At 36.8% G+C, this 71289-nt stretch overlaps 5 protein-coding genes and 1 non-coding gene across 10 annotated transcripts; 1 reads left to right on the top strand and 5 right to left on the bottom strand.

The window, feature by feature from the left end:
* Nucleotides 1-19361: 19361 nt before the first annotated feature.
* Nucleotides 19362-19736, bottom strand: LOC147285996 (uncharacterized). The gene has a single exon (XM_086239349.1). The coding sequence runs from the start codon at nucleotides 19734-19736 to the stop codon at nucleotides 19362-19364; it is 375 nt and encodes a 124-aa protein (XP_086095475.1).
* A 187-nt stretch (nucleotides 19737-19923) lies between these two features.
* Nucleotides 19924-21868, bottom strand: LOC147285995 (uncharacterized). The gene is made up of 3 exons (XM_086239346.1): nucleotides 21587-21868; nucleotides 21120-21487; nucleotides 19924-20422 (listed from the first exon to the last, which is right to left on the bottom strand). The coding sequence occupies exons 1-3, from the start codon at nucleotides 21866-21868 to the stop codon at nucleotides 19924-19926; spliced, it is 1149 nt and encodes a 382-aa protein (XP_086095472.1).
* Nucleotides 21869-32531: 10663 nt separating this feature from the next.
* On the bottom strand, nucleotides 32532-38720 carry LOC147285994 (Protein kinase superfamily protein). 3 transcript variants are annotated; one of them, XM_086241125.1, is made up of 8 exons: nucleotides 38298-38720; nucleotides 37236-37670; nucleotides 35451-35822; nucleotides 34871-35083; nucleotides 34051-34422; nucleotides 33648-33891; nucleotides 33418-33565; nucleotides 32532-33195 (listed from the first exon to the last, which is right to left on the bottom strand). In XM_086241125.1, exons 1-8 carry the CDS (start codon nucleotides 38326-38328, stop codon nucleotides 32818-32820), a joined length of 2193 nt encoding a protein of 730 aa, XP_086097251.1. In that variant the 5' UTR covers nucleotides 38329-38720; the 3' UTR covers nucleotides 32532-32817. The 3 variants fall into 3 exon arrangements, with proteins under 3 accessions (XP_086097251.1, XP_086097252.1, XP_086097253.1); XM_086241126.1 differs by having other exon boundaries at nucleotides 37236-37667; XM_086241127.1 differs by lacking the exon at nucleotides 37236-37670 and having other exon boundaries at nucleotides 38298-38718.
* A 5511-nt stretch (nucleotides 38721-44231) lies between these two features.
* On the bottom strand, nucleotides 44232-44338 carry LOC147285993 (small nucleolar RNA R71). The gene has a single exon (XR_015122150.1). It is a non-coding gene; the product is annotated as a small nucleolar RNA R71 (small nucleolar RNA).
* A 19448-nt stretch (nucleotides 44339-63786) lies between these two features.
* Nucleotides 63787-69378, top strand: LOC147285992 (P-loop containing nucleoside triphosphate hydrolases superfamily protein). Of its 3 annotated transcripts, none has more exons than XR_015121691.1 (6): nucleotides 63787-64950; nucleotides 65099-66327; nucleotides 67579-67618; nucleotides 67774-68200; nucleotides 68284-68428; nucleotides 68878-69378. XR_015121691.1 is itself a non-coding variant. In XM_086239598.1 (5 exons), the coding sequence occupies exons 1-5, from the start codon at nucleotides 64341-64343 to the stop codon at nucleotides 68333-68335; spliced, it is 2358 nt and encodes a 785-aa protein (XP_086095724.1). In that variant the 5' UTR covers nucleotides 63787-64340; the 3' UTR covers nucleotides 68336-68467. The 3 variants fall into 3 exon arrangements, 1 of the variants encoding a protein (XP_086095724.1); XR_015121690.1 differs by lacking the exon at nucleotides 68878-69378 and adding an exon at nucleotides 68682-68735; XM_086239598.1 differs by lacking the exon at nucleotides 68878-69378 and having other exon boundaries at nucleotides 68284-68467.
* Nucleotides 69379-69512: 134 nt separating this feature from the next.
* On the bottom strand, nucleotides 69513-71018 carry LOC147285991 (beta-carotene isomerase D27). Its single transcript, XM_086239599.1, has 5 exons — nucleotides 70524-71018; nucleotides 70305-70396; nucleotides 70123-70203; nucleotides 69914-69982; nucleotides 69513-69838 (listed from the first exon to the last, which is right to left on the bottom strand). The coding sequence occupies exons 1-5, from the start codon at nucleotides 70960-70962 to the stop codon at nucleotides 69704-69706; spliced, it is 816 nt and encodes a 271-aa protein (XP_086095725.1). The 5' UTR covers nucleotides 70963-71018; the 3' UTR covers nucleotides 69513-69703.
* Nucleotides 71019-71289: the final 271 nt, after the last annotated feature.

The raw sequence follows: 71289 nt of genomic DNA, 5'->3' as shown, positions 1-71289 counted from the left end.
ACATTTGGTAAGTAACTCCTACATTTTCTTTTTTTATATGTCGAATAATAGGAAAATTAATAATTAAATACTAAATTTTCCAACAGATAATGATTCAGAGATGATCATCGTCGTGAGAATTATAAAGAAGAGAGCTAGTGGTGTTGCCTTCAATCAAGAGAGAAAAAGATATTGGCGATGGTGACATCATAAGATGAAGGAGAATAAGGCAAAAGTTTAGGGCTGTAGGGTAATGATTCAATGTGGGGAGCACCACATTAATCTTATGCTCCAACCAATAGTAAGTTTCACGTCTCTAATTATTATTTTTTGTTTAAAAGAAATCTTTAGAGTGGTTTGGTTCTATCTTTTCTGGGTTTTGAAACTTGAAACTGGTATCCAGATAGGTTCAATCTGGTTTGTTTTTATTTAAGTGTTGAAACTTTAAAAACAGACCAAAAACGAACCGATTCAACTTGTTTTTTGCCTTTCCAATTAAAGCACCCACCCCTATGTATCATTCTAGTTATATTTCATATAATGCAAGTGATTTACAATGCAAAATATAGGAAAGAGAGTACTACAACTCACATGCCTTTTTTTTTGTTATATTGGAGGGAATCGAACCATGAACCTATCATATATGTTGTGTTTTGGCTCGCTTTTGGGTCCGTGGGAGTTACTATGGAAGTTGGTTAAAGTTTTGAGGTAATTTTGGGATTAAGAAGGTCATATAGAACTACAGGAACAAGGGAGGATTGATCCACATACGTGAAAAGACGAAGGAAGTCAAGAATCCTATTGAGTGATCATCAAACACAGGTCATTTTGGCAGCAAAACATTTTTGGTAGAGAGTTGCACCTATAGGGGGTCGATCGCAGGTCCGTTGGTGCATGAGTTCTATGTGTTTTGTACAAGTGGGATCGATCCTAGGCGAGCTTTTTATACCTCAAAGAGTCCATTTTCGAGCAACTTTGAACTTTTTTTGGGTGCTCGTGAACACTTGAGACTGTAACACTCGTACCTTGAGTATCAGAATCCTAAATATTCCCTAAATAAATTAAGCCATTTGGTTTTAAAAAATGGGTTGGGTCAGAGTATTTAAAGACACAAAAAATACAAAAGAAATTACTTTTATTCAAGACTAATCCCCAAATTTACGGTAGTTTAGAGTAGTAACCTTGAAGAATGTAAGACTTGATACAAATGAGTGGATCAAAAGGATTTCAAAACTAGACAAAATTAGTTGTTTAAACATAAATTAAGACAAACAAAGCATAGAACCAACTCAAGGATAATAGAGTGGGAATCACTGAAAACAGTGGAAGGAGTTGAAAAGTTCAAATTAAGATACTATTTGTACGACTTCTGTCCAAGTCCGTCTCTTTTCTATGCATAGTACCTAAGAATAATCCAAAGCAAGACAAGGAAAACGTAGGGAGTAAGCATTACATACGTTCATAGTTTCCCCTCAGGGGACCCTATCGAGGTTTGAAAACATTTATTTAATATTGGTCGAATGGAAGAGTTTCTAAAATAATAATGCACAACAAAACCTTTGGCTGAATTCTTGAAGAACAGAAACAGTTATCATGTTCACACTTCTTCCAGAAAACAATTATCCAAATAAGAGCTCTAAAAAAATTATACGTAATGACCGTGCTAATAAAAGATATATTAGTACTGTAGAGAGAGTATCAATTAATCCTAGTTCATACATTATAACTAGCCTCCAAATAAGTTGGACAAATCGATTAGTCATACTCATACAATCGCCTTCGGAGATTTTGCGAATCGAAACCCAAGGTCATCCAGACATGACCCTTTACTCTTAGGTCATCCAATAAAATAGATATTGCAAAAGCATGTATCATAACATCATAAAACCATGCAATAAATTGAAATTAAAACATGCATCCTTCAAAAACATTTACATATATACACAAAAATGGTCTCTTAGACAAGGTGTGAGATTCCCTCTACCTGGAGTCTAATGCTCTTGCATGTGTCTCCAAGTTCAATCAGCTGAATCCAACTTTCTCTTCACTTTGATAGTGTAATCTCTTTTGATAACTGGAATTCCAAATATCTGACAAAGTTAAAAGAAAAGTCAACTCTAATAGAGTCTTGACATAACCTTTCATTTTGGTCATATCTCCCTAGAAAATTCCAGAAATCAATCTAGGTAGACTGAATTTATATATTTCTAGGGTTCGATCACCTAATGCTTTCTACTTTAGTTTAAATTTACAATTTAAGTCTGGAGGTTGACCCATTAAAGTCCAACAACATGACCAGATCAGTGCGTGAGGGACATGGAGAGCTCTGGCCTAGTGCCCAATGCGTGTATGCTCACACACTGACCTCAACATCATGTCATTCAATTACTTTACTGTGGTGACCTCAATCCATTATTAAGTTGATTGATTAACAGATAAGTTCAACTTCAAGCCTTAATTTGTAGCAATTTTATTATTTCTTTAAGAATAGTTGATTAATTAAAATAATCCAACTTTATTTCTTTAAATAAAGTAACTAATCTTAATTAGACTATATCCTCTATTTAAATTATTTAAAATTTCCAGTTGATTAATTAAGCATGAATAATTAATTAAATAAATCCAACTTAAGCCTAATAATAATCATGCTTAATTTAAAGTAATAAGCCTAATATATAATTAAATAAAGTGGGCTGAGAAGATTACCCTGTTGTAGACCTAGCTCATTTGCTTAGTTTCCCAACCATCATGATACCCAATAATAACTAGGGAGACTTATAGTGCAGTCCATTTTATGAGTCTTTCTTAGACTAAGACCGGCAGTGATTTAGGTTTTTAATTAAGTCCTTTTATTTTTCTTCTTTGACGGCTTTCGCCCAAAATCCCAAAATCTCGAAGTTAAAACCTAACATGCAGCCTCTATAAAGTTCACTCTACACCCTAAAATGGGACATACCCTTCAAATAGAGGGAAATACCCTTCAAATCGGGAAAAGACTTGATTATGAATTAAAAGAATTTTCTTATAAATTATTATGAATTAAAATGATTTTCTTATAAATTTTAAAATACCCTCGGTCTCTATCTAAAAACTGTTTTTATAAAGGACCTAAGCCTAATTATTTCTAATAACTATAACAAGATTTAAGCCTAAATTAATAATTAAAGTCTAAAAAAGATTGGGCATAACCTCAACTAGGTTTAGAACCTTACCTAAGGCTTTCAAAGGCCAAGCCTAAAGTTTAGCAAAGAGTCAGCTCCAAAACTACCTCGGGAGCATATGGCTCGGCACGATGAGCGTGTAGCAAAAAGCAAATCTCGAATTGGACCTACGGGTTGAAAGAATTGAATGGTTGGTGGGTGGCTGGAGAAATGGTTGGATAGCTTCCAGCATAAAGCCCAAGAGACACTAAGCGGCTTATGTGAGGAAATCTGAGTGGGCCGGAGAGGCCTATTTATAGGCAGGCCGGCATCGGAGGGCAGCCTAAGAGGTTGCCAATTATTAGGACATGCATGCGGAAGTGGAGGTGGAAGAGGAGAAGACATGAGGCCTAGTTTGTGGAGGTGTAAGATTGGGCCGCATTTTCGCCCAATATACGGACGACACACGGGGTGCAGAAAAGTGGGTTGGATGACACCGCATTAGCCGAAACCAAACATGGAGAGAGAGAGAGAGAGAGAGAGAGAGAGAGAGAGAGAGAGAGAGAGAGAAGGTGCATGCAACACATCGTTCGACATAGAGAGGTTGAGCTACACCTCGTAGCTGGGCATGGCGCGCTAAGCGCCGTCTGATGAGTTCTAACACGTCCCAATCGAACGGCTCTTAGGCCGCTACGTCAGCTTTTTTTTTTTTTTTTTTTTTTTCCTATTTTCTGAATTTTCATAATTTCTAAATTTATTCCAACTTCGGACATTTACCAAATTTTCATACGAGCTCAAAAAACTATCCGTCAATTGCGTTGGATTCATATCTACGAGTACTATTTTCATGTGGCTTCACTTTTCTAAGTACCCTTTTAGAAAATTTTGACACTAAGGAAAACCCTCTAAGAAATTCTAATTTTCTTATTTTCCACTATTCAATCCAACTTCAATAATCCAAAAAAATTAGCTCGGGACTCCAAAAAATGTCCAGTAAAATGTTATGAGTTTGTTTCTGGGAGTACTATTTATCTTGAGTCTCAAATCACTATTTTATCCTTCAAAATTTCAATGAAAAATCAAACTGCTCTATTTAATTTCAGAAAATCAAAATTATCTTTTATTTCTCTCCAACTTAGAAAATTCATAACGTCGACTTTTTCCCAAACTTGAATCAAAAAAGTTGGATTACTTTCGGTACATGCATATGACTTTCGTAAATCTGAATCGAAAGGTAAAATTTTCTATTCTCCATTAAATAATTCTAAAAAATTATAGAAAATTCTATAATTCACAAAATATCAAATTATCACCAAATTAAATATAGAAACATTTCTCAGGCATCACCTAGGCATACTGCCGAGGCTCATTAAATTTGGTGTGTTGTTTACTTTTGCTTATTCGCGCATCTATTTTTGCTTTGCTAGTTTTGTCATAGTCTATTAATAACAAATATCGGTAGTAGGATTAAATCAAGTCTTGTAGTTTAATCACAGCACATTCTAATCCTAACTCATTACCTACCCTCATCACTGCTCACATACTTTGATGCAGTACAATCGACCAAGGCTTGCAAGCGTAAACCTAAAAGAACAAGAACCCTGGAATCCACCAGGAAATTGAGAGAAAACCTCACTAATTAAGTTGATAAAATTCTGAATAATAATTGTCTAGCAATTGTAAAATTGCTTAAGTACGCTTAAAGAAACCCTAGGGCGCAAACAACCTTATAATTAAGGCCCACAGGTAATTACAAATCCAAATAAAATATAAACGAAATTAAATAAAATGTCTGAAAGTTTAAAATGCAGATTTGAGACCCTAAACGACCTCAGAAGGCCGAAAAAGCCCATACATCATGGCATAGCAATGAGTTTGACTCGTTTTGCGATTCCCTTCAAAACGATATGCAATAGTGCCACTTTTAGAGCCAAACCCTCCGACGAGTAGAAATAATTTCCCAGATTTCTTGGATTTGCAACGATCAAGTTGTTGCATAAATTTCTCCGCCAACCGTTCTGCATCATATTTTATAGAGCAAATTTCACTTTGCACACTTGAGGTTTGCTAAGATTGTCAAGTTGCTCCCTTAGGTTTCAATTCTGGCAATTTGAAACCCAAGGTTTGAAATAAAAAACAATGTGGCCCCTCAGTAAGTCTGACTTAACATTTAGACGTTAAATATTGCTTATGTGGCACATGTGGGACCCATATGATTAATTATTGATGATTAATTGTTTCAAATAAATTCCATTGTTGACTTCTTAATAGAGGATTCAGTATCTGCGGCCATTAAGTATACAACAAATTAAGCAGCACTACCATCACAATCCAGGAAGCCAACAAGATCAACCACATGATCTTTTGCCTTTTTTGTGCTCTTGCAAGATGAACGTTTCCGAAATTGCCCTTATTGTGAGACCCCGTATTTTTCAAAGATTTATTTTAAATATTTTGAGAATTTATTTTGATTATTTTGGGAATTTATTTGAGAAATAAAAAAGTTTTGGTTTAATTTTTAATTTTTGTTTTAAAATTGGGCTTGACCCAAAAGTTGACTTTTAAAGTTGGTGGGCTTTCGTCTTTGTTCTTGGGCACGTTGGTTAGGTCTCGAGTCTACGAGTTTGTAGACATGAAGCACGCGTAAATCAGAGTTACGGTTTGGGTTTTACGGACATTCAAAGTCAAGAGCATATTTGTATTTTCGCGTGGAAGGGTTTTAAAACCCAAAAATCAGATTTTTAATCCCATTTCTCTCTCCTCATTTCTCTCTTTCTCCCGCGTCTCTCTCACCTCTCACCTCTCACCCTCGCCGCCACTGCAACCAGCGCGTGGCAGCGGCTGGGCTGGGTGTTTGGCCCACGGAGCTCGCCTCCCTCTCCTCTTCCTCCCTGTGGCAGCGTCTAACACATAAACCTAGCAATGACGGAGAATCGGCGCGAGACAGAAAAGACCTTCTCGCTGGCGATTTTGCTTTTCTGGCCACAACGCAACTCCGGACCACGACAGATGGACTCCCCTCGACATTCTAAGCCTCCCCATGCCATCCTTTCACGCCGATGATCACTGTACACGGCGGTGCGAAGAGAGAGAAGCCGCGCCTTCTCCGACCAGTTTCGAACTTTTCTGGCGATAATTGGCCGTCGACCCAGGTTGACCACCGCAGGTCCCGCCGCGTTTAGCTGCGTTGATGACTTGAATTATTGGTTTTTGGCCTCTGTCTAGTCACTCGAAATTTATGGGTATTCGAGCTTGGGAAATCTTATTCCCGATGCCGTTATGCTGCCAGATTTGAAATCCGAGGGCATTGCCGTCCAAGGGCATTTTGGTCATTTCACGTGTTTGCACTGTGAGTGAAACTTATCGAATTGTATTGTAGAGTACCGTTAGTGATTTTTCTGTTTTGTGTGTTTGTTGTTGTTTGTTAGAGGAAGCAAAGTGTAGGATTTGAATCATGAGAATGAATTGACGAGGATTTGAGGCTAAGGGATTAATTAGGAATTTTAGAAATGCTCTGAGAATAATTGCTAAATTAGAGAAGAAATGTTTATTGTTGAGGTAAATGAATGATGATTAGGGAATTATTATGCAGAATAATCAAATTAATTTTTGAGGAAGTATTGGTATGATTTGAGTGGCAAAATAAGTGAGGGGTCGTGAGTAGGAATCAATTTCGGAAAGGTTTCGGAATAGCTCGGAGTAAACTGTGAGTGGACTTTGATTTTTATTAAATTATGTTTTACCATGTGATTTCGGTCTCCTTGATTTAATTTGAAATCGATTTGAGTTTTAAATCTTAAGTTTGCTTAAATAACCATTCGTATAATTTGATTTCCCTTATCTTGGAATTTATATTTTAGATGATTAAGAAATATTTCAACAAGCTTTTGGATGTTCATTTCTTTGAATATTTATGTCTGGTTTGAGACATTGTGATTTTTAGGAAAGGCACATTTTTGAAGAGTTGAATTATTAAGGGAAGTGTTGAAAGGGAAAGAAAAGGGTTATTCTTTAATCTCAAAGGTAAGTAGAGATTTAAAGAGTATTTTAAAACTGCTGTGTAAATGCACGTACTGATCGGACGAGCCTGCCTATGTAAAATGCACGGGATTATGGCCAGGATATGAGCCTGCTCGTGCAGAGTGACCTCTCCGTACGAGATTGTGGCTAGGATATGAGCCTACTCGTGCGGAGTGGCCTCTCCGTACGAGATTGTGGCCATAATATGAGCCTGCTCGTGCGGAGTGACCTCTCCGTACGAGATTGTGGACATGATATGAGCCTACTAGTGCAGAGTGACTTCTCTGCACAAGATTGTGGCCAGAGTATGAGCATGCCCGTGCGCAGGATTGTAGCCAGGGTATTGTTTGCAGTTTTGTGAGTACTGTTGTGGTGAGTGTTTTCAGTTTATGGAGTATTGTAAGATATAATTTTACATGAACAAAGATTTTAAGTATGACATTTTTTACTAAACAGTTTTATTGATTTTCAGTATATCGAGGGTGTTTGAGATGAAATTTTTCTGCTTAAATTAATTATTTATAAGATTTGCATAGAATGAGTTTCTTTTTGTTACTGCATGACATCTTTTGAGGTTCTTACATATTTATTATTTTACAAGTTTTCTTATACATCGGACATTATGAGGATTTGAAGTATTTTCATGTTCATATATTTTTAACATACTCTAAGCATGATCGTAGGTTATCAAAGAAATTTTGAAATGGATTTGTTATATGGTTTTTAAAACTGAAGGATTTCAAAGAGCGATGAGAGTGAAATTAGATAGATTGTTTTGTTGCTTTGCTTGCGTGTATGCATTTGTTTTCTAGGATTTGGTTTGGATAGGACTTGGTAAAGTATAGGCTTGAATCTTTGAGAATGAAAATGAGGATGATTATTATGCTTTGAGATTATGGGTTAGAATATGAATAGTTGATGTTGAGGTTAATAGTTAACGTTTAGGCATTTGAATTGCCGAATTGATTTATTATTATTGGTGGATTTTATGTGAATTGAGGAATTATGATTTTCTTGATGCTTGGATTATTGGTGATTGAAATATTATGTGATTGAGGAATTACGGACTTATGATGATTAATTATTTATGCCTTGGAATTATTCGTTATTATTGTGTTATTGAGTATGAAAATTGAAGAATTACTGAGGATATTTGTTTAAGTCATTTCACTCATACGAGCTTTCGAGCTTACCGGGTTTGTTGTATAACTCGATACACCATGGATGTGGTGTAGGATTTGTATATTGTAGGTTAAGCAGGCTGAGGAGACAGTGAGGAGAAATCAAGGCAGTGAGACCCACCTTGTTTTGTTTAAATGTTTTTATACAGATGTTTTACATAAATGTTTTATTTGAAAGAAATTTATTTATTTATATTTATGTGCATGGCTCAAAGAAAAGATAAAACATATTTAAAAGGTTTGACGTTCAGTATTTTTATGGGCCCGAGGTTCGGGGCGTTACACTTATAATGGTTGCAGACATTAATTGTGGGTCTCACATGTGTCACATAAGCATTTAACGTAACAGTCAGACTTACTGAGGAGCCACATTGTCTTTGATTTTAAACTTTGATTTAAACTTTGAGTTTTAAATTGCTAAAATTGAAATCTGAGGGAGCAACTTAATAATTTGAGCAAACCGCATAGGTGCAAAATAAAATTTACTCTACTTTATATGATCCAACTTTAGGGAAATGTACCCCTTAGAAACTAAATACCTGATATTCCGATAAATGATCAAATAAGCTAAGACACATTTGATAGCAGAATTCCAGGACTGCAGCATGATCGGCTCAGCAAATGCAGTTCAGGAGGGTGTTGGTTAGGTGTGGACCGTGTGGTTGGTTAGCAGCGTGACTCAACAAATGCACCTAAAGCTTAGATAGTTACAAAGTAACCAACTGTTCTTACAGCTGGTTTTTTTTTTTTTTGTCGAACTGTACTTACAGCTGTACGGTGTATATTCAACATGAAATTTTTTGACATGTTCTATATATAGGCATATATGCAAGAACTATGGTACACTAATTGGTAATTTCTAAGAGCTTGGTCCCGTGAAATGTCAGGAAAGTCATCATATATATGACATTTGCTTGTTTCTCTCATTCAGAGAATAATATACAAACCAAAAGACAAAACCGGCTAGAGGACAATGGCCACAGGTACACGTGCATTTATTATGTCTGCCAACGTACGCTTGTGAGATTTTGTTTTTAGCATGCATATACTCTGGCATATGGGTACTATACATTTAGGGTACTTGTGGATCTCTTGGTAAAAATTATTTTATATAATTAATATATTGTCAAGTGATATAATTAATATGTGTTATAATATAGGTGAATATTATTAATATTATATTTTATAAATATAAACATACGGTCTAATAATATTCTTAGATGTTAGATTGATTACACTACATAACGGTATATTAGTTACACCCAATAATTTTTTTATTTGTAGCCTAATTAAATAATAATAAATTTCAAATTTCTCATCCCTTCCCGACATTTTTACGACATTTTTATGTAACCCAATAGTATAATTACCTATATGGCTTTTAACAAAACTTTTTAAACAAATAACTAACACTAATTCACTTTCTAACCCAACAAGGAAATATCCATATGAATATGCAAGTCTAAAAACTCGAATCGTCTTCTTTTATTTAGCCATCCTCTTTTGCTTTTTTATTTTTAATCTTAGTCCTTCCACTTCATTAAAGTGGATTCAATAGACCTGAACTGCTTTTTTTTTTTTTTTTTTTTTTTTAAGCACCCTACGACTCCTTGCTAATTCCCTGTGAACGGGAAAACCTTCTTACTTTGTTTTTTTTTTTTTTTTTTTTTTTCATTTTCCCAACGATCAAAACCTTCTTCCTCTTTTTGTTAATGTTTTTATCTTCCTCGTTGAAATCTGATAACAAGTACTCCATGTTGTTTCATTCTCAACAAACAGAGGACCTTTAGAACAAGTGCTTGACCTTGGACATGGTTCACCAAATAACTTTTTTTTTTTTTGGCCAAGAGACATTTTTGGTCTGTGTACAATGACTAAGTCGTACTTTGGTCTCCATCATTTCAATTTGCATTTTTCAAGGACTGTAGTTTCATTAATGTCGTAATCAGGTTCAAACCGTCAAAATTGTCTACTTCAGAGCCAATCACGTGATGCCACGTCGGCATTTTTGTCTCAATTTTGACGGTTTAGACCTGATTGCAATATTAATGGAACCACGGTTTTTGAAAAATGCAAATTGAAATGACGGAGACCAAAGTGCGACTCAACCATAGTACAGAGACCAAAAACGTCTTTCGACCTTTTTTTTTTTTTTTTCTCTTTGGATTTTTCCCCTTTGGGTTCAACCTCAGATTTGTTTTTCTTAGATAGGTATATGAATTATAGGTAACACATTTTATGATAAGTTGTCTTTTAATTACATCACTTACATTTGATCAGTTACAGGGTCGGTCGACCTCCTGGAATATTCGGGGCCTGGTATAAAAAACAAACTATTGAAGCCCATATCACAAGTCCAATTAGGAAAAAAAAAAAAAATACAATCAAATGTTTTGTTTAAGAATTGTGAAAAACTGCATTATAACTTTAAAGCCTCTTACAATCACAAAAATATTTAAGTCTAATATTTTTCCAGGAGAAAGACTAGCCCAACCCATTAGAGTTGGAGAGGTGAAAAACCCAAAGAACTGAACAAAAAAATTTAATGCTGTGGTAGGAGTCAAACAGGGGCCATTCAAATTTAAGGTGTGTAGAAGAACCACGTACTACACCACCTCATCTTGTTTTTTAAGATTGACTTTTTTCTTTAAGCAAATTACAACAATTGTCATTGGGTTTTACTTATAGGGTTCGTTTGGTTCAAGTTTTCAAAGTCTGGGAATGAAAAATCAATTTCATTCCCACATTTGGTAAGTACACGAAAGAAAAATCAATTCTTGGTTCAAGGGAATCAGATGCCCTTATTGGGAAACTGAAACCCTTGCTCCAGCTTGGGTTTTGTTTTTCCCCCTTTTGGAAAATTATTTATACCTTTTTTTTGGACAAAACTAACCTTGTTATTATTTCAAAACAAATAAAAAATGAGGGTATAATTGAAAAACTGACACTTTTCATTTCCAATTCCTAGTTTACTTTCTTAAAATTACCAAACACAAGAAATGAAATTTCACATTCCCTTCCCCCGGAAAATGCAAAGAAATTGATTTCTCAAGAAATCAATTTTGTGAACAAAACGGACCCTTAGTATCACTCTTTGGTCCACTAACTTGTTTTTTAAATTCTATAGACCACGAATTTTCACTCGTTTATTACTTAAGTCCATATATTCCGTCAATTTCATCTATTTTTTCTGTTAATTTTAGTTACATGTCAAATATGTGAGCTACATTTTGAAAGATAAAAATTGTAACTCACCTCCTCTTTCTTCCCACAACATAATATACGTTACTAAAATTGACAAAAAGAATATAAATGGAATTGATGAAATGGACTAAAGTGATACATAGGTGAAAGTTCGTGGACTATATATTTGAAAAAATAAGTTTGTGAACCAAAGTGATATTTGAGGTAAAGTTCGAGTACCATTGCTATAATTCTCTTTTTTACTTTTTATACATATTTGAAGACAAAAAAATAGGGGCCCTTATTAAATTGGAGGCAAGCGCGGTGGAGTGTGTGGCACAACTTTTGCACCACCCGTCCAGGGCTGGCCCTTATCAAGTATAAATAACACACTTTGTGACTTTCATGTAGTATTTGCTAGAATATTAGCCGTTATAATTAATTTTCCACTAATACTTACTGGCTAATATAAATAAATAAGCATCACATTTTTCATGAGTAGTTGAGTATGAATATGACGTCATGGTGATAGCCTTTGATACAAATGGTCATTGAGGTGTCTATATTAGACGTTAAAAAAATATTAGTGCTTAATGCGGGAAAGACTTTTCCCATAAGTGGATTATAAATTTCTTATGTGTCCTAACTATTAGCTATTCCCCATCATGGGGTAGAGATAAATGTGCAGAAGAAGGCAGTATATTGATAAAGATATATATATATATATATATTTTTTTTTGAGTTCATATAGAAGAGATACACTTAGAATATGCTCTATATCATAAACAAGATCACAACTCAAATTGTGGACTGGCTAAACTCAATGATTAAGGTGTTAATTGTAGCACGATTAATCTCTTGCTTGACGGCCATGTTTAGCAAGAATGGCAAATCTCATCCATAAAAGTGTAGGACTCTAGATTGATGTGTTAATGCACAAAAGTGCATTAATGGATCATGAGACTTAGGGTCTGTTTGGTATTCTACTCAAATTTTTTTTTCAAAAATTAAGATGTTTTTTTTAAATGTGAGTTTTCAAAATCAATTTTTTTAATTTGAAAACTTGTTTGGTATGAAATTTGAAAACAATTTTTAAATTTAAAAAATGATGACAGCTAAGAAAAAATGAAGTGTAAAAAAAAACCGATGTTTTATCATTTTTTAAAAAAGGCATGTTTTTGAATTTTTTTTCTAAAAACTGTTTTTGAAAATAGTCTACCAAACACATTTTCTTGGCTAAAACTTATTTTTTTGTTTTTGAAAAAAAAAATTAGTTTTTGAATCAATAATGCTACACTTACCACATTTTTATATTATAATTTCATATCATCTTACATGGTATTCATACATTGGACACTAAAAATTAAAAAATAAAACCTAAAAAAGAAAAAGGAAATACCCTTCCAGTAAAATAATGACACATCAGATGGGATACATGTGGAAAAAAAAAAAAAAAAAGTGGGACAATTAGCATTATTGTTTTTGAATAGAATACCAAACAGGCCCTTATATTTTCAAAATGTTGTCTACTACAATACGCGCCTTATAATCATTAAGGATGACATGCAAGTTCCCAATCTTGAGATTATCATGGACACATGTCCTAGACTTAGTTTTATAGAGCTATCAGTGGGCACTAATTTCTTTGACGAACTTCTATATACCGATATGTTTTGGGAAACTAAGGATAGGATTATGTAAACATAGATAATCAAGATGGAATTCTCCTCTATACTTATTTTAGAGTAATATTCTTGATATAAGTGTTATGCGGAATCTAGTGCTAGTCAATTCGATTATGGTGTCGTTAAATGGTATCATGCAATGATGTTCGGACCACAAGGACAAGATGCATGTGAGTATATTGGTTGGACAACATCGATAAATCCATTCTCCAATAATACGTAACCATGGATAATGGGGAAGGATCGTTGTCATTGAGACTTGATGAGTTCAGGGAAATTCTTCGACAATCAAAAGCTAAATGTTCTCTCCTCCGTTGGAGTGCAACTAGAAGTATTTAGTGGAATTAATTCAAGTTTAACCAACTCAGACTGTCAGAGGTCAGAAGACTTAATGATGAAGCCAATGATGAAGAGACCCTAGAGATCCCACTCTTAGCCTTTTTAAGAAAAAAAGATATATTTGGAATTTCACGTGCATGAATTTGGGATTCATTTTCAAAATAAGTAAGGCCACGTTTGGTAATATTTTCTAAAACGATTTTTCATTTTTCAAATTCAAAAATATGACAAAAATGTGTTTGGTTGCCGTATTGAGAAAATAGTTTTTGAAAAATACAAAATAGACTTTCGAGTTTACAATATAAATTAAGAAAATAATTAAATGATATTTCGGTGAATTTAGAATACATAGAGATAAAAAAGATTAAGGCTAAAAACAAAAACAAAAAAAACAAGAAAAAATGAAAAATGAAAAAAGAAGAAGAGGAGGTGCAGATCGCACCCCCCCCCCTCTACCTAGCCCGACCCACCTCTGACGGCAGCCCTACCTACCAACGCTGCCCACCTTGCCCATCTCTATTCATCACTCCTTTACTCCTCCCTCTCTCTCTCTCTCTATCTCTCTCTCTCTCTCTCTCTCTCTCTCTCTATTTATATGTCTTTTTCTTTCTCCATCTCTGTCTCGCCAGCTGGTGGGTTGGGTGGGGTGGGGAGGGGAGGTGCAGCAGCGGGGTGGGGGGGTGCTCAAAAAGCAAAAAGAAAGAGAGAGAAAGAGACATAGAGGAAGAGAGAGAAAGAAAGGAATATAGAGATGGACAAAGAGAGAGAAGGGGGAGGGTGGGGTCACGCGGGCCACCAATTGAGGTGGGTTGGGTTGTGCGACTTTCTACAACTCCTCTTTTTTTAAGTTATTAGTTATAGTTATTTTATGAAATTAGTTAATAATAATTTATAATTAATTATTATCTTTTGTGAACATAATTATTTGGTTATAATAATTGGTTAATATCAAACATGTTTTCGTTGTTTTTGTTTAATAAAATTGTTTTTCAATTACGCTACCAGACACCTTCTCATATGTTGAGAATGCAAAATTTAATTTGTCGTTTTCGTTTACAATACAGTTTTTAAAACGTTACCAGACGAACCCTAAGTTTACGTGGGGAATATGGGGAACTAGAATAAATATCCGGCTGCTCACGTCTGGGGAAAGAATGCTTGACTTTATGCCCTCGCATAGATGGTGGTAGCATAACATAACTTGCACATGTATGTCATGCATGGGAATTGTAGTAATATGGAGTGCAAGTTTAAGAGATCACATTAGGGATGTACTATGGACATTATTTTCTAGGCATAATTAATTTCTTGGATATATTGATGTGATTAAATTAGTAATTATAAATGTGTTGTTCTAAATTAAATAGAGAGGGTAAATGAATTGTATCATTCAATTTATTAAGATCAACAAAAGTCCGGAAATAACTGGTAGGATAGAATTTGTTGAAAAGTTAATTTGGACACCCAAGGATATAATTGACTTCATGGATATTCATTCTTAAGGTCTGGACAGTTATATGGGCTTGGAAATGGCTAAGAAACGTCAGCCACACAAGCCCAGTCAACTGCACAAGTCCAAAACAGAAAGAAAAAAGAAAACGGAAAAACTAATAAAAGTTTGTAGGCTTGACTCGCCACCTTGTGGCACCGCGTGAGGGTGGGTGTGTCAGGCCCCAAATGGAGGTCTTGGAAGAGGCACCCGCCCCAAGAACCCCAGAATATGATACGACGCCTTAGCATCACTATTCTACAAGTTAAGCCTTTGTTTGATGGAAAACGGGTTGGATCAGAAAATAAAGTATACAGCAGAAATCATAAAAACATACTTAAATTATATTTATAAAAAAGCAAACCTAGTAGGGTATTTAAAGTTTTACAAAATAACCCTTAGCACAACATGACATCAGTAAAGATCATGTTTGTTAAACAAAACCTAAAATGGGATACCAACTGACTACTAGAAAAATGTTTTGAATAATTACAAACTGGAATAAAGGACAGATAATAAAATGGGTAGAAGACCCAACAAAACAACATGTTAAACATGAATAAGACCCGAGGATGCCCAGCAAGATAAACGAGCGCCTCGCCCAACCAACTAGTCAAGATCATCAACCGGAGCGTGATTTGCAATCACAAGCAAGTGCAAAACAAACAACGTAGGGGTAAGCATCATATACGATCATAGCTTTCCCTCGGGGTGTGAGAATCCCCATACCCGGTGTCCAATCTTAATCTTTGTGCACTTCCACAACACCAATGTCCTTAAATCCTTCTCTGGGAAATTAGAAATCCAAATCCGACAGAATGCCAACTTTAGTCAAACGGTAATTTCGACAGAGTTTCGACATGACATTTCCTTTAGTTATGTCTTCCTAGAAAATTCCTAAAACTACTATACTAAGACTAAGTCTCTGTATTTTTGGGACTTAGGGTTTCTACTTAAAGTCCGATTTTATTTATAAATCTGGAAGTTAACCAATTAAAGTACAACAATATGACCAGGTCAGTATGAGGGAGACTGGGGATCAGTCCCACTATCCTTAAGCCGACAAAGCAACAGCAGCTGATATTGACCTCGACATCACGTGTTTAGTTACTTTAATAGGGTGACCTCAATCAATTATTTAACGAGTAACTAGTCATGCAAGCAAAGTAAATTAATCCAACTTAAATTTTATTTGCATGCTTCTTAGTAATTTTATTTTCTTTTTAGTTATAGCAATGCTATAATCCAATTTGATTTACATAATTAATTAGTTATAATTAATCCAACTTTAATCAAATAGTTATATAATTAAATCCAACTTAGACATGATCAATTAATTTAATAAATCTAACTTAACTAATTAATCATGCATAAAAACCGTAAAGAGAAAGTAGAGATTAAATACCTAGTTGTAGACTTCCTTAGCTTAATCTCCACAAATAGAATTGCTAAAATACAAAATTAAAACCTAATAAGTAATTAACCTCAAAATAAAATAACTTAACCAAGCTCAAGAATCTTACCCAAAGACCTTACCAAGGTAAGTAGAAAATTTGGCAGAGTTTCCCCACAAATTGCCAAAATTATTTGATTGAGATGTTCATAGGTGCAAAATCCTTAAGGGCACCTAAGAAGACAACCTAAACAAATATTTCAAACTTAAAAGACTCCCAACAAGTGGTTTGTCTCAAGAAAACTTTGGAAAAATCACAAAGCTTTCAGCTGAAGGTGTGGAGTGAAAAGGAGGGTGTGGTTCTTTATTTATAAGCTTGAAAAAGTGAGAAAAACTAGTGAATTTTCGATGTGGGATAAGAAAAAAACGAACCGGATCTGGGGGAACTAAATGGGTCAAAGCGCGGGTCACTGTGTGAGAGAAAATGGTGTGGGCAGAGCGGGTACGGGTGGGTCGTGCAGACGGATCAGGATTGGGAGGAACAACGTGTCGTCTGGAGCATGTGGCTGAGATGCAGTGTCATTCGCGTCGCACAGGGGCCTGCATACGCGATCTTGCTCACACCGGAAGCTTCGTTTGAGCGTACAAACCCCAGGCCACATTCTGGAGCGTCGGATCGTCAACGAGGAACATCCAGGATCGCACCAAGTCAGCAATCCGCGTGAACTTCTTTTTTCCAGATTTTTTTCTATTTTCTAAAATTCTCCCAAACTTAAATAAATCACAAAAAAGACATCTGAGCTCTGAAAATCCTATGAACTTGTGAGGCTGAGTACTAATTACCTATGGCCTCAAAACATTATTTTGATCTTTAGATTGTTTATGAAAAATTCAACTTATCCACATAAAATTTCGAAAAATCAAATAATAATCTAAAATAATTATGAAACTTTGATGATTCCTATTTCCTTAATCCGAACTCCAATTTCGATGAACCAAACGCATTAATCTTAGGAAAACGAGCTCAGCACTACCATGGTCTAACCTTAGTCACTTGGTCTTAAGAAAAAATTCGTCAAAATTTAATTTCTGATTAAACCAACAGAAAAATAAAATACGAAAAAATCCTAGGGTTTCACAATCTACCCAACTTAAAATAAATCTCGTCCTCGAGATTACTTGTTTACTCGAAGAGGTGAAGATACTTCTTCCTCATGTCGGATTCCAATTGTAACACCCTGAATTTTCAACTTATTTTAATTTTTCTACTTAAGCTTTTTAACCTTGTTCTTAAGGTTAGTTTAAAGGAATTGAAGTTTTCTTTAACTTTGTTTTAACTAACTTAGACATTTAGTTGTGGTTTTGAAGTTTAGTTGCTTGATAGTGAATTTTGAAGAAAAGAAATTCAAGAGTTTGGTGATTATTTTATTTGTTTTCATTTTTCAGAATTAAATTATGAGAAGAGGATTTCTCATAATTTTTCTGGAAGAGATTTAATTATTTTGAGGCTATAAAAAAATTAGTACTCATCGATACAAGTCCGTAAGATTTTTTGGAGAATTATTTAGAGTTCTTAGCTATTTTTGGTGAATTTCTGAAGTTTAGAGAAATAGGAAAATAGGAAATGAAAAGAATTAAAGTTGTTGTTGACTGGGATTGACACTCGCCACATGGTGCGAAACGATTGGGCTAGGCGCGCTGACGCGGTGCCACATAGGCGCACCTAGATAAGCTCACAGGAGCTTTGTACATCGCGCCACACCGGATTTCTCTCGCGTGATCTAATCTCATCCGTCTAGCCTCATTAATCAACTTTTATTCGTGGTCATTGATTTGGAGAGAGAACCAATGAAAGCCCAGCCCCTCTTCAAGACCCGTGCCTCTCTAAATGGATCCATCCGGATCCGTTTACTCTCAAAAAATGGGCCAACCAGCCAAGTCGTGCGACCCAAGTCGAGATTTCCTTATGTTTTTGCACAGTCGTGTGACCTAAGTCGAGATTTCCTTGTGTTTTTGCACTTCTTTTGCATTCTATCCCACATTGGAGAATTAGAGAAACTTTCCACCCCCTTGTGCCTATAAATAGAGACCCTTGTATCTCATTTTCACTTGCACCACTAAGTGAAGTTTGAGATACTCACTCCTTGATCCTTTGGGAGTCTCTCTTAGAAGAGACATACCAAAAAGGAAAAAATTTCTCATAGTTTAAAAGTTTTCTTTTGGAGAGCTTGCCAAGAAGAAGGAGCCCTTAGGCCTTCTACAGTGGAGATCCCCAAATACCCAATACCCAAATCAATTTTGGGTATAAAAAAGTGTAAAAATATAGATTTTGGAGATCATTAACACAATGATGTTGAGGCCCAAATATGGGGATATTAATATTTAACTCATTTACTTAATCTTAAAATTTATTAAGTGCCCGTTAATTAAATATTTAAAATATTTTATGTTTAAGAATATTATATCATTGTTAATAATTTAATTAGCTCTTCAAAATGACACTAATATTAATATATTAATATTAAAATATTAAAAACGTTAAACACAATACAATTTATTTCATTTCACAATACAAACACATAAACTAAACCACAAACACATGATTTACACAACATTGGCCCCTCAAACATGTGGTGCGCCTCCCGCTTGGATCTATACGTGCTCAATCAAATTTTCTTTCAAGTGTTCATTCACACGCCTATTCCTAATCAAATTCCGACAAACATTCTCCTCAGGTAAAGATGACGGAGGCCCACCTTGTATGCTTGGTTCCACACCGTCATACTCTGATTCTGCCCTTCTAATCGTCTCTTCCACGTTAAACTCCTGCTAGACTGGATCATCTTGTTGTCTCTCATCATCGACAATCATATTGTGCAATATTATGCACACTTTCATGATATAACTCATATCATCCATATCCCAATAACGAGCAGGTCGTTTGATAATCTGTCATCGGGCTTTTAAAATCTCAAACGCCATCTCCACATCCTTACGGAAGCCCTCTTGTTTCCTCGCAGACAACCTGTGAGGTTCCGAAACTGAATTGCGTATTGATGAAATTAGAGTCGCCCACTTGGGGTAGATCCCGTCAGCAAGATAGTATGAGATTTTGAATTCCAAATCATTGACACTATATTTCACCCTGTGGACTCTTCCAGATATCTCCCAATCAAAAAGGTGTGAGCAGTCCAACACGGTAATGTCATTGTTAGAACCCGAAAATCTGAAGTTTGCATGCCAAATCCACGTGTCGTATGAGGCAACTGCTTCCAAAATAACGGTAGGTGTATGATAGTTCCCATGATAGTGAGCTTGCTCAGCCATGGGGCAATTTTGCCACACTCAGTGCATGCAGTCTAAGCTTCCAATCATTCCTGGAAATCCTCTTTGGCGCCCCTTTCGCATAGGTCTTCTCATATCCTCCAAGTTAGGTCTGCGAAGATACTCCTCCTCATAGACATGGGTGATGACTCGACAGAACTTATATAGTGCATCATTTATGATGCCCTGGCTAATGGTTAGTAGCTCTGAAACCCCATCGAGGGGTTGGCCATACGCCATCACTCTCAATGCCGCAGTCACCTTCTGATGGGGTGTGCAGTCTACCGAGGGCATCTGGCCTAGATTGGAACCAATCATCATGGAGGCACACATCGTTCAGAATCTTGTTGAATAGGGGTTGATGCATACGGAAGCGTCTCTGAAACGTCACTGTGTCTTTTATCGGTGCAGGGATGAAGTAATTCTGCATCAGCCTCCCGTGAGCGCCTTCCCTATCCCGACGTGTGTAACGCCGATGAGAATACATACCACCGTGACGTGGACGTGAGGCGACTACTGATTGCCCCATGGACATAATTACACACCCCATCAGTCTTCTGCCTTCCTCTACCCTTTTGTAACTAGTATCGAAATCGTCATACTCGATCTCGGGAGGACTCGAAGATGACAACGAAGACGATGCGTAGTTGAAAGGATTCATCGAAGTTTTGATCGGATGATAAATTATCCTGAATAGATAAAAACTATGTGAATTTCAATGGACGAAGTTATCACAATTTATAGAAAGTTCATAATAATAGGGTATGTGACCTATGATTTCATGCAGGGTACGTGAATAGTCATATCATGCAGGGTTAGTGAATAGTCACTTCATGCAGGGTACGTGAATAGTCGCTTCATGCAGGGTGCGTGAATAGTCGCTTCATGCAAGGTACGTGAATAGTCACTTCATGCAGGGTGCGTGAATAGTCACTTCATGCATGGTATGGGAATAGTCATTTCAAATCCACTACATAATTCAAATCATAAACATAATTTAACTCTCAAGCATAATAAAAACATAATTCAACTCTCAGACATAATCAAAACATAATTCAAATCTCAGACATAATAAAAACATAATTCAAATCCACTAATTATTTGGAGGGTACCCTGAGTATGACTGGTTGAGGTCGGTCATATCCGGCTGAACTCAAGGTAGCACGTGCACGTCTTCTTGAAATTATTTCAGCTTGCTTTGATCCCCAATACGCTATTTGCATGTCATTCATGTATGTCAAGTCTTTGTCCATAATCTGTCCTTCCTCCTACTCTATTGCCCTCTCAAGCTTCACTTGTTCTCTTGCTTCCGTCACCCTTTCTCTTGCTTCCTTCGCCCTTTCTCTTGCTTCTCATGTCATGTCTCTTGCCACTTCTCTTTCTTACCTCGCCCTTTCTCTGTCATGTCTCATTTCCTCAACTACACGTGACCTATCATTATATTCGTCAATTGCCTTCAACATATGAATTTGGTGGGGATCAACTGCCTTGGCCCGCTTTGCTTTATTTCTTCCTAGTGGCCTTGGGCGTGATTGGCCTATCGGTTGCCATAATGATGGGTCATCATCTGTATCAAGGCAAGTCTCATCTTGATCATTCGGTGTATAATCGATCGGTGCATCCTGATCTCTGACCCACACAGTTGAATTTGCAGTTGAGTGCTTGACGCATTCTTTTAAATCCTTCCAAATGTGGAGCATGCTAAACTTTTTTCCATTGTTCTTGTCTTTATATATCTCAAGTGTGTCCACAAACTACAAAAATTATGACACATGACTAAATTATCAAGTATTAACAATGGAATAAACATACGACATTCAATTAAATATATACATTCATAAAATAAAACTTACCACATCGTCTGAATTTGCACTGCTTTGACGTCTCCTTTCGGTATCCAAAAATGAGGCATAAAATTTGTTGCAAAAGGCAGCAATGTCCTTCCACCGTGATCTAATTGCGCCTATCGTTCTGCCCATTGGTGTGCCCAAATTACGCTGAAAAACAATGTAAACTTCGGCCCAGAATACATCATTTTTTTGTTGTGCACCGAGTTCCGAATTTGGAGACTTCTCTTGCCAAGCTTGAACTAGAGCAATATCTTCATCTTTGGCCCAACCAAGACCTCTAACCATATTGAATTTACTAAATTTGATGAAAATGTGGTGTAAAAGAGAGAAAGATGTGAAGAAAAAAAATAAGAAGAATGAGGTTTATATAGAATTTTTGGTGTACTAGCCATTATAAAATTAAAGGGAATTTTAAGAAATTTTTCTGAATTTTTTCAGATTTTTTTGACATTTTTTCGATTTTTTCTATATTTATTATTATTATTATTATTATTTTCAAAAATGACATTTAAATTTTTTGGGCCGTTGATTTTCAACGGCACGCAGATCCCCACCGTCCATTTTGAAATGGCCCGCACAGCCCACCTTTTCTAGGCTGACCAAATTGAATGGCAGGGAGCCGTTGCACCTCAAACGCAGTCTTGGGGCGTCTTGGAAGCAGCAAGTAGCATGCAGGGAGCTGCAGAGGGCTGTCGATTGAGGTGGCAGCTCTCTATTCCTTCATGCTCCTGTGGGTCCCGCAAGCTGCTTTCACTTGAATGAGAAGAGTATCAGCTTTTTATTTTTTGTGGGCCAACCATTCATTTTGGTTTTGGGTATAGTCAATACCCAAAACTGGGGATAGTTTTTGGGTTTCAAAAATTTATGGGGATCACATTTCAGCCCATTGTGAATGGGCTATACCCATTTTATACCTAAAAATTGGGTTTGGGGTTCAATTTCAGGCTGCATTGTAGAAGGCCTTAGGAGTGAAATCTAGCTTTGGAGGTCTATAACCAGGTAAGTCTTTTATTTATTTTTCTGCTTTATTTATTTTTTTTAGACTTTAATATTAGGTTGCATGCTTAGATTAATTAAGTAGGATTTATTTATTAATTAAGCAAGATTTATTTATTAATTAAGCATGCCTAGGTTTATCTTGGAGATTTAATTGCTTAATTTATTTGGTTAATTAAGCATGATTAGTTGTAACCTTAATTTGGAGATTTAATTAAAGATTATTAACTTGTAGAGATTAAATTGGATTTAAGCTATTATTCAAGCTTGATTAATTAGTGGAATAATTTAGAGAAATATTAATTAATTAAATAATTGGATAGTACTTAGGTCGACCACCAGCGTTGGAACCGTGAGTAACCTGACCACCGTTGGAATTACAACTTCAGTCTCATAGGTAAGCGTGAACGGGCTTTCTCCAATAGGCTTCCTCTTAGTCGTTCGGTAAGCCCAAAGCACATGTTGTAACTCCTCCACCCTTTACATTCCTCCAATCGCTTCTTAATACACTCATATCATCCGGTTCATCTTTTTAGCTTGTCCATTTCCCTAAGGATAGCTTCTAGAAGAAAACTAAAGTTGAATTCCCTTGTTTTGACAGTATGTTCTAAACTTCTTGTTATTGAACTCCGTTTCGTTTTCTGCCACAATGTACCTAGGGAGTCCGAATCGACATAAGATGTTTCTCCAAACAAACCTGATCACCTCTACTTATTCTATTTTACCGGACGCTTCGGCTTCAACCCACTTGATAAAATAATCCATAGCTACGAGCACCCTTTACTTTCCCCCGATTTTGACAGGAAGGGTTTGACTATATCCATTCCCCATCGGACAAATGGCCAAGGTCCAGTAACTGAGTTTAGGTTTTTGGAGAGTCAAGTGAAGTTTATCTTTGGCACTTGTCACACCTTCATACGTACTACTCGACTTCCCTGGACATGTAGGGCTAGAAATATTCTTGCACTAGGACTTTGTGCTCTAGACTTTGATCATATGTACTACTCGATTTCCCTGGACATTAGAGCTATTCGTACGTACTACTCAGATTCCTTGGATGGTTTCTACATCCCCCTTTGTGGATCACTTTGAGTGTCCATTTAGCTTTGGTTAGGCTGAGGCACATGAGGTATGGACCAGAAAAGGATCGCCTAAACAACACCTGGCAGCCTTTGTGTGAATTTTCCTCACTTCGTTTGGGTCATCTAGTTGAGTGCCGTGCATTAGGTATTGGACAATTAAGGTCATCCAATTTGGTTCAGCTTGTTCATTTGACTCGATCGGCTCGTTCCTTATCTGAACAATTTCATTTTTGGACATCATCTGCTTCGTAGTTAGTGCTGCCAATTTTTCGATCTTTACGTCTTTGACCAACCTTGTGATCATAGCAAAGGTGGCGTTCTCCAATTGATCTACAAGTGTGTTCCTATCCCTGCGAAGTTGGTTGACTTATACCCATTTGAAATCCTGAATTAGCTTCTTAGCAAGTTGTTGATAAGTCTCTATCTTCTCGTCCTTTGTCGTACTCTACAATGTTATTGGTGGCAGGGAAATTCAATCGAATTGCGCTCTTAACCTTTAGTCCTTCTAGCTTGATGAAAGTTATACCGACCCCAGCCCCATACTAGTTCGAGGATCCGTCTACGTACAAGTCCTAAGGAACTAGTTCTGTTGGTATTGGTTCAACAACCATCTATCCTCTTTCTTCCTATCCTTCCGTGTGGCACCCCGTGATGAAATCTGTAACCACTTGCCCCCTTTGTGCAGTTCGAGGCTGGTAGATGATATCGAATGCTCCGAGTTTTATGGCCCACTTGGTCATCCTTCTCAATTGATCCAATTTCTCCAGGATAGCCTTTATGGGATGATGGGTAAGTACAGGCCTCGAAGTACTGCCTTAACTTTCTTTTCGCTGTTACCAATGCCAGAGCGTGCTTCTCCGTTGAGCTATACCTGTTTTTTTTAATCCAAAAAGCTTTTTCTAATATAAAAGATGGGGTGCTGATTGTTATCTTCCTCTCAAAACAAAACTCTGATCGCTTCCACTTTAGAGGTATATGATTATTATACAGGTACAACGGTTCGTTCGACTTCGGTACTGAGAGGATTGGAGGTTTGGTCAGATACTCCTTGAGACGGTTAAAAGCCTCCCTCTGTTTTGACCCCGACACATCTCTTCCCTTGGTTCGGATGATTTGGGAAAAAGTTTGCATTGGTTAGATAACAGTCAGATGAACCGGCTCAGGCTACGATCCTTCTGATAAGAATTCGTACCTCCCTCAGTGTAGTCAGTTCTGGCATGTTCCTTAGAATCTCTACAATCTTCGGGTTCAACTAGGGGTGAGCATCAGTTCTGGTAGCTCGGTTTAGGACCCAAATTGCCGGCCTCACCGAGGGCCTCGATTTGCAGCGTCACCGACCTGTAACAGAACCATTTCTTTTCGGTCGGCTTAGTTTGGAGTGTTGTCGGGTTGGGGGTTATGTAGGTTGGTATCAATTTGAAGTTTCAGGTGAGGTTAGGATGGTGGCTGGGTGATGCAATGTAGCCTTATGCTTGTTGAGAGATAGAGAGATTTTGATGATCTTGGCCTCAAGATCGATGGTGCGGTGGTGTGGTGGCTGTGAGACAAAGAGAGTTTGAGAAGGATCTAAGAGACAAAGAAGACTCCAATGGTTGGGAACCTATTATTTGGGCAGGTCAGTTTATCTACACTGGTGAGAACCTAACCCGTAACCGACTCATTTATATAGGGTGGGTCAGTTTTATACTAACGGGTTGATTTTTGTGTCTTGGACTCGACTCGACCAACCCGAGCCTGATGGGTTAGGCGGGCTTATGCCCACCTCTAGGTTCAGCCTATGCTTTTGCTATTTACAATGCACCTAAGGAATTGCCCTAATGATACCCCGAAAATGCATTTCATGGGGTTTAGCCTCATGCAGTACTACCTCAGAACTCTAAAAATTTTCTTCCTAATGCCCGATGTGACTCTCCCTCTTTCATCTATATAAACTTTCATAGTGTATATGATATGTTCTTTAAACATGTGATTTACCAGTCGTTGATAAGTCGACCCTGCGTTTTTCAGTCGGCACGGCATGACTTTGTAACAATATAGCCCACGCTCCGAGATGAATATAGTTTTGTCTTGATATTCCATTGCGATCATTATTTTTTTATATCATGAATACGCATCTAAGAAGGTTAATGGCTCATAGCCTGTGGTCGCGTCTACCATTTAATCGATCTTTGGGAGCAGATAACAATCTTTCGGGCATACTCTGTTTAGATTGGTGAAATCGATGCATACACGTCTTTTCTAATTTTTCTTCTAAACAATGACTACGTTGGACATTCACTGTGGTCCCTATACGTCTCTGATGAATCCTGCTTCCAATAATCTGTCAATCTCGTCACTTATGATTTAGGTTTTCTTTGGGCAAATCTCTTTAATATTTGCCTGTATAAAAGATGACCGGGATTGGCGTTTAAGCGGTGGCAAGCTATGCTTTGATCGATTATTGGCATTTCTTGGTGCGTTCAGACTGAAACTTGTTTATTTACTCTCAAAACCTTTAGTAGCAATTTCCTCTCGCACTCTAGTAGGAGGTTACCCACTAGCACTTTCTTTTCTCGATCCTGAGGATCCAAAAATTCCTCGCGTAATTCCTCTATCGTTGGTGGGTCAAGTTCCGCCTCAGGATAAACCCTATAGGTTGACGCCACAAATTCCACCCCTCAAAACCGAATGTTGATGTATGCCTCCTCAATCTCAGGCTCTGCTATGCTAGTGGGCCCTCCATTAATTGCTCTGCTTCAGTTTTAGCTCTGGCTGCTCCCGAGGCAGCTCTCATGTCTAATCGATGTTGTAACATTTCTTGGCCGTCATCTGGTCTCCCTTAATGACGACTGTGCTAAGACCATCACTCGAGACGCACCTCATGACCTGCCTAGCTAAGAGTTGATGCCTCTCTTTCCATCCTGTCTATCCAATTTTTATCCATAATGAATTTATAGGCATTGGGTGAGTCAAATACCACGAATGTGATGAATAGCATTTTTGCCCACGGCTGTTACTGGGAATGCTATGTCTCCCATCGGTTGTTCTTTGGAGCCATTGAATCTTGTGATATGCGACAGGTTGGATCAGATGTCATCTTTTTTCGAACCCATCCACTTATACACGTCACAATATAACATGTCAGTGCTTCTTCCTCCTTCAATCATTACTTTTTTCACTTGAGAGTTTGCGATTTGCAACATAACTACCAGTACATTTTCATGTGGGAGTTGGATTCCTTCCCGGTCCTTTCTTGTGAACATGGTGGCCCCCTATTGGCTTAACGACATTGCAGTGAGTGATGCACTACTGATACCATAAACGCGCCGAACCTTCTCTACCTGCCTTCTTTGAGATCGCTGTCAAATTCTCTCTTTCTGGTTGCTACGGCTTGCCGTGGATCACATTGACGTCATTTAATTCATGTTCAGCGTGAATTCGGTTCTGAATGTGGCCCACAATTTGCCGCTCATGCCTGTCATCGCGCCTGGTGTTTTGTTCTCCTTCGCCAATCCTGTATTGATCCATCATGTCTTTCCTCAACTTGGCTTCCACTTGTTCTCGCAAAGTTCTGCAATCATCCGTGTTGTGACCGAAGTTTTTGTGGAACTCACAGTTCTTTGTGCAGTCCCACCTCTCTGCGAGTTCACGCAATGGTGCAGGTGCGTGAACTATCCTAAGTCCTTGTTTTCTCGTAAAGTATTTGTTAGGCAAGTGGTGAGGAGAGTGTTGGTGAAGTTATGCTTGGCCCGAACTTTTATGTCTCTTAGCTCCCCTTCCTTGGGTCTTTTCTGATGTCCATGCCCGGATGGGCCTGAATCGTCACCTTCATGACCCCTGATAATTTCCACTTCGTCTGAGCATACTTTGGTCGAGGATCTTCCTTCAGGTTCTTCCATCCTTTCTTACATCTTTTCATGCATATTGCCTTCCTCTTGTTGTCTTTCGTATTCTCCGACTTTCTTCGGCGCATCTTCTGCTATCCATTTTGTTTCGCGGAGTTTATCGAACATTTTCCTTATGTAAAGAGGCGCATCCCCCATTCACTGAGAGCCTCTTGAATTTTGTTGTTTTGTAGAAGGAGATCTCGGACCGCTCCCACCAGGTCCAAGAAGAAGAATTCTTTGGCCTACAGGTGATGTGGACTCAAGAATCGAACTCTGCATTGTTGAGAGGGTTTGCACTCGTTAGATCTTGGCTTCAGTTTTTGTTTTTTTTGAACTGTGGGTGGGGTACCTGCAAAAGATACTCTTATGCTTAAGTCAGTGTTTTTCTTAGTTGTTGTATGTTCAAAATGGGTACCTTGTCAAATAACTGAGCTTCTTAATTTATACTTGCAATTTCTTAAGAATTGTTGTAACACAAAATCTCCAAGTAGTTAAACGTAGAAAACGGCGGTCCTCCAAACACAAGAAAAACCTTCGGAGGGTAAAGGGGCACCGGTGTGGTGTCAGCCAAAGGCTCTCCAACGGTCAAGTCAGTAAACAAGATCGTTATAAATTCAAAGCAATGGTTCAGAGCTTAAGAATTACATATGTGGGACCATGAAATATTCTAGCATAGGACCATGGTTTATTCTAACATGGGACCTATCCATTCTCATAGAAAAAGGAGGAGACCTATTCATTCTCATGGGTCCATTGGAAAATGCATAAAAATATAGGACCCATGGTGTTAGAAGAATACGACCTATGGTTTGAGAGACCTAGAAGTTATGGACGTTTTTCAACAACATGCATGCAAAAGGACCGGAGGTATATATCACCACGAGTTGAAGGATCCATTAAATATAGAGCAAAGGGTAACTACCCTCACACTCACTTAGGGGGTCGGATGCATCCGAACACGGAGATACATCCGAACCCATGGATCCATCCGTGCCTAGGGACCTATCCGAACTTGCGGATACATCCGAGTATGCACCCAAAACTCACGAAGGTATTTCCATACCACCCATGACTAATGGGACCTAAGAACTTCATGTTCTACTGGGAAACCAACTCCCATACGAATTAAATGGCTTGAATCCTCTCCAAACAAGGATTCAAGTATAGGAGTTCAATCCAATATGGATTATATTTCCTGGTGATTACAAGTCTAACTAACTTACAATCCTAAGGCCATAGGGAATAAATCATCCCCTATAAACAGACTCTCATAAGATCACACAAAAGTAAGTAATTCCAAAGCTCTAAGCCAATGCTCTGAGTTGATAATTGATCTTTTTTTCTAACTTGACCGTCGGAGAGCCTTTGGCCGGCACGACACCGGTGCCCTCTTACCTCCGAAGGTTTTCTATGTTTTCAAGACCAAAGATTTCTAAACTCAAGCTACTTGGAGATTTCGTGTTACAACAACATACATTTGATTGATCTTATGAGAGCGTATATATAGAGGATGGGTTAATCCTCATGGCCTTAGGACTGAAAGTTTGATAAACTTGTAGTCACTAGGAAGTATACTCCTTGTGGAAGTGAACTCCTATACTTGAATTCTTATTTGGGAAGGATTCAAGCCACTTTGAGTTTTATGAGAGTTAGAATCCTAGTAGAATGTAGAGTTTTTAGGTCCCTCCCATTTCTTGCTTTGGGGGAGGTCCCCTTGCGTGTGGGTGTAAGCATACATGTGCCTCTTATTCTTTCATTTTTGGCGGTCCCTCGCGATATACGTTTTTAACGGTCCCTCAAGTTTGTTCCTTGCTCGGTCCCTCGGCTCTTACCCATTTCGCATGGTGAAAGTTTAATTTAGGTGATCTATTCACTCAATTAACTTGATTAATTTCACTTTCAGTGATCGGACCCTAATTTTTGGTTTATGTGATCACTCACGAACTAGTCAACCAAACACAACTCAGACGGTCCAGTAACAAAAATATGAAACTCCATATTGACTTCTAAAAACCAAAAATCACTTCAGTAAACAACACAAATCAAACACACCAAGGAACAAGTGAGATCCTATACACTCAGAGGATCCATCACAGTAGGCATCCCAGTGTTATCCACAACTACAGTGGTGTGTGATTAGCTAGACAATTAAATAAGGCATATATCAATTTCCAGCATATAGCTACAGTACCGATTTGTGTTTAAATGTTGAGTGAATCAGTAATCATAACAACACAAACAAGGAAGACAAATGCACACAAGATGTTCACCCAGAAAAACCACAAAGGGTAAAAACTGGGGGTCTATCCAGCTGACCAGGCAATCCACTAAATCAGAAGTTCAATACAAAAGGGAGCACTCAGCACACAAGCTCAATCACTAAGTCCTAGACTAAGTGGCAGCTTTCTTACCCCTTTGTGCAACTTCCATAAGCAAGGCAATCGGTCATTCATGAAGAAGGCAGCTCCACTCCAAGCTCATCAACCCATGGCACCAATTCGCACCAAGCCCAGTGGTTTCATCAATGCATGAACATGATATGCAAATGTAGGATTCACAAACAAAGATCAACCTTCTCAAGCTATCGGCATGAAAAGATTGATATTGAATCCTTCAACTTAAATCTAAAATGAATGTGTTTGAAGAATGTATGAAAACATTTAAGCACTCAAACCCATATAGAATTTTAGATTAAACAAAAACAAGTTCAGAAAATCTCTTTATGATTTTTCAAGAATTAAAAGACCATTTTCTGAAAAAGTTGAAGATGAGCACTTCACATAGAAAATACCCAGACGTGAAACCCCAAGAATACACGCTCAAAAATTGCTCATCGACACACAGAAAAGATCTGAACCAGATGCCCATATACCCGTACACACCCACGCAACATTCATGTTCGCCCAAGCCACGTGGAAGCCAATCAATGGCTGTCCACAAGAGACGAATGAGGGGCATATTCTCTTTGTCCTAGAGGGGTATCCTAGTATTACTAAGGATAGGAATGAGGAGCTGTAAAAAGGAATTTTGCTTTATTTTGCAAAAATCAGAAATGGGGAAGATGATGAATAGTGCTGATGTGTGAAGGTGTGTGGCGTGAATGGCAAAGATGCAATCAGATCTAATTGCTACAGTAGGGGAACCAAGCCATGTGCAATGCACATGCATGTTTAGTGAAAAACAGAACATGGGCTTTCAATGAAATGGGCTTAAAAAGCAAAACCCGAAATGGACCCACTGTAGCGACTGTAACTTAAATATCAACCACTGTACGTGAAAAACATTGTTCTTTATGATCAGTGAATGACTAGTCAAATAGACAAAAATCTGTTAATTTCATGAAATGAATGAAGTGCAGTATACCTTGTGTCTTTGTTCATTCTTGACTTCTTCAATGCAGCAGAACTTGTCCTAAGTCTAGCCTAGAGCTTGTGAGTGATTAAATACAAATTAATACAATTGTTTTGACAAGGAAAATAGCCAACATAACAAATCCTAGAAACTAACACATGGTCCGTTAAAACGTCTTGCACGGATGTTGCTTACTTTATTGAAAGTAGTGGTCCTATATCATGCTTTGCCACGGTACCCCTATTTAATATAAATCGGGGGTCCTATAGCTTTTGTTATTCTTCACGGACGAAATAGGGAGTAGGTCCCTTAGTTATTCTATGGGTCCTTCCTTGTTTACTCTAGGTCCTCACAATTGTAAAACCATGGTTCCACAAGAATCAAGTTCACGACTTGATATCAAAGTAATTTCATTTCACGCGTTTTGCATTCCGACGTTCACTTGAGGTTACTTGCTTCCCACATCCACGTTCATATTTCATTCCTTCACATGGTAAATTACCTGAGCTTTCATGAACGGGCTGGGCTCTACCCAGGCTCTCTCTATGTTGTTGGTTCATCCCCCAATTGGGTTCATTTAATTAACTGGGCTCCAAATTTGTGTTGTGAAATATTTTTCCCCATAGTATGGAAATTAAGCTTTCAGGTTTGAATTTATCTTAAATAAATGTGGATGCTACAGGAGCTACAAAGAATAGGGGCAGTAATTGGTAACGGGTAAGGAAATTATGAGTATAATGGCAAATCAATGAAGGAAATATGGTCTTCATCGTCTACGGAGGCTATGACTATTTTGGAGGAATGAAATTGGCAATAAATGTTGGTCTTACCCGCTGCATCTTTGAATCCAATGCCCAGGGTGTTATTCGTTTAATCCATATATATGGAGTGTCTTGCACTGAAAGTCCAGTCATTGAGGAGATCAAATTGCTATTGCATTCATTCTCACATGTTACTTTCCAATATCGTCCTAGATCTTATAATAGAGCAACTCCATCTTCTCTTCGATATGCTCATTGATCCTCTCATGGTATCCCTGAGTCCTCATCCGATCCTCTTCAGGGTCCTCAGTTATTTCCTTGGTCCTCGAAAGCCAAGAGGATCCCCAAATCCAATAGAAGCTCCACTAACCATGCATACTAGTCAAAGTTCTAGAATGAGAGCCAACAACATAACCCCCAATCAAATTATCACACTGACTTTTGAACCACACTATAACCAATACGTCGATTCACGAAAAATGTATAGAAAAGTATTTAATTGGAGTAGAAGTGTCAATAACATCAGGCAAAGGCAAACTGGAATAGACATAAGGGGGGGGGGGGGGGGATCAGGCCAAGTCAGTTCAGAGGCACCTTTGTTGGCGTCTCACTCGCCAACAACGCCTGAAAGGCATCGTTGGCTCTGGCTTTGTGTGAGAGGGGAGGGAAGGGAAGGGGAAGACACAACGACACTAAGTTTCTTTGATCTTTTATGCCTTACAGCCTTCCAAACATGTTGAAGGTTTTAAGGCAACAAGCTAGCATCTGCTAGCTATAGTTGCCTACTACTGTAGCTATCATTCTTCATTCCAATTTCATTACCTACTTGATAACATGGATTTGAAAGAAAAGAGGAAAAAATAAAAACAAAAATAAATAAACACGAGACCTTTAAACCACAATTTCAAGAAACAAGCTTACAAGGCATATACAAAATTTCATCCACCGTGAAGAGAGAACCACTGCCTAGGGGAAAACTGAACAGTGGTTCCCCCACACAAGGGACTACAAAAAAGGCACTCATTCCTTTCCCCTATTAAAATCACAATTACAAGACCTACCCATTACACAAAAAATCAACCTGTATATCCCCTCCTCATCAAAAGGGGACTGCTCCTAAGTTGCTGTACTTGACAGTCAAGTGTGCTTCGAACAGAATGTAAACTTCTGTTAAGTACTTATCGTCCTTCATGAAGATCTTCTGAGAAAACTGCTGTCCGTGAGATGTTTTCATTATCAAAGGCACTTAGGCCAGAGTAAGGACCAGAAGAGAACATCGATGATGACACATCAGACTCAAAGGTAGTTGATGACTGCCTGTGATTGGGTCTGGCAGTGGAAGAGGTTAACATGGAATCCTGATATTCGGTGACCCGTTGCACCATCTTCAGTGATTGTACCACTTCACCCATTGTGGGGCGTTGGCTTGCCTCGGGAGCCACACAAGCTGCTGCAATTGTGCAAACTCGTATAAAATCTTCTGTTGGGTACTTTCCTCCAAGACTAGGATCAGCAAGCTCTTCCAGTCGATCTTTGTCTCTAAGAATTGGCCTTGCCTGAAAGAAAGAAAATCCACGTCTCACTTTCCCATCCGAAATAATATTGGCAAAATACAAAACGAATATCGCGCTTCAAAAGAAGGAACACATATAACACTATTTCTTTTCTTTTCATTTTTTTCTAAAGAAATGACACTAGTTACATTCTATCATTTTCAATAGAAAAAGTGGTCATTTAGAAACAGAATAATGAGGGACGGATTTATAAATAATACTAACCCAAGTGACAAGATTCTCCTGTCCAGCTGGCTGTGACATATCTACAGGCTTTCTTCCAGTGAGTAATTCAAGGAGGACAACCCCATAGCTGTAAACATCACTTTTAACAAGTAGGTGTCCAGTCATGGCGTACTCTGGAGCTACATACCTGTAAATTAAGTTATTAAATCTTAGTGCCATTCCATATGGTGGAGATGACAAGCTTAAGGAGGAGAGAAATTGAGACCAACCCGAATGTGCCCATCACACGAGTAGAAAGGTAATTTGCTCTGCCTTCAGGTGCCTGTTTAGCCAGTCCAAAATCAGCAACTTTAGCATTAAAGTTGTTCTCAAGCAATATATTGGATGCTTTAAAATCTCTGTGGATAACACAAGGTTGTGAGTCCTCATGCAGGTAAGCAAGTCCTCTGGCAGCATCAAGTGCAATCTTCATTCTGGTTTCCCAATCCAAAGGACAATTTACTCCCAGGGGACCTGAGAGAGAGAGAAAGAGTATTGTCAGCAATGCATATCAAAAAGAAAAAATATGATTAAGGCATAAACTGTTTTCTATTTTGAAATGCTACACTCAAAAAATAAATAAATTTAGTAGAAACAGAAAAATTTGGATGCAAATGTGATTCAGGAAATTACCATGGAGCCAGGCCTCCAAGCTTCCATTTGGTACAAGTTCATAGCAAAGTAAGTTCTGTGAGGAGTCACGACTGCTATAATACCCCACAAGCTTGACAAGATTACGATGATGCAGCCTGCTAAGCATCTCAACCTCAACCAAGAACTCCTTATCCCCCTGTTGCCCTCCATTAGTAAGTCTTTTAATTGCTACAGCGGTACCATCACTCAAGACACCCTTGAAAACCTTGCCAAAACCACCCTCTCCGAGAATGCTTGCAGGTTCAAAGTTGTTTGTTGCTTGTTTAAGTTCTTCATATGCCAGAAATCGAGTGCTGCTTGGGTGGGGTAGAGATCCTACCGCTGGAACCGTATCGATAGTCCTCTGCTTTTCTGGGGTTGAAAAGTGAAAAGGAAAAAGGAGGGAAAAGCGCATGAAATAAACAACTTGAAAAGATTCCGTGGAAAGAAAACCTATAGTAATCATGTAGAAATGTAGAACGGTCAAATTCAATTCTGCTTCCAATTTCTGTTTTGGTGTTTCATGCATCTTTTTTCATCAGTCCTTAAAAATTTTCTTGGTTAACTGGATTGAGATCATTTAAAATGAAACACCCAGAGGCATGATTTACGGGTACTTTTTATTATTAAAAGTAACAATAATTTAATGGAAAACAATATCTTCATAATTAAAAACTCTAAAGTGTAACTAAAAGTTGGTCCACACAATGGTTCCTAGCAATAGTAAGTAATGACCAGGATAATATCCAATGATTATGAACAACATTGAGACCAGAAGAAAACAAAAGAAATGTATGATTCTGAAATTTAAAACACACACCTGTTTCTCTAGGAGATGCTTTAGTCTTCTCTTGACGGAACGTGCATAAACAAAGTATAAGCACAGATATAATGGCAATGAACAGTATGGCAACCCCAATACCGATAATAAGAACCCAATTTGGATGTTTCCCTTTATTTGAACCACTTAAGGATGTAAGAGTTGGTGATGGTTTTGGGGGGACTTCCACTGGTAATGTGGCAGAACCAGGAGCTTTAAAGATAAAAAAAACAAAAATAAGAAGAGCATGTTAATATTCATGCAACAAAGCTAATTCCTCAAAGCAAGTAAGCCAATCATCAATATCAAAAGACATAATAAAGTAAGAAACAACTTCAAATAAATTATTGCTCTACCCCCTCACACCTTAAACAATATATATATAGTACGGTACATGCAAATACACAGCTACCTTAATGCACAGAGATTACCTATTTGTTACTATGGATTACATGAATGAAGCAATATGTACTTAGAACTTGAAACATTACAGTTGTCTCACCGTAAAGATTGCCACCATATTGAAAACATACACAAGTTAAGAAGATTCTGAAAACATTAGGGGACATGTCAGAATTACCTTGAGAAGGAGGTGGAGGTTTAAACCAAGTTATATTGAGGAGTTTGTAATCACCCACTAATGCAGGGTCTAACTTAACCTTGTGCATGACAAGAGAAGAGTTTATTGCAGATGCATCACTGGCAGAGAAACTGACCCCTGAATATGGAGTAATATCCATCGAAATATTTAACCTTGATAAGCTGAGTACATAAAAGTTAATCAGCTCTATTTGAGAAACTTTCAAACCAAGCTGGGAAGCAAATCCTTCAAGAAAAAGATTCAAATTACGATTTTGTGAAACATTTAAGAGGAGAAGGTCAAGCTTTAAGGGATAAACACAGTGGCAACCCCGACTTCCGCGTCTCAATACCATATCTGGTTTGCAACAGTCTGGAAGAAATGAAAAACACCCTTGTCAGCACCAAAGTTAGGTTCAGCACAATTACATTGTGTGGAATAAATAATAATCAAACAGTTGACATTAGTATGAAATTAAGTAGGAAGCCTAGTACTTCATCACATGTAAACAACTTCAATATATATACTTTGTGGATAGGAAATGGGAACTATTATAAAAGAGAAGGAAACAATACAATGAAAGATGGACAAAAAGTCCATCAAGCAAAAACAGCAACCATTGCCTAACAAGAAAAATTACATCAACAATAGACTCCCACCCAATTAAGATGTGTTACACCAAAAGGAATATTCCTAAAATGCTTAGACAAAGAAGCCCAAAGAGAGGCTAGATATTTGACTCCCAAATAGAAACCAACTCCTCCTTCCTGTTGTGAAAGATCCTTTTGTTCCTTTCTATCCAAATAGTCCAAATAGAAGCCAAAACTGCACACTTTAATGCCTAACAAGAAAAATTACATCAACTCAAGACTTCCACCCAATCAAGATTGTGTTATACCAAAAGGAATATTCCTAAAATGTTTAGACAGAGAGGCCCAAATAGAGGCTTGTTATTTGACTCCCAAATAGAAACCTTCCTGTTGTGAAAGATCCTTTTGATCCTTTCTATCCAAATAGTCCAAATAGAAGCCAAAATTGCACACTTTAAAGTGTAACAGCGTTATTCTTTGCCCCCATACCAAATAAGTTCTGTCAGCAGAGAGTGACAGCCAAACACTTGCAACAATCTAATCCAAATTTGGTTGTATATTTATGTTTTGTGTGTGTGTGTGTGTGTGTGTGTGAGAGAGAGAGAGAGAGAGAGAGAGAGAGAGAGAGAGAGTATGATATATAGGTAGTAAGAGGGATCCCTCTTTTTAAGAAAAGAAAGGGACAACATGTGAGGCCCACCCCCAATGCGATCCAATAATCTGATCCACTTTTTAAGTTCTTATTCAAAAATCATTCATACAAAAATAAATAAATATTGGAAACCATTTAGTCATCTAATTGTGATCAAATAAAAGACAAACAGTGTTTCTGAGAAATATTGAAATCATCATGATGATGATTAAATGTCTAATCAATTTTTGATTTGGATGATCTTTTTTTTAAGAGTGACCCTTAAAGGAAGACCTGAAAAATGGCCACTTTGGGACCAATGGACTACATTGCAGGGTGAGCCCCAACAATATAGTTCCTTTCTTTTCTTAATAAAAGGGATCGCTTATAAGAAGGGCCTTCTGTGTGTGTATATGTATATTATCAAAGGACTAAATGATCCAAATTAAGCATATTAATAATGAGTATTCCAATTCTTTCATAGTAAAGTAATAATCCGAAATGATTGAATTCATAAAATAAGAAAAAGAGGAAAATAAGAATATGGTCCAGAATGTAACTTACTGGAAACGGAAGGAGAGAGTGGAGGCTGAGCTAAACCAGAAGGAATTGTACCAGCATTTGACTGTGTTGGGGCAATATTCTTAAAGCCAGCAATGGGAGGTGCTAAGCCACTCCTCTTCATTGACGGCTTCGACAATTGGGAAGTTGTAGGGGGATGACCAGCAGTTATCAAGGGGCCATAAAAAGGAGGGTGTGCAGGTGATAGTGCAATTGGTGCAGCACGTGGCAAGAAATGTTTTTGCCATTTCCTATGGGACACTGGCAAATTGGCTGGCAGGGGAAGATTTGGCATGGTGAGTACTGCCAAAGGTGCACCCATTGGAGATATTGATGGTGCTTTGAGTACTGGTACTTTGGCATCACCGATGTATATCACGTAACACAACAAAAGCGACTGTTTAATCAACATCCATTGGACCTTCTTCAATATTCCTGCTTTTTTCATTCAAAATTAGAGTTCAATCTACCAATCAAAAGGAACTCACAGTGACAAAAACTTCCACAATAAGGAAAGCTCTAAATTTGTTACCCAATTTCTAGTTTGAATGGCTCCGAAACAAACGCATTGAATGGTCCCCCTTGTTGCAGGGACCCAAGAAAACTAAAACAGCACTTAGTAAACCCTAATAAAATGCCTTGTTTATGAAGGGACTAAGCATGTAATAATTATTTCATTTCATTTTCGTAAATCTTCTCTGCATACAAACAAAGGGCTACTATGAAACCCGAGCTCCTCGCTGCCACTCAATTCATTACCAGAAAGAGGCAAATCACAGTTTTAATAACAACCCCTTTTCCTTATTTCAGTAAGGACAGGTTGAAAAGGTGAGGTAGGAACAATGTATCTAAATGAATGCATCGCACAAACAATTACTCCTACTACTACTACTACCACTGATGAGCTCTGAAGCTCACTAAAGAATGGGGACCCATCATTAGGCAAAGCAGCAAAAAAGCAATAAGCTTCAAACCCAATTCAGCTAAGTTCTCACTTCAAAACTTCAACTAGATCTCTGCAACTAACAAAAATGACCCAAAAAGCAACAACAAAACTAAATTTACCAGTGGGAAGAGAAGCAGTGAGCACAGACATCACCGACAGCCGTCGATTACTTGGAACGCTGTAGATCTACAAAACCAACCGCGAGATCACGCCGTTAATGAGCGCAACAAAACTTGAAACGCGAAGCAGCAACACTAGGAGCTGAGACCGTCGCTAAAGGCGTTTGAACGAGGATCCAACGGCGGAGATACCGTCGTGAAAATCCGAACTCGGAACAGTAGACTCGGAGTCGTAATCGCCATCGCCGAGTTGAATTGTAGGGACGGATAGGGAGCTAAATTCACCAAGTGGAGGCTCGAGTCCAGAGAGAAAAAGACTGTTGGTGAAGGTGTCGTTGAGTTCACTCACTCTCTCTCTCTCTCTCTTCCTCTTCCTCTTCCTCTTCCTCCAGTGCTGCAGAAGCCTTTTGCTTTTCTTTTTCGTTTTTTATTTTCTGGGGAGGCGCACAGTCTTTTATTCATAGCTAAAGTGCGCCCCTTAACGGAAAAGAAATAACAAATTAACGGTAATAAAACAAGGACGTTCGGCTGTCTCCATTCTGCTGGCAGTGGGTCGTGACAGTCGTGTAAATGAATGGTTGTTTGTGTTTAAGTAGGGATGCCACTCCCTCAGTTAATCGGTATTAGGGGATTACCATATACCAAAAGTTTGAGAGGGCTGTTATATGGACACTATTTTTACTTTCACTATACAACCCTCTTTCTTATTTAGTAAATTATAATTTTAATCCCTAACTCAAATGATCGTAATACATTCACTAAATCTCAGAATAACAAAATCCTTCATCACCACCGAAGATGAAGCCAGAAAAATGCACCTATGGGGCACGCACAAAATCAAAAAATTCTTAACTACAGCTAGGTCTTTCATTCTCCTCAATACCTATTCAAATTGGCACCACTCAAGTTTACCCTAAACCCTATCAGATTTTTGCAAATAAAATAGTTTAAATATTAATAGTTATTTTAAATTTACATATGTAAAACTACCCATAAATTGAATGTTAAAGAATTTTGGCTCAATTACAAATACATCCATTAACTATATGTGGTTTTTTCAGATTTGTGCATAAACAAAAAAATATTTCAGATTAGTACACTAATAGAAATTTACAAAATAACACATCCATTACAAATTTCGTTAATAAGGACATTAAATATCAGTGTAGATAGTGCTCACGTGAATTTTTTAAATGATGTGGACACCAAATTTAAACCACATGGATTAATGATGTCATATTTAATTGTATTTTTATAAGGTTTAAAAGTTTTGTTAGTTTTTTTTATTTTTATTTAATCAATATGATATTATTCATCCATGTGGAGCAAATTTGGTGTCCACATGTCACACCCCAAGGTGGGGTCTCTCACTTTGAGCATGTGGTAGCGCCACATTGGCCATCAACCTTGAGATAATTTTATCTTAAAGCCAATGATTAATGTAATAACAATCAACACAAATAATCATCTAAAAATCAGAGTTAAATTTTTACTTTTATAAAAACAATTGCAACCACTGGAAGCTTTGTATAAGTAGTGAGCTAGTAAATTTGTAAATGAATTCATGAGATGGAAAACAGACTCTTGCTTTGAAATACACAAAGTGAAGCAATTCAAATCAAAGGGAATTCATTAAAACTTCTCAACTTGAAACCGAGTTATAAAATTGAACAATGAAACATATAATGAGCCATTCTATTCCTTAGTACTTCCTTCAACAGATTTCTAAACCAATGGATAAAAATGAAAGGTAAAATAAGAAAGGGATTATAACACACTTGTTGAGTTCATTTTATAATATATTTTATATCCTTAAACTTTACATTTTAGTCATTGTCTTTTAGCATTTTAGTGATTTAATTAATATTTTTTAAATTTCTAGATAAATATTGAGTAATTTTAGTTTTTATCTAATTCCTTAGATTTTATTAGGTTTTTCTAGAATAAATTTTTTTGAGTCATGATTATTTTTAGTATTCAAGTTTTTATTAATTAGTATTATTTTATTTTGTAGGTTTAATCAAAACAAGGGAAGAAAAAAAAAATGGCCCAAAGAAAAAAAGAAATGAAGCTGGCCTAGCCCAGAAAGAAGAATTGCAGATGGAGAGCCCAACTCGCAGGCCCAGCTGAAGGAAGAAGAAGAAAAAAATGTTGAAGCTGGCCCAGCCTAGTGGGAGGCGAAGAGTCACTCGCCAACAACAATCACGTCATCAAATTGCTTTGATTAACCTTTTTCCAGCCACTCCTGCGTCGACACGTGGCACCTCACCAACTGCTTCCGCGCATCCTTCTGCCCAACTGTCTCTCCTTCTTCCTCTCCAACTGCGACACGTGTCTCATGCAGCCAGCCACTCACGCCCAAGCCGCATCTTTCTCCTTCCCGTGAAACAGTCACGCATTCATTTGATTAATCATCCAATCAGCCATCCGTGTGGTGACACGTGGCACCTTCTTTCCGCCTCTCTCTCTTTTCTCTCATTAATCTCCCTCTCCTCCAACCAGAAGGCAACACGTGGCGGTCAGCTGTTCCCAGCCGCAGCCAGCTTTCTTCTCCTGCTTGTCTCTCTCTCTCCTCCATACCTGTTGCTGCGTGACACGTGGCAGAGATCTCCTTGCACCAGCTTTTGTGCTGATCATTTCCTCATCACATTACCTACTCTTTGCTTATTTAAAGAAGCCTTTAGCCCCTTCTTCATATTTTTTTTCTTCTGTATTTAATTTTTTTGCCTCTTTTAGCTATTCCTAGGATTTCTTTTCCAAAGCCTTTTGACTATGATGTATGAGAGAGAATATGAATGTTATTTATTTTATTACACTTTTATTTAATAAAATGAAATTTTAATTCATGTCTCTTTTATCTCTTTTCTTTGTCTTTTATTTACCTTATGCTATTTAGTTACTTATTTAATAATCTAGTTGCTTTATTTAATTATTCATTGTTCTCTCTTAGTTTAAATGTTATTTTGTTTCTTCTTATCCTTTTATTTAAGTTCTAAGCTCATTGGTAGTCACTAAACCCCCTTACCAAAGTAAGGAGGAAGCACCATCATGAGTATTATCAAGTTGAGACTTTTATGTTAATTTTTTCCTTACCTAGATCCTAAAAGTTCTAGATCTTGTTTATGAAATGAGAAAGAAACCATCTTTCGCCCATAATGTCATATATTATGGATAGTTAGAGCCTCTTTCAACATTTTGATTTATGGTTAATCTTTTAAACGTAAACCTTTTTGAACTCTAATTGTTCCTTAGTCTTTGGTTCACTTGGGTTGTTTAAAGTTTGTATTTTTAAGCAAAATCAATGTCTACCATATAAATCTTCAATTTTTGTGCTCAAATCATAAATATATTTGGAAGAAGGCATCAAGTTAACTCTTTGGTGCCCTCCTTTTTGAAAAATTACTAAAAGCCTCACTTGATGTGTTCATAGTGGTATGGAATCCTAACCTTGGTTTTTATACTATTGTTTAACTTCCAATACCAAAAAGTTGTCCTTTTTCCTCTCTAGTTTTAGTATTTAAATTCTTGCCCTTTTCTTTACTTTATTTTCCTTTCATCTACTTTATTGTTTTATATTTTAGTTGCATTTTCTTTTAGTTACCTCACAAACCACAATCTTCCAAGCTAGGTAAGTTTTAAATAAATTTAGAGTTTTAAATTTAGTGTATCTCATTGCAACACTCCATTGGGTTCCACCTCGTCTTCTATACGAACTTTACTATAAAGACTCGTATATTTGCAAGTAATAAATAAATTAAAACAAGTTTTTGGCGCCATTGCCGAGGGAGTGTTCAATACACTAGTTTAGTCTTTTGGTAATTTAAATCTTCCACTAGTTTTCATTTAGTTTGTTTTTCTACACAAAAAAAAAAATATATATATATATTTAAAAAAAATTCGAATTTTCCTTTAATTAGTATTTTTTTAATTTATTTTTCTTGTTCTTTTTTCCACTTTTATAAGTGCCAAAAAAAATATATATTTTTCTTACACTTTCTTGCATCTCTTCTCTTGTAGGTGCCAAGAAAAGAAAGAAAAAAAAAATTTATATTCCATCACTTTTGTTTGTTGTTTATTTTGGTAGTTTTCTTTATTTTGTGCTTGTGATAGTTATAACTTCTTGTTTTTATTTAGCATATTTATAGTTTCCTCTTTACTTGTAGCTTTCATATCTAATATCTAGCATCATCTTTTATTTTCTTTACCATTAGTTTTGTCTACTTTGTCATCTTTTGAAAAGAAAAAATATATATATATCTTTAGCATATTTATCTCCTTGTTTTCTTTAGGTTGTTGCCTCTAGTTTTAATTGTTGAATTTTTCTTTTTTCTTTTATTTATTGTTAAAAAAAATAATATATATCCATATCTTTTTGTCATTTAGTATAATTTGCTTAAATCTTATTTATTGTTGTCTTGTGCATATTGTTCATTGCAACCTTAGATAAGGTAATTTATATTTCTATTTCTATTTCCTCTTTTTTTCATTTCTCTTTTCCTATTTTCATCTCTTGTTTATTTTATTTTAGTTCTATTTCCCTTTCTCCTTTCATTGTAGTTTTAATATTTATTCTAATATTTTTCATTTTAGTACGTGCATTAGGGAGAAGTTTGCAAATGTGTGGTCATCAAGAAAGAGGAATTGCTAGCAAAAGTTTGGTTGCCTTCTCCTAATGTGTTGTGGCCAATATCACCACACTAGTGGTATACTCTAAGCTTTTTCTTTTTAAAAGCTTTCTTGATTGGTGTTTGCCTTACTTGTACATTTTACAATTTCATATATCTTTGCTTTGTTGATTGTTGCATTTTTCAATTAGCATTCTTGCATAATCAACTAGTAATGGCATTCACCCCCAACAAGATAAAGATTGGATTTTAATCACCAACTTCTTGCTCACCTAGGCTAACCATCTCTTGCTTTCGTTAATCTCAAACTCAATTTAATTAAAATCAAGTAGACATTGGCCAAAGGGTTCACGAAACTCATAGGACCCTCTTGGAAGGAGCCAGTTAGTGGATACTCCGATGAGTGTTTTTGAAAATACAATGTCTAGAAAGGTTCTTTAAGGTTGCATTCATCTTGATGCTTAAAGGGGACTGAGTTTTAAGAAAGACCGTTTGTGACTCCTCCACCCCTTCCGGAACCAGCTTGGTTGTATTTTTAAAAGCCTTATACCGGTATGCTGCTAATTTGCTTTGAAAGAGAGGAGGAGCTTGTCTATTGCTTAATCAAGATTAAGATTATCTAAAAAACACTACCCAAGTCTAAGTCAAAGATAATTAAATTGCTTGTTTGGATTAACTCTTTGTTTTGTGATTATTAGTTGTGTTTGCTTTGTTTATTTGTTAGTTTGTCCATATTTGCGTCTAAAAAGGTAGTTAATTAAGTTCAAAAAATTAATTTAAAAAAATAGATTTTTGAAAAATTCTTTTCTTGAAAGCCGTCTAGTGTATGTTTGGTCGCCATTCATTGAATCACGATTTAGTACCATTCAACCTTGAAATTGAGAGAACACTTAGATATTTAAGATAAAGAATTGAACCGGTAATTGAAATGGGTGAAAATAACATTGAAATTCGGCCGTTGAGAGAGTATTTTGCTCCCGTCCTCATAGACACCCCTTCTTACATAGTGTTGCCCCACACTACCGCAACTCATTTTGAGATTAAACCTCACATCATTCAATTGTTACCTTCGTACCACGGATTGGATTGAGAGGACCCGTACACGCATGTTAAATAATTCATTGAAATTTGTTCAACCTCTAGATACCAAAATTTTCCTGATGAGTCTATGCGTCTCCATTTATTCTCATTTTCGGTTAAGGACAAAGCGAAAGCTTGGTTTAACTCCCAACCCCCCGGTTCCATCACCTCATGGGATCAACTTGTTAAAAAAATTTTGTCAAAATTTTTCCCTATGTTTAGGACTAACACGCTTAGGAGAGACATTTCAGAATTTAGACAAAAGGATGATGAGCAGTTTTATGAAAGTTGGGAGCAATTCAAGGACTTAATTTTGAGATGTCCTCACCATGGTTTCGAGACGTGGCGTTTGGTGCAATACTTTTACAATGATTTAACTCAAATAAATCGCAATATGGTAGAGTCCATGAATGTGTGTACGTTTTGAAATCTTGGGGAAAAGCAAGCTTATGATGTCTTTGAAAAATTGTCCGAAAATTCTCAATAATAAGATTTCTCCAACCCACATGATAGACAAGCCAAAGAACCAAAGCGTGGGGGGTTGTATGAAGTGAAAGGCGATATAGACTTAGGGTCTAAGATTGAGAGCCTAATGAGAAAGGTGGAGGCCTTAGCCTTGAGTCAAACCATGAGTTCCGTTAACCATGTCCAAAGTGAGGTTTGTTTTCATTGTGCTAGTCTGATATGCATAATGTCCAAGCGTATTCTTCTTTTGTACACTTTTTTCGAGAGCAATGTTAAGCATGCGAATGCCCTTAACAATTTTAAGAAGCCATTTGTGAACCAAGACACCTTTTCTGAAACTTACAACCCCAATTGGAAGAATCACCCAAATCTTTCTTGGAGACAAGGTCAACTCTAAACAAACTTAGGAGGAAATTCAATGCCAAACAATTCATTTCGTCCTCCTAATCCCTCATATTCTTATGTTTCTCATGTTCCTCATCCCACTCCACAAAGTGTTCCCCCACAACAAAATCCATCATCACCCTTAGAGGACACTTTCCAAAAGTTCATGCAATTGATTGGTCAAGCCTTTGTTGACGTTAAAACTTCCACCAACCAAAATACACAAGTCATTGTGAACCTAGAACATCAAATTGGTCAATTAGCTAACATTGTGGGAGAGAGAGAAGAAAAAATTTCCAAGTCAACCCATTCCTAATCCAAAGGCTCAATTTCATGTTGATCCATCTAGTTCATCCAATGCTCATGAGCATGTTAAGTCTATCACAACCCTTAGGTCGGGTAGGCAAATTGATAATAAGGTTCAAATACCCAATTTGGAAAAAGAAAATGATGAAATGACAAATATGAAACAAATGGATTAGGTGACCTAGAGCTTAATGTTGATCATAATGTCAAGTGATCAAAAGGAAAATAGTCTTTAATTGTTGATCATTCTCCAACGCTTTTGCCCAAAGCCTCATTTCTTCATCAGTTGGCTAAGACAAAGAAAAATGCACAATTTAATGAAATCCTAGAAGTGTTCAAGCAAGTCCATATCAATATCCCCTTCCTAGATGTCATCAAACAAGTGTTTTCTTATGCCAAATTCTTGAAAGACATTTGCACCATAAAAAGGAGAACCAACGTTCCAAAGTAAGCCTTTCTCACCGAACAAGTTAGTTCAATTATCGAGCATTGAATTCCGGTTAAGTACAAGGATCCCAATTGTTCTACCATTGCATGCACGATAGGAACTCATTATATAGGAAGAGCATTGCTAGATTTAGGAGCAAGTGTGAACCTTTTACTATACTCTGTTTATGTGCAACTTGGCTTAGGAGAGATGAAACCAACCTTGGTGACTTTCTCTTTAGCGGATAGGTCGGCTAAAATTCCTAGGGAAATGGTGGAAGATGTCTTGGTCAAGGTTAATGAATTTTATTTCCCCGTGAATTTCACTGTGCTAGACACCCAACCCATAACCAATGCTTGTGAACAAATTCCGGTAATTTTAGGACGTTCATTCCTTGCCACCGCAAATGCCCAAATTAATTGTAGGAATGGAGTCATAAATTTGTCATTTGGAAACTTAACTATGAATCTTAATATTTTTAACATAAGTCACCAATCACAAGAGGCTGAGGATAACATTTGTGAGGTTAATTTAATCGAACAAATAGTAGTAGACTCCTTTCATAGAGATAGTGTTAAGGACCCACTAGAAGCATGCTTAGCCCACTTTGGTTGTGACTTTGATCTTAATGAAGTCATAGAAGAAGTCAATGCACTCTTGGACTCCACACCCATCATGAACACCGCCAATTGGAAACCAAGGGTGAAACCTCTTCCTCTTTCCAAAAATCCTCCACTTCTTTCCACTGTTGAGCCATCCAAGCTAGATCTCAAACCATTACCTGATAACCTCAAGTATGTGTTTTTAGGATCTTTCGATTCTTGCCCGTGATCATAGCCTCTGATTTAGATGTTGAGAAAAAATGTAAGCTTGTGGAAGTTTTGAAGGAACATGGAAGCCATAGGTTGGTCCATTGCTGACATCAAAGGCATTTCTCCATCCATTGTCATGCATAGGATCCACTTAGAGGACAACACTAATACTTCCTATGAGCCCCAAAGACGTTTAAATCCTGCCATGAAGGAAGTAGTGAGGAATGAGGTTTTGAAATTGTGGATGTTGGTGTCATTTACTGTAATGTTCAAAATAATAATAATAATAACAATAATATTTAGGGAGACTTAGAGTTCAGTCCATTTTTTGAGCCTTTTTTAGACTAAGACCGGTAGTGATTTAGGATTTTTAATTAAGTCATTTTATTTTTTTTTTTTGACGGCTTTATGTTAGGTTTTAACTCCAAGATTTTGGGCTCCGCCCAAAATCTCGGAGTTAAAACCTAACATGCAGCTTCTATAAAGCCGACTTTACACCCTAGGAGGAGAAATACCCTTCAAATTGGGGAAGGACTTTATTATAAATTAAAAGGATTTTCTTATAAATTAAAAGAACTTTATTATAAATTAAAATGATTGTCTTCTAAATTATTATGAATTAAAAGAATTTTCTTATAAATTTTAAAACACTCCCGGTCTCCATCTAAAAACTGTTTTTATAAAGGACCTAAGCCTAATTATCTATAATATTTATGGGCTTTAAAATTGGGTTAAATTTCTAAGTTTGGGCTTTAGCCCAATTGTTTTACAAAAGATTAAAAAGCCCAACTTAAAAAAAATATATATATGGAAGAAGGGATAACATCAACGTCCATCAGCCCTCTTAATTTGAAACACCTAAGCTTAAGATCAATGGTGATGATCCCTTAGGAGGAAAAAAAAAATATATGGAAGAAGGGATAACACCAATGTCCATCAACCGTCTTAATTTGAAATACCTAAGCTTAAGATCAATGGTAAAGATCCCTTAGGAGGGATGAGTCCTTATCTAAATAATGATTAGCCTCATTTCTTCTTAACTGAATAAACCAATTAGATGGTTACTCTAACCAAGACTTTGGCTATAAATAAATTGTGTAAGTGTGCTTAAGAATACCCTTAAGCAGCAAAACTAAACAGAGAAAAAGAGAGAGCAAGAGAGAGAGGAAAAGAAAGAGAAAGAGAGAGAGAGGAAGAAGAGAGAGAGAGAGAGAGAGAGAGAGAGAGAGAGAGAGAGAGAGAGAGAGAGAGAGAGAGAAAGGGGAAGGAAGAAACTTGAGAAAGTTAGAGTTCAAAGTTAAGCTTCATCCTTCTTAGTTGTTTAGACTTTGCTTAAACAGTTGAACAACATCTTTTAGTTTCTGTGGTTTTTCTTTTTACTGTAGGAATTACAGGTTTTAGCCTCTTTTTAACTCCAAAGGATAGGAAGGAAGGTGAGCTCATGGAACCATAGGTGTTTTTAGCAATTTTCTTTTGAAACTTTTATTTTTAAATTTTGGTTATACCTCTTTGTTTGGTGTTGTTAAACTAAAAATAGTTTATTTATAACCTTATTATAGCCATAGGAATAGGTTTTGAGGGTTGAAAACGAAAGAAAATAAAAAACCAAGAAAAATGAAAAATCTGGAAATTTTTCCAGAAAATTTGAATGTTCGTATGGCCTCCTTCCGAGCCTTATAACTTGAGTTTTAACCGTCCGTTTTTCATGTTCTTTATATGGTTGTAAAGAGGTGATGCAGAGCTTTAAATCAAGTATAAGTTTGCTCAATTTGGTGAAAGTTTGGTAGGTCAAAAGTCGAGTAAAAAATGAGATAAAAAAACTGGAAAAACAGGGGTTGTTTTAAAGAGACGATGAACAGTGACCGGCCAGCCACCCCCACTCGTACCGCCGGCGCGTGGTGGCGCGTGCGGCTGTTTCACGTGACCCTTTTTGGCCAATTTTCTCCCTTCCAACTCTATTTTTCGATACGAGTCCATTGATACAAGTTTCGCATCAATCCAACACCTCTAAGTTAGAGTGTGAGTTACACTCTCCTTAAAAAGAGAGTGAAATAAATTTAAATTTAATTAAGTTATATCTAAACTATATTTTTTTTTAACTTTTTAGACCCGAACACATAGGAACGGACCAAGAAGGAACCCGTGCTCAAGAAATTAAGGTAGGGTCTCTATTTCCTTAATGATTAGACTATATTACAATTAATCCTTGTGTCATGTTGTGTGATTTTTTTTGTGATAATTTATCTTTATTACTTGTGATGGTATTTCTTTATTAAATGTATCAAGTTCATTATATTTGAGAGGAAGCTTTTATTATTAATCTTGTGTGTGCACTGTGAAATTTCTTAAGTTTGTGATACACTCAAATTGCATAAGGTTTAATTATTATTAATATCCGATTTAATTTCTCTACACATACATTAATGTTTATCTTTACATGCATAATCATAAGTGCATAAGGAAAGTGTGATTGTGAACAATGTTAAGAAAATGATTAATTAAGACACCAAGAAGAAAGGGAGATGAACTTGGTGGTCTCGTGATTTAGAGACACCATGGAGAAAGGGAGATGTACCTGGTGAGCTCATGATTTGTGGAAGAATTATTGAAGGAAAAGTGGAATTAATAATATTCACAATATTTGGGCTTAAGGGACGGACGGGTGTTGGCTCATACTTGGGACATTCGGGGCCACAGTGGAAGGATGCATGGTATGAGACGTGTAGGCCTGCTTGTCTTGGGTATGTGTCAACGGGAATGGTTAAAGAGTGAGTACACACATTCTCATTGCTTATAATTGAAATCATTATCTGTATTTCTTTTCTTTTACTGAGACATTGATTAAATGTGATAACTGGCCATGAGGGATCACTATACCCTATTGAGCCTTAAAAGCTCACACCCTAATAGATCGTGCGGGTGACAGAAATATGACCGATGGTGTGGAATACCTAAGGGAAATTTAGAGAGTTTGCTGGAGTACTATATTTTGTTTGTTTATCAATAAATTGTAATATATAAAAAGATGAACATCTAGTATGGTACTCTTGGAACAGTAGTTTACTAAATAAAGTATATTTTTCATTTTCACTTTACTTAGTTTCTTCAATTATTTTATTTTCTTTTCTTTTCTTTTCACGTCTTAATTGTAGAAAAAAATTTATTAATCTGTGATTAGAACGTAAGTCACGCTTCACTCTGAGATATTAGATTTTATTCATGATTGAGGCATGACATTTACCCCATTTCTGATAGTCATTGGGTGAGTCTTGTCTACGTTGTTCCAAAAAAATCTGGCATCACTGTTGTGAAAAATGATGACAATGAATTGATTCCCATGCGAGTGCAAACCGGTTGTCGTGTATGCATAGATTATAGGAAATTGAACGCCGTCACTAGGAAAGACTACTTCCCTCTTCCTTTCATTGACCAAATGCTTGAGAGGTTAGCCGGTTATGCCTATTATTGTTTCTTTGATGGTTATTCCGGTTATAACCAAATCCTTATTGCACCCGAGGACCAATAAAATACTACTTTCACTTGTCCATTTGGTACTTTTGCTTACCGCCGTATGCCGTTTGGGTTGTGCAATGCACTCGCCACCTTTCAAAGGTGCATGATTTCCATTTTATTTTACATGGTAGAGCGATTCCTTGAGGTTTTTATGGATGATTTATCTTTTTTTTTGATCTTCTTTTGATGAATGTTTGCATCACCTTTCATTAGTCTTAATTCGTTGCAAAAAGAAAAATCTTGTTTTAAATTGGGAAAAATGTCACTTTATGGTAAAAAATGGTATTGTATTAGGGCATGTCATTTCTTCTAAGGGAATTGAGGTTGATAAGGCTAAAGTTGATCTAATTTCTAATTTTCCACCTCCACGAACTGTTAAGGAAATTAGATTATTCTTAGGACACGCCGGTTTTTATCGAAGATTTATCAAGGATTTTAGCAAAATTTTGCATCTCTTGTGCAATTTTCTAGCCAAGGATTTCTCATTTGTCTTTAATGATAATTGTGTTTGTGCCTTTGATAAACTTAAGTCTTTATTGACCTCCGCTCTTCGGTACCCTCTTTTTTGGGAAATTACTAAAAACCTCACTTGATGTGTTCATAGTGGTGTGGAACCATAACCTTGGTTTTTATACCTTTGTTTAACTTCAAATACCAAAAAGTTATCATTTTTCCTCTCTAGTTTAAGTATTTAAATTTTTGTCATTTTATTTACTTTATTTTCTTTTCATCTACTTTATTGCTTTATATTTTAGTTGCATTTCCTTTTAGTTACCTCACAAGCTACAATCTTCCAAGCTAGGTTAGTTTTAAATTAATTTAGAGTTTTAAATTTAGTGTATCTCTTTGGAACACTCCCTTTGGTTCGACCTCGTCTTCTATACGAACTTTACTATAAAGACTCGTATATTTGCGAGTAATAAATAAATTACAACAAGTTTTTGGCACCATTGCCGTGGAAAAAAAACAAAACGGGATGTTCTACACTTGGTGACCTATCTCAAAAGTTCCACCATGCTAACCATATTGGTTTTCTTGGTTTCCCTGCACTTATGAAACTGTGTAGGGGTGAGCATTACCAAAACAGCTGATCCTATGCTCAACTAATCCAAAACAATTGCATACAATTCAAAGTAGTTTTTTTTTTTAACAAAGTAAGTTTTAAACAAAACCATGTATCTTTTGCCAAAGTGGCTCAATCACATTCAACACATAAGGAAGGAAATCAAACTGTCCCTTTATGTTTAAGTTATTGACAAATAGCTAAAAACTAACTTAGCTAGATTATGATCTGAAAGAAATCATAAGGCATATTGCACAAACAAACCATGCATAAATATCACCTCATAAGTCTCGGATTAACATAGCATTGGATCATATGTCATTACCTCTCACAACTAATCATAAGTAAGTTTATGAAAATGCAAATGCATATAAAGATAAATAATCATGTAATGCGTACCTTTTCTGCATGACAAAGTTCATTGTAAAAATTCAAAAATAGTGGACCACTATACCAAAATTGACCATTTACGGCACATAATGTGCACTGTAAATGACATTTTACAGCACGCACCTGCACGCCCTGAAAAGCCATGGCGTAAAAGGTCCTGAACAATTACGATGTGCAATGTCGTAAATGGTATAATTGCACGTCATAAATAGCATACGTGTTTTTTGCTAAGGCACAATTTGAACGCCGTAAAATGTTTTTATGCTCCTTTTTACAACACAAAATGCACGTCGTGTTTGTCACATTATTTTTTTACAAAAAAAATTTATTGTGTATATAATTATTATTTTCCATACCAATTCACATCAATCATGTTCAACAACAAAATCAAACTAAGTCTACACACTTTTAGCAAAATAAAAGAAAGAAATTTATTAATATCAATATTCATTGCACTAAATGTAGTTGGTTACAATGAGAAAAATAATCAAAATCCAAGTACTACATTTAAGTTCACAATAGGTCAATATTATACTTCTTGTGCTTCTAAAGTGGCTCATTGTAGCATTAAACTCGTGCAATTAAATAAATAATACAATTTATGAGATTAATTAAAGAAATTTGAAAAGAAAGAAACTTATAAAGGGTGAGATAAAAATATAACTCATTGTCCAAACTTTACAAAACTTGGCTAACTAGCAAGACCTAGAAAAAGTATCAGTTAGGCTAGTACATTATGCAAACACCTAGAGAGAGAGAGAGAGAGAGAGAGAAAGAGAGAGAGAGACCTGGAAGATGATGAAAGTACTTGCTCTGCTTGCTTGGGAGATTAGTACTAGTACTGTGGCATATACCTCTTTTGATTGAACAAAGTAAGAAAAACAAGACAAGGAAGGAACAGAAGCAGCATAAAAAAACAAATATAGAGATCCATATACCAATTTGTGATAGAAATAGTTAACTGCACCAATATCATATCCAAAAGCTAGCCTAGATATACCCCATCTCAGCAAACTCAAAACATAACAAAATTCTATATCTTCTACTTTTGGACATTTCAATAAATAACAATCAATTGGGGCCTTTATCTGCTACATTTCACAAAAATATTAATTTTCTTTTTATATTTTGAGAGTTTGGTAGGTGAACTGCAGTCCATGCATGAGTGTGAGAGTATTGTAATAAATTTTGAGTGTAATTCTTTTTTTTGTATTATCTAAGTAAGTGATAGAATGAGCATGCTTTAAAATGAAAGTAAGTGATAGAAAGAGAGAGCAGAAGGCATACCTTGTAATATTTAAGTAATTGAGGTCTCCTGAGTTTGAAAGTTAGAGTTACGAGATCCCTCTCCATGTCAAAGGGGTTTGGTTCTAATTGCACTGCTTTTAACAATTCAATGCATTCCAAGTTAGATTGAGTAAATATATAGCATTAAATTAGAGAATAGTGAATTGAGACAATTATAACATACTTGTTGTATCTGACCACTCATGTTGAGCTAATCCAAAATGTAATTTATTGCCTTAATTTGGGTTTTGACATAATGATTTGAAATCATTGGTCAAATATGCTATGCTGGGCAAATCCTCCAATGCGTTTTTGTCAGGGACCATCACAGCAACAAAAAACGACACAAAGTCTAAAATATTCAGAACCCATTGGATGTACATATCATTTACCTTACAAATACCCTAGATTCAAAATGACAGTAGTATCTATGCTCATCTCAGCAAACAATTCAGAACCCATTGGATAATTAGATACCAACCTTCCCTCAATTTCTTTCCAACCAATCTGTTAATTTGAAAATTTACCATTCAACCAAAAAGATTTTACTACTAGCAGCATATATACTTTAATTTGTTTCATAGTTTTCTTCATCTATCTCTTTCTACAATCTCTGCCATGTGAAGATGCAAAGTAATAATGCAATTAAAAAATGACAAGTCCGAAGAATCCAAGAAAACAAAGAAAAATTTGGTAGTAATGTGTATTAAAAAAACACCCAATTCAAGAATTTGACCTCTGAGTAAAATCAAATTAAGTTAGTGCAGTTATTCTTATACTTAATCTTCCTAAATAACATTACCTAACAAAAAAATATAAAGCCACATCAAGTGATGAAACGACAACCCAATATTAACTCAATCTAGTTCACGAGAGCAATATCGCAAGTACCCTTTTGATGAGTTTCATGAATCATGGCATCCCACAAAACTCAAAAGACAAAATAATTGGGAAAAACAATATTTTAAGAGTTAAAAAGCACAGAATCATTTTAAGTCTAATTCAATCACAGTTGAGGCTAACCCGAACATCTGGTGAGCAGAGAAGACAACATCCCTTATTCATAAAGTAATATGATGCACAAGTGTTGATATCAAATGACAAAGGAAGATGGCCAGCTTGATGTAACAACCCGACCCAAATTTTCACTAAAAATTTGAATTTTTATTTAACTTTTTTTTACAAGGTTTACAGGAAATTGAATAAAAAAAATAAAAATAAAATATATATTCAGTAACCCATTTTATTTTTGCCAAAATGAATTTATTTGAAATTACCTACTATTGTTTTATTTTATAAATGTGCTATTTTAAAGGTTTAACCCAAAATTTTTGACTCAATATTTATCGGTATGTCGACTTTGATTTTGGTCTTGTTGGTAAGGTCTCAATTTAACGAATGCGTAGGCGTGAACAGTTTGTTAATTGGAACTACGAGTTGGATTTTATAGACGAGCGAAGTTTTGGGGCATTTTAGACTTTTTGTATTCTAAGGATTATTTTAGAAGAGCCAAATCAGTTCTGTTTAAAATTCTTATTTCTCTCTCTCCCCTGACTCCGGCAGACTCTCTCTTTGTTTTTGCACTGACCCACTCGCCACCACAAGCTCCGGCGAAACCCAGCTGCCCCACCGGTCGGAAAACACTCTCCTCCGACCGGTCATCACTTCCTCGCCACTCACCTCATCACCCAGCCACCCACGGAGGCGGATCGAAGCCGGAAAACCAACGAGCCAGCCACCTTTCTTCATCAATCTCAGTCATTTCCGGCGTTGATTTGGCCCAGTTTCAGGTGGGTTTTCCTCCCCTCACTTTGGGCTTCAAAACCCATATCCAATTTCATGTTTTAGTTGTGTTTTTTTTTTTTTTTGAAACCCAAATGTTAGGACCCAGGCCATTTCGGGTCTTCTTTGTCGCCGGTCATGAGGAACTTCCCTAGGGTAGGTTTAAACATTTTCCACTCTAAGGAACCCCAAATGTCGATTTTGATAGGAAATTAAAAAAAAAAAATTTCAAGTTTGGGTGAGTTTGCTTTCGAAGCTGCCACTTTGGGTGGTGATGACACGGGTTCCGACCACCCAGTTGACAAATTCGAGGATTTAGTGCCAATTTGAGAGCTTAATTGATTTTCTTACTGATTATGGATAAGTAGGAGGTGTTAGGAAGGATTAGAATGTAATATGGACAGTATTTGGGTAATTTTAAACAATTTTCGGATGAATTGTCAATCGCGGTGGACTCTACACATGCTACTTTCGAGTTTACAGTTGGATTGTTGAGTATAAATGACGTCATTTGAGTCGGGAAAGTTTAGAAACGAAGTAAAGTGTTAACCTTTGTATTAAGCAAGACTTGGGCGGGACGTTAGGTTATCACATACACACTTTATATATTTTTGAGTCAAGGCTAATAGGATGTTTATTGTTTTATATTATAGGCGAGACGATCGTGGCTCAAGATGATCCGGCTAAGGATCGAAGCTAGAATTCTTGCTGTGAGTGGACTTTATTTTATGAACATTTTATGGAATTCATGTTTTGATTTATATTGGTTATTTGAATTTGTTTGAGAAATAGAAATTGAATTGGACTATTATCTTGAAAGTGTTTTTATTAAATTATGATTTTATTATCTATTTTGATTATCATGAGTTTTAGCTTAAAAATATTGATCAAGAGTTAAACATTTTCTTTATGAACATATGTGGTGAATTTTAATGGTTTAAATATCTTTTGACATGGGTTTGATTTGAGTTACGAGGTTTATGAATTTAAATGGGCAATGATGTTTATATATACATTTTTACTTGTGTCAAATAAGTTGCAAATGGAATATCACGGAAAGGCCCAGTTCAATATGATTTTACGGATTGGGTCCAATTAACAGAAATTATATAGATTTATAAGAGATGTTTGAAACAAGGTGATCTTTGAACGGTTAGAAATCTTGTTTGTGCACAAATGATTTTAATATTAAAATGAGCAGTTTTAAACCGTCTTATTAGTACCCCCTCAACAGGTATAATTTTACTCTGCATTCGCCTAGAGATGACTCGGCGGTGTATGACCAGCATAATATATTGCTCTGTACTTGCCTAGTTGGCAATGTATGACCAGCATCATAAGCTCTACGTGCATGTATGACCAGCATCATAAGCTCTGCGTGCACGTATGACCAGCAGTTCCCGGGTACTAATATGACGTAAAGTTGTGCAGCTTCTCGAGATCTTGCTTTGTTTGAGTTTTAAATTGTGAAATCTAATTATTTGACTTACTAGTGTTTTTACGACGATTTAATTGATATTACTATATATGCAACATATCTCGTGGGAAAATTTCTGAAATCTTTTACATACTCAAGTTAGTTAAATCTTTACATTTAAGGGCTTTATGATGTTTTCAGAAAGATTTGTAAAATTTGTTTTTAAAACTTGGGGATTTCAAAACTAAGTCTGATTTTTAAGTAACAAGGGTTTTAAGTATGAAAATAAATTTACGAAGGGTTTTATACTACTAAATTAGTTTATGTCCACTCACTGAGTTTCCTCTCACGCTTTGTTATTTTGTTTTAAATTTCCCCCAGGCGAGGAGCGGTCGCGCCAATCACGTTGAGGCATTTACGTTAACTTTTTTACTCGGACCTTGTAGGCGCCACTTTAATAAGAAGCTGCCACTTAGTATTTGGACTAGAGTGATTGGACTTGTTGTGTGATTGCTTGTATTGAAACCCTTGATATTGGATTGCTTGGTCAGCTGAAAAAGACCCTCAGTTTTTAACCGTTAGTGGTTTTCTGGGTGAACAATCTTGTACCTTGTTTATTGTTTATTTCCATTGTGTTGCTAATTATTAATCTAGAAATTACATCACAACATCACACACTTCACCTTAGCATGTTAACTTGACCTTTTGAATGCTAAATGAAAGTTTGATAAATCTGCCAACACACCACTTTAGTTGTTGATAGCACTGGGATGCCTACATTGATGGATCCTTTGAGTGCATAGGTTGTCACTCAATTCCTTTATGTGTTTTGATTTGTGGTATTTACAAAAGTTGTTTTAGTTTTACAAGTCAATCTGAGTTTTCAGATTTTAGCTACTGTATCGTCAGAGTTGTGTATGCTTAATTAGTTTCTGAATGATCATATAAAACAAAAATTGGGGTCCGATTACTGACAGTGGATTTAATCAAGTTTATTAAGTAGATAAATCACCTAATACAAACTTTCAGAGGTCAAAGAGAAGAACAAAGACAACGTTGAATAATTGGCCCCTTCTCTGACCTAACACTGTAATCGAAGAGAAGAACAAAGACATAGAGAGAGAGAGAGAGAGAGAGAGAGAGAAATCAATAGAGGGGGAGAGACATAGGGTTTTTGTTAAGGTCTGAGTGTGTATTTTGGCAAAAAGAGAGTTAGAAAAAAAATAATAATAAAGAGGGAAGAAGGAAATATTGGGTTGGAAATTGAAAAATTTTGCCTCAAGATTAGGCGGGTGATCTAAGACATAGATTTAAGGTGTGCATATTATGCACGCCTTATTAAATACAAATTGTATTTACGACTCGCTAAAATTGCACGCCGTAATTAATACAAATTTACGACGCGCAGAAATTGCACGCCGTAAAAAACATACAGAATATCTCATTTACAGCATGCATATAATGCTCGCCTTAAATAATCATTATTCACGGCATGCATTAGATGCACGCCGTAAAAACTCAACTTTGGTGTAGTAGACTTATTCCCTAATTTGTAATTACATTACCTCTATCCCAATATTCTACTCACAGATAGGTCTAGATAGTGAGATGTCCTCTAATGGAAGCAGATAAGACTATCTCTTTCCCTCTAACATATTCTTAAAACACATAACCTTTCTAGAGAAACCTGTATACATACTTGTAGGGAATTAAACCGAAGGATAAAGAAATATTTATCCTACCATCTCTAATTAGGAAGTTCAAACACTCAAAATACATTAGAGTTTACATTTTAGATTCAATTAACCATGAATGCTAATGCATACGCAGATTTCATGGAAGGAGAATATGCCCCAAATGAACCCTACACACACACACACACACACACATATATATATTATGCATTATGTGATGATAGTTCCAAATATGCAGGATAAGTTCATTGGACAAAAAATATAAACATGCTTCTTGTTTTACGTAATAAAATCAGCAGATCACACCAAGAGCATTGATTTCAAAGTAGGAGACTTATATCAATTTAGTTTAAAGTGAAACATGGAAACCACCAATTTGCTAATCAATTCTAATTTGTCTTGATGCATTCACATGTAATTTCCAATTATGCATGTCCTATTAATTGACCCTAGGTGTATTTGCATCATAAGATAGAACCTGAGCTAGTGCATATTCCATTTCTTTTCAAAGCAAGTTGAGATCATCAACATGTTTTACCATGTTGAATTTCTTTTACAAAATAGTTTATTTTCTAGCAAACAAATAAAGAAGATGATTAGGCTACAAAACCAAAGCAGGGTAAGTTTATGTGCTTTATAATTTTGGTACTTCTCTGCGATGGAGTAGAAATAAATTAAGGCACTCAAACTCAATTCTAAGAATACAGAACCAAATTTCAATCACAAGCACATATACATATAAGTAGAGATATAACAAAAACATAAAGTTTAAGAGGACTAGCTCCCCCTACCTCGATTGTAGTTCATGCCCTTACTGCACCTCCAAGCAAATAGATCTCCTATTTCAAAGTACAATGAAATCAGAATTTGCATCCATAATTTCAAACTTAGGGTTTTAATGGCTTATTAGTCAAGTTAGGTTGCATCCGAGACCTTAAATCCACACATAACCATTATTTGACTTCAAACAAGTTCCAAATCATGTGATAACACTTTCTTCAAAGTCAACAGCCAAAAAGAAAACCAAAAGGATTAGTAAGGCATGCTGCAGAATTGGTATTTAAGGTTTTGGTTAAAAAACAAGGGTTTTGACAACCCAAAATTTGATTTATCCATAGATAGACTCCCTTTTGTTTCTAGAACATCCTTAGGGATAATTTGTGATTTGCTCAGCCCAAGAGTTTAGGCAAAAAAGCCTTAAAGTAAAGAATTGTAATTTTGCACTCTATAGGTTTCTTAAAATGGTCAAAAGACCAGTGCTTGCTCTGTGAATTTTATAAAATCATACAAAACTCATTTGAACAAGATTTTTCACAGAATGAAGCCTATCTTTTTCAGTGCTTACCGTTAGCTTTCTTTACCATCATCACGTTTGCCAACCAGTCGGGGTAGTCCATTTCTCGAATGAAGCTTATCTTTTTCAACTTTTTTACTTCTTCTTTTATCGTCTCGTATGACTCTGTCTCATACACCCTACACTTTTGTAATAATAATATGAGGGTCATTATACTAATCTGATTTATTATGTGTAAGAATAATTAGACTCAAAATATGATTAATTATATAAATCAATTAACCATAAACTTTGACAAATCAACCATAGACTCCGACAAATCAACCAAACCATATAATAAAACTTTAATGAATTTGTCATATAGTTAAAAGTATTAATCCAAAGCTAAATTGGAAGCAAGGCTCTGATAGCATAATGTAAATAAAATTGGGAATTAGCGGAAGCAATTGGAACTTACCTCCAACCATAGCTTTGAGAAAAATAAAAGTTGCAATAGCCTTGTTGTAGTCATACATCTTCTAGCCTCTCCCACTCTAGTCTACGTTAGATGGAATTTCACAGACTGATTTGTGTTTGATTAGTGGTGAGACTAGGGACTCCTGGATGGCTTTATAACCTGTGTTAACCTCTATACATCATTGAGGTGAACAACCACATCCCTAAACTTGAGGGATAAGTTTTTATCTTAAACTCCTAAATTAAGTGTTGGATAATTGCCCAACTACTTAAGGAAAAATAGGGGAGTGGGTTTAACGTACTAATAACATTTAAATGAATAATGTGACAAATGAGCAGCATCACATGTCTAACATTGCCAACTCGCATGAGAACATCAAATGATGGGCTTGAGCCTTTGGCCCCCAAGTGGCCTAAGACCACCACCATTTGATTGCTTAGCAGAAATTGTGAGCTTTCGTGACCTTTCACACCACAACCCACTTGTAAGCCCCATTGGCCTTTTATGACTTAGGTCCACATGCGTTGGCTGCATGATTTGACATGAGCATATAGGTAACTTGGTTTTATGGTAGCCATGTTTGGGCATGTCTTGGGATTGCGCTTGGATGACATATGTTTGTGGCTACAAATAATAATAATAATAATAATGAACAAGGGAGAGTGCTTGGGCATAAGGAGCATGAGCTTAGAAGAATATGCTTGGTATGACTCTCCAATGGTCATAGAGTGTAAGACCTTGGAAAATAGGAGCTTGGCATGAACTCAAGGAAGAAATCCATGGTTTTAGTGTGGGGAACGTGATGTTCCAAAAGCTTGGGACTAGAACATATGCAAGGCACATTTGGTCTAACATAAATTTGCTTGTCCAAGGTCATTTTGGCCTGGATGCCCAATTTTGCTTGTCCAATGCCAATTTGGTCTAGGATGCTCAATTTTACTTGTCTAAGGTGTTAGTTCTAGGTATTTAGAAATTGGTTTCTCCTTGCAAAAAAATATTGCAATCTTTCAACCATTGTCACATTCAACAAGCTCTAGGAATTTTATTTTTTTAAGACTTGATTTTTGGGTTGAAGATATCAAGATTGAAGATCAAAGACCTCATACTCTAAGGTAAAATGCATTTCATGCATCACATTTTTGCATGTTTTGATGAGTCTTTAAAAGACTTTCAGACTTTATTTTCATTATTTAAAATGACATGTGCTGAATGTGAGTGTGTTTGTAAGTTGGCCCGTTACATGTTTAATGCATCAAGCCCATTACATGTTGCCCATTTTGATAACACATGACTCTACTTGTGTGCAAGCCCATTCTTGATTTAATGGCCATGCATGTGCAATGCACATATCTACAAACATATGTTTTAAAACATTCTCATGTGCACTATTCATCATCACCTACACACTCTCACGCACAGCAGTGAGAATTCCTTTGCTGAAATTCTTCATGCCCAATCTCTTTCTTCAGCCACATCATCATTCTCATCCTTATCCCTTCATGGCATGAAACTTGGATATTCCTTTTGTTAGCTTTGTCTTCTAGCTAAACCAAGTAAGAATCCTCCAAGTGTCCAAATGATGTGAGAATGGCTTGATCAAAACAGAGGTACGACACACACTCTTTTTACCTCTTTCATTCTACATTTTCATGCCTTGAGCATTTTTAGAGAGTATGCTAGTTATACCAGTGAGAAAAATTATTTTTCTTATGAAAAAATTGATTTCTAAAATCTGGGTTTGTTTTCTAAAATATGAGTGTGCTTTGTGTGTTCTTCATCTTCATCAAACACTCATATATATTTTAGATTTTGGATTCTCCATCGACTTCTTTAAGTTTTGTAACTTGAGGGAGCTGATTTTTATAGAATCCATACTTGCATCTCATAGCATTTTCGTTGGATCCACTTCGCTTGGTTGCCGTCTGTGCCGTGTATTCAAGAGCTTAAGGAGGAGCTGCCAATGACATGATTGACTGATTGCTTTGCTCAAGATGTTTGCACAAGGAAGCATAAGGGTAAGAAGCTGCCACTTAGAGTTAGGACTTAAGTGATTGAGCTTGTTTATGTGATTTATTGTATTGAAACACTTGATGGTGGATTGCCTGGTCAGCCGAAAAAAACCCTAATAGCACTGAGATGTCTACTGTGATGAGTCTTTCAAGTGTTTAGGTTGTCACCCAATTGTTGAATGCATTTGTGATAAGTTGTTTGTGTCATTGGTGTGTTTGTTTTTAGTGTCAATCAGAGATTTCGAATTATGTTTGGTTGATAAGTCACTGACTCAACATTTAAGTGAAAATTGGGATCCTGTTACTGAGTGTGGTTTTAACTCAGTAAATTAGGCTGTTGTGCCACCTAATACCAAATTACACAATGCCAATTTGGCCAGAATGAACTTTATTAGCATTCGAGGTTTTATTCATAAATGTCAACATTTATTATAAATTTTTGAATGAAAAACATATGCATATGCAGAATATTAGAAGTTCTTAAAAATGGATTTCTATAAATAAAAATTTCTGGTTTGTACGACTTACCTTTGAAACGAGATTCTTCAATTTAAATTCTTGGCTTTTATTTGGTTGTTCTTTCTTGCCGTTATATTTGGGAGTTAGCTTTCAATTCAAATTGTTGTAGATGCACAATTTTTGTTTGGTTTTCTATGTGTCCCTTTGTTTTTTTGAATTTGTTTCCCTTTTTAATGCATGTCGTATCGGTTCTGTTTATAAACTTATGCGGAATAATCACAGCTTGGTAATTTACGAAAGTCAAATGCGGTGTCATTCGTGTAATTTTTAGAAACTTTGGCTGGTTTTCTGGTCTTTAAGAAGCAGGCGTTTTTAGGAATGGCCTGCAACTTAAGAACCGAGTTGGCTGGATTTGGGCTTCAAAACCTGTGATTTTGACTTTCTACTTAAACACCTTAAAAATATATGATTAAGATTTGTTTAACACTACTTTTAGAACTATCAAAAGCGCTTTTAGAATATAAAAACGTTTGGCAGAAATGAATAAAAGTACTTATAGATTATAAAAACGTTTTTAAGTAATTTTTTAAGAAGCACTTGAAATTTTTATAAAAAATTATATATGTTTATGAGTAAAAACACTTCTAGTAAAAGTGCTATTGAGCATAAACACTTTTTAAAAAGTAATGTCAAACGGGCCAGGAAAGTAATTAAAAGACAGAGGAAATTACTTATTATTAGCTAAGTCTTGTTTTGGTCCATAAATTTTTTTAAGTTTTATATTGATCCACGAATTGTCTGATGTGTTTTATTTTGATCCAAAAAGGATAATTTTTTCTCTCAAAGTTAATTCATTGGTACAAAATTGAGGGGAAAAATTGTCCGATTTGGATAAAAATGGAACACTTTAAATAATTCATGAACTTTCAAAAATTTGTAGACCAAAACGAGCTGGAAAATGTCATCGGGCCGAGAAATGTCACCGGGCTGGGAAATGTCGAATAGGACCCAAAGCAAGGGAGAGGCTTTGTTGCGGATGAAAAAGTGTACGGATGAATGAGGGTGTAAAATCTTGGCCATTAGATTTAATGAATGGCTTAGATTAAAAAATACAAAAATTAAATTTTTTTCCCCCTCACCCGTCACACCCCCCCTCCCTTTCTCGTTCTTTTTTCTAGGGGTGGGCATTTATTACCGAAATACCGAAACCGAACCCGTACCATACCGTACCGTGTCAATGTTATACCGAAAAACAATACCGATTATATACCGTACCGATACCGTACCGTACCGAGTCTAAATCGGTATGGTATAGGTATGAAACTTTCAATACCGTGAAATACCGTACCGTACCGATATATTTTTAATTTAATTATTTAATATTTTTTTAATTAAGTGTTGCCATATCAGTGGCTATTTGGGCAAGTCTATAGACTATAATAGAAAGCATTATCATGCTTTCTATACTTGGGTCTGAGTTGCTGTTGTGTTTTACTGTTTTACTCTTCATTTTGTCATTGTTGTAGTTTCTTTGGCATTGATATATATATATATATATATATAGAATGGTGTGTGATTTATGATCAGTTGCTTTCTTTTCTAATTCTGTGTTTATACTGGTTGATGATGAATTGGGTTAGAATTATATATGTGCTTAGTTAGTCGTTTGATGGTTAATTAAAGATCAATACCATCGGTCATAGTTCACAACAAAAATGAAAGGAACGTACAAGTTGGGTTTTGTTTTATCTTTTGGTTGGGAAAAAGTATTTCTTTTTAGTTGTTAAATATTATTTTTTGACAAAAAAAAAAGAAGTTTAAAATGTTGATATATACCGAAACCATACCGAACCATACCGAATTCATAAAACATTGGTATGGTATGGTACAAGTTTTAAAAATGTCCATACCGTACCGATACCGTACCGAATAAAAATTTCGGTATGGTATCGGTATGGGGCTCATACCGTACCATACCGTACCGTGCCCACCCCTACTTTTTTCTTCTCCTTTCTTCTTCTTCTTCTTGCGACCTCACCCAGTCACTCCTTTTCTCTTTGTTTTTTCTTCTTCTTCTTCTTCTTCTCGCGACCTCAGCCTTTCTCTCTGATTTTTTTTCCCTCACACGTCACACCCCTTCCTCTTTCTAAACCCAGAAAACATTTTTCGGCAAATCAAACAAAAACAGAACCGATCGCCTTGTCGTCGATCGGCCATTCTCCGGCAGAATTAAGGCGGTGACCACTGGGTTTTCTTTCTCAGGCCACGGTGAGTCCATTGGTGCCCTCAATTTGTTCATCCGATCAACGGCGAGGGAGAATCGAGGATTTTTCCAACGGTGTCTTGACCATTCACCACCCGACGCCGAGAGAGAGAGAGAAGGAGGGATGCCGGAGAAAATAAATATCAGAGAGAGAGGGTGACCATTCCTCCGGCGTAGTTCTTGTTAGAAGTTCAACTCCCAACTAATTTAGGGTTTATCTATTTCAAGCTCTGTCTCTCTCTTACACACACACACTCGCATCTAATTTAGGGTTTCCTTGGCGTCCCTGTAAGCAAACCTTATCAATTTTTCAAACATGTCGAAGAGAAAGTTCGGATTCGAAGGCTTTGGTATCAACCGCCAATCGACCTACAACTTCGAGCGGGCCCAGCAAGCTCCTCAGCGCCTTTACGTGCCTCCTTCGTCTCGCGGACAAGCCAGCCACGACAACTATGAAGACACCGACCTTGACAACATCGATTACGACGATAACAATAATGATAATTCCAAGGACGCAGCTGACGATGGCGGCGGTGGCGGTGGTGATGAAGAGATTGATCCTCTCGACGCGTTCATGGAGGGGATTCATGAGGAGGTGAGGTCGGCGCCGCCGCCCAAGCCCAAGGAGAAGGCCGAGAAGTACAAGGACGATGAGGAGGAGGATCCTATGGAGAGCTTTTTGAGGGCCAAGAAGGACGTCACACTCACTCTGGCCTCCGACGCACTGCATGCCGGCTACGACTCCGACGAGGAGGTCTATGCGGCCGCCAAGGCCGTGGATGCGGGGATGCTGGAGTATGATTCCGATGATAATCCCATTGTTCTTGACAAAAAGAAGATTGAGCCGATTCCAGCTCTCGATCATAGTTCGATTGACTACGAGCCATTTAATAAGGATTTTTACGAGGAGAATGAGTCGATATCGGGTAGGTTCCAAAAAACAAATGAGAAGTTTGTTTATTTCTTTCAATTTAATGCGTTCAATGTGAATTCTTAAGTAGAAAGTTGAATTGGAGTGATGAACTTTACATAATGAATATTTCAGTTAGGTTATAATTTGTTTTCCTTGTTTAGGAATGAGTGAGCAGGATATTGCTGAGTACCGGAAGAGCTTGGCCATCCGTGTGTCGGGTTTTGATGTACCAAGGCCAGTTAAGACATTTGAAGACTCTGGATTTTCTCCACAACTCATGAATGCAATAAAAAAACAAGATTATGTAAAGCCTACACCAATACAGTGCCAAGCTTTTCCCATAGTACTTTCCGGGAGAGATATAATTGGTATAGCAAAAACTGGTTCTGGAAAGACTGCCGCTTTTGTCCTTCCCATGATTGTCCATATTATGGATCAGCCAGAACTGGCGAAAGAAGAGGGTCCTGTTGGAGTGATATGTGCACCTACTAGAGAACTGGCGCACCAAATATACTTAGAGTCCAAGAAATTTGCTAAATCTCATGGGATACGTGTCTCTGCTGTTTATGGTGGAATGTCTAAACTTGAACAGTTCAAAGAACTTAAGGCAGGATGTGAGATAGTTGTTGCCACTCCTGGGAGATTGATAGACATGCTCAAAATGAAGGCACTCACAATGCTAAGGGCAACTTACCTAGTACTTGATGAGGCTGATCGGATGTTTGACCTTGGGTTTGAGCCTCAAATTCGGTCTATTGTTGGTCAGATTAGGCCAGACCGGCAGACATTACTCTTTTCTGCAACAATGCCCCATAAAGTCGAAAAGTTGGCTAGGGAGATTCTCTCCGATCCTGTAAGAGTTACAGTGGGTGAGGTGGGAATGGCCAACGAGGATATCACTCAGGTTGTTCATGTAATACCTTCTGATGCTGAGAAGTTGCCCTGGCTTCTTGAAAAGTTACCTGGAATGATTGATAATGGTGATGTTTTAGTATTTGCTTCAAAAAAAGCTGCAGTGGATGAGATTGAATCACAGCTTTCTCAGAAAGGGTTTAAAGCCACAGCTCTTCATGGTGATAAGGATCAGGCTTCTCGGATGGATATTTTGCAAAAATTTAAATCTGGCATCTACCATGTCCTTATTGCAACTGATGTTGCTGCTCGTGGTCTTGACATCAAGTCAATTAAGTCGGTTGTGAACTTTGATATTGCAAAAGACATGGACATGCACGTCCATCGCATTGGTAGAACAGGTCGTGCTGGTGATAAAGATGGGACTGCATACACTCTTATAACACAGAAAGAGGCACGGTTTGCTGGTGAATTGGTTAATAGCTTGATTGCTGCTGGTCAGAATGTTTCTGTGGAGCTCATGGACCTTGCTATGAAGGTAATTTTGCATTACTATTAAGTTATTAACAAATTGTTATGGTTTATACATTGATTTAGTGCATGCATCCAATCATGTCCATGTTGTTTAATTTTAGTACTGGTATCTGCAACCATAATTTTGCATTCCTAATAATCTAGTTTTGTTTTTCATCCAGACAAATACAACTATACAAGTTATCAATATAGCCTCTGCTGAAATGTTCTTGTTTAATGCAATAGCTGGATATTACATATGAAAGTGTTGTCTCTCAAATAGACTATGCTATGTGCACTCTAGTATATAGGCACATAGGTTGCTCCTGATTTTTAGTGCACCTTGAGTGCCCGAGGTGGATTTGATGGATCATTTAGTCCTTCAGGATCATATTTTGAAACTATTTTGTATGTCCTTCTAATTATACGGATGTTTAGATCATTGGTATTTTAGATACGGGGATGTGAAGGGCTTTATAGTCTGTACTGTTGAGATTGTCCATTTATGGTCATGTGCTTAATTTAGATAGAGAGAAATTAGACTGTTTTTAGTAGTCTTGTCTAATGTTGAATGCAAGTCTTTACTTGTATGGTATGTTCTACTTAGAAAAGGGTCCTTTGGTGTATGTTGGCTTGTTGGGTTGAATTGAAGCATAGAGATTGAGATCTCTATCTCAGTCCTATTTTGAGAATATTTTGGGGACTTATTGGTTTTATAATAAAGCACTATGCTCCTCCAAATACTCGCATTGATGTCCCACTATACATCATTAAGGGCCAATCAATTTACAGTTAAGAACTCAGACCAATCCCTTGGAAGACTACTGGATTTTGAATACTAAACCAATCACAACTTCCAGTCATGGATCCTTAGTAAATTGTCACATATTTTCACTAACACCATTTTATTTCATAATGGACCTAAATGCGCAAGTTAACATGAAAGATGGTTGTACATGCATTCATATTAGATGCATTTACATTAGAAGAGCCATTAATTCAGGATGTCCTCAGTTCATGCCTTGTGATTTAAATTCTTGCTACTTGTAGCTTTGTGCTTCATATGCATCATAAATCCACTGCAATACTTTTCATGCTGTTTCTTTGTGTGAGTTTCCATTTCCAACGTATTTGTACATCTTGTTAATTATGTAGGGTGTAAGTATTTGTGTCTGGAACCTCTGTGCTCTCCATTACCATGTTTGTTGCTTGATATCCTTAGATGTCAGATCTTACATGCTCTATTTTAATAACATTTTACCCTGTATTTTATCAGGATGGGAGATTCAGGTCTAAACGTGATTCAAGAAAAGGAGGTGTGAATTTTGATCATATCGTAGCATCCATTTTCTTTCAATACTTTTGCAATATCAGGATACTCATGTTTTCTGGATTTTTGTTGGAGGCCATTATATATTGAATAGCTTTTTCTAGCATTTCAAATGATGATATGCATATGTGGGTTGTGTAGGTGGAAAGAAGGGTAGAGGGAGGGGTGGTGGCGGTGGTGGCGGTGGCGGTGGTGGTGGTGGTCGAGGTGTGCGCGGGGTGGATTTTGGTCTGGGTATTGGATATAATCCAGAATCCAATAATTCTCCTTCTCCTGCTGTTACTAGTCGATCTGCTGCAGTAACTTCTCTGAGGACAGGAATGATGTCTCAATTCAAGACTAAGTTTGTTGCTGCTTCATCAAATTCTTCCACTCAGGGTTCAGGTAACAGTTCGAGTGTGCATGCCAACCAGAGACCAGCATTACGAGGATTTGTATCGGGTGGTTCCATTGGTGGCGATATATATAGAACTCAGACAACCAGTACTACTACTCCTGCTCCTACATCAGTGGTAAACATGCCCACTCAGAACTCTGTAGAAAACGCAAGTCAGAAGCCCTCTGAAAGGTTAATATGACTTCATTTAGAGTATCAGTGTTCTGATGTATTTAATTGTGGTGCTGATCAGGTTCTTTTGTTCTCTACTGCAGTTCTAGAGATAAACCTAGAGAAAGGAGGAGGCGCTCTGGATGGGACTGTTAATCAGACAGTTGAACACCACTCTCACATAAATGAGAACTTTTGTTTTTCTTGTAGATCAAGTCCTCAAATTTGTCTGTATTATTGTTGATCTTGGTAAGTTCTGTTTATGTTTTTCTTCTGTTTGGTTCCTAATTGTGTATGCTTGTCCCCTTTTTTTTTTTTTTTTTTTCAAATTTCATTTATAGAATCATCTGCAGCAGATCAAATAATTTGATCAATTTATTTTCTGGCAGTGTTTTTGGATTAAAAAAAGATTAATTTAGTAAAACTTGATTGACTTGCTGCACAAATAGGTGGATGATCTTGTGTAATTGTGCTACTTATAAAAAATAGGTTGACTATGCAGGTCCCATTCTTTCATTTATTGTGTGTTGATCAGCAGCAAACCTCGTTGCTTGTTTTGTTTGGGACTGTAGCGACTGTACTTAGGTGTAACATCCGCTTCTTGATTTCATATGAGATCGCTTCAATTGAACTCGTGCAAGATTAGTCATGCCTCTTTTTTCCTTTTCCTTTTCCTTTTTTCTTCCATGCTGTTGCAGATCAAGGAACTTGTCCCAAAAATTTGAGTTAAAGGAAAATAGTGTTGCAGATGAAGTGCTTTACACAAACGATATTCCATGTGTACCCAAAGACAGTCCTACTTTTCAAAATGTGAGGTTGTTGGGTGGGAAGAAGGTGCAGCGTATATATTACTCTTTTGTTTGTACAAACCCTAATGTCACCAATTAGGTTTTATGTTGCTGTTTTATTCATCTTTCATTTTGTGTGGCCAGCTATGAGATACTGTTTACCTTCCTTAGCCAAGAAAGCTGATAAGAAAGAAAATAGTGAGATGACATATGAAAGATACTTCTAGGGCCACCTTCGAGCCACTCATGTGCAGGGCATAATTTACGGATTCAATACAGGGTGTTTTTATGAGTCGTTTGATCATTTGTGGTTAAGATTTAACTGAACCACTTAATTGCACAAGTTACATAAACCTGTATTAGCAATGAAGGTTTTTGCAGAACTTGGTTCTTGCCTCAAGTTTAAGAAATTTGAGATTGAAGATTTCTTTTTTTTCCCACCCTTTTCCTAAAAGCTCATATCTTCTATAAAAGTAAATTGAAATTGAAGCTCTCTTGCAAAGAAAATACATGATGAGTATGTAATGAGTTGAGACTTTTTTAAGTGGGACACTTTTTGTTAGGGAGTTTCAATTTATCTCTACCAGAATAAGGTTTTCTGTTGGAAAGAGGGGGTTGGATATATATATATACAAGTGATTATGCTCCTGCTACTGTCCTTGTGCCCATAACAGACACATCCTTTCATACATAGTGATACAGAAATGTCTCCAGCTGCAAATCAATGCTGGTGTCCTCAAGCCTTGGGGCATCGATCTACATAACTGTTGGCAATTTCTCTTCGTCGGGTGGCGTTAGGGCAGATGTCTAAGCAAGGTTCCTTGAGAATGCCATCGTCTTCGGGAGGTGGAGGGAGGACCCCAAATTTAAACTGCCGTATTTTAGTTAGAACAATGAGTCAATTGTACTAGGACAAGAAATAAGTTGAAACGGGTATTGGGTTAACCTGGCAGCTATAATCCTTGAAGTTTGGCTCCATGAGTAATGGAACGCCCATGTAATCGTTGAAGAAAGACTGGTGGATGAAAGAAGATGTTTATGAAATTAGAAGCAATAATAAAGGGGTCTGTTTGAGAATTGAGAGTGCTTTCGCCAAACCTTCCCAAACAGACACTCACACTTGCAATATTCTTCTCCAGAAGAGGAATTACTGACCTGAGTGGGAAGCTTACAAGTATTGATACAGATCCCAACGCATTTGCTTTCCTCCAAGTACTTGCATTTCTCTACAAACACCTGCATGCATCAATGGGAGGTATTACTAAGCTCAGATTGCGAATATGAACCAAGAAGAAGAAAAAAAAAAAAAAAAACAAATATATATGAGTGGGAAGTACCCCACTATTCCATGAGGTCCCATCGGGTAGGTCGACAGAATTAACGGTGCATGGTCCCATGAGCCAAGGACAAGTGAGTGCAGTCACCCTTGCTTCAGTTCCAAGCAAATGTCATACAAACAAAGTTACAATTAATAAATAAATAATGAAAAATGTTGTTAAAACGTACACCCTGTAAATTTGGAAATTAATTAATGTGGATGAGAAAATAGAACTGACCCACCATGAGGGCCGCTACTTTTCCTCCTTGTATAGGTGCTATAAGCAACTTATACAGTTGTAAAAGGAATGGTGGAAACAGGGATCTTAGAATTCGTACAGCAGCCTCTTTCGTATGAGAATTGGTTGGACTGTTGAGCATAAGCCGGTTGGCAACCTCAATTAGTCCATCGTATCCAGGCTTGTCGGAATCCCATCCAACTTCCTCCACCATTTTGTCCCGAAACAAGTTGAGGAACAACCCATCCAGGACTCCGCCCTTGTGCTTTTGCTCCCATTCGGGCTCTTTTGTCTGATAACTCACAGGATTAGGAGAGGACGAGACACGAAACTCGCTTGGGTTTCGGAGCTCAGATTTGGGTTGAGACTGTGAGGGAGGCTGTGGTGGCCATGAGATTGAGTAAATGGTTTGGGGACGAACAAGAGCCAAAGGCTTCATCTTACCGGGATGAAGATCAACTCATCTCAAGGATCTGTCGTGGACCTCATTAAAAAGGCTTTCTTCATGATCCGGTCCACGTGTTTTGAAAAAAAAAATAAAGGAATTCTCCTTAAAATAACAATTCACACGATTCACACCTAACAAAAATAAAAAACTAAAAAAAAAAAAATACTTGAGTACTCATAAATGAGTATCAAGCTAGTCCTTATTTATGAATACTCAAGCACTGTCCGACTAAAAATATAACATCTTTTGAGCTTTTCTTTGGTCTAAACATCTTTTCAAGTTACAAATTAGGCTTAATTGTGTTTTTATCATCTATAG

The sequence above is a fragment of the Dryas octopetala genome, chromosome 4, assembly GCF_963921425.1.
Source record: "Dryas octopetala chromosome 4, drDryOcto1.1, whole genome shotgun sequence".
In the NCBI taxonomy this organism is placed as follows: Eukaryota; Viridiplantae; Streptophyta; class Magnoliopsida; order Rosales; family Rosaceae; genus Dryas; species Dryas octopetala.
The sequence above is the reverse complement of the archived record's forward strand: the minus strand, read 5'-3'. Positions and strand labels throughout refer to the sequence as shown.

What these genes read in the sequence shown, in the direction of transcription:
- LOC147285996 (XM_086239349.1), bottom strand. Translation starts at nt 19,736, where the DNA reads ATGGCTGAGCAAGCTCACTATCATGGGAACTATCATACACCTACCGTT.
- LOC147285991 (XM_086239599.1), bottom strand. Translation starts at nt 70,962, where the DNA reads ATGAAGCCTTTGGCTCTTGTTCGTCCCCAAACCATTTACTCAATCTCA. An exon ending in AGTAGCGGCCCTCATGGTGG is followed by an intron (nt 70,397 to 70,523) that starts GTCAGTTCTATT and finishes TTGGAACTGAAG; the next exon opens with CAAGGGTGACTGCACTCACT. An exon ending in GGACCTCATGGAATAGTGGG is followed by an intron (nt 70,204 to 70,304) that starts GTACTTCCCACT and finishes TGATGCATGCAG; the next exon opens with GTGTTTGTAGAGAAATGCAA.
- LOC147285994 (XM_086241125.1), bottom strand. Translation starts at nt 38,328, where the DNA reads ATGTCTGTGCTCACTGCTTCTCTTCCCACTG. An exon ending in AGCATCTCCTAGAGAAACAG is followed by an intron (nt 34,423 to 34,870) that starts GTGTGTGTTTTA and finishes TTTCAACCCCAG; the next exon opens with AAAAGCAGAGGACTATCGAT. An exon ending in AGGAGAATCTTGTCACTTGG is followed by an intron (nt 33,196 to 33,417) that starts GTTAGTATTATT and finishes TCTTTCTTTCAG; the next exon opens with GCAAGGCCAATTCTTAGAGA.
- LOC147285995 (XM_086239346.1), bottom strand. Translation starts at nt 21,868, where the DNA reads ATGGTTAGAGGTCTTGGTTGGGCCAAAGATGAAGATATTGCTCTAGTT. An exon ending in GTGCAAATTCAGACGATGTG is followed by an intron (nt 21,488 to 21,586) that starts GTAAGTTTTATT and finishes TAATTTTTGTAG; the next exon opens with TTTGTGGACACACTTGAGAT. An exon ending in CATGACAGAGAAAGGGCGAG is followed by an intron (nt 20,423 to 21,119) that starts GTAAGAAAGAGA and finishes TTATCTATTCAG; the next exon opens with GATAATTTATCATCCGATCA.
- LOC147285992 (XM_086239598.1), top strand. Translation starts at nt 64,341, where the DNA reads ATGTCGAAGAGAAAGTTCGGATTCGAAGGCTTTGGTATCAACCGCCAA. An exon ending in GGAGAATGAGTCGATATCGG is followed by an intron (nt 64,951 to 65,098) that starts GTAGGTTCCAAA and finishes TTCCTTGTTTAG; the next exon opens with GAATGAGTGAGCAGGATATT. An exon ending in TCATGGACCTTGCTATGAAG is followed by an intron (nt 66,328 to 67,578) that starts GTAATTTTGCAT and finishes GTATTTTATCAG; the next exon opens with GATGGGAGATTCAGGTCTAA.